Source organism: Vitis riparia, chromosome 15 (genome assembly GCF_004353265.1).
Source record: "Vitis riparia cultivar Riparia Gloire de Montpellier isolate 1030 chromosome 15, EGFV_Vit.rip_1.0, whole genome shotgun sequence".
NCBI classification, from domain to species: domain Eukaryota; kingdom Viridiplantae; phylum Streptophyta; class Magnoliopsida; order Vitales; family Vitaceae; genus Vitis; species Vitis riparia.
In genome coordinates, this window is record NC_048445.1 from 2169620 (window position 1) to 2235210 (window position 65591).

Consider the following 65591-nt stretch of genomic DNA (forward strand, 5'->3'; position numbering starts at 1 on the left):
CGAGGAGAGTACTCAGGGCTTGTGGCAACATCCTATGGTCAGCATGAAGGGTGGTCCAAATTTGGTTGCAAATATCAATTTGGAAACATATTTCTTACCCAATCCTACTCAACGAAAACACAAAAACGAGAAAGGAAACATTCAATGTGGAGAAATGGATTCAGGGCATACCTTCACTTTCTTTTCATTCAAAACTCTAGACCCTTCGAAGATAGGTTCCAAGCTGAAAATGAGTGATTTGAAGTTACAAAGTTTATTACTAACATTTGAAGGGTAAGACAGGTGGAAAAATAAAGGTATATAATTCCCTTTACCCAATTATTATTAAACTACTAGTATTCCCAAAATTGAATCCCAAGTTCTCGCAGAGATAGGCCGGCCTGGTCCATAGAGCCCAAAGACAGTTTGTATCTGCTCTTGGATTTGGGCTTAACTGATTTGATGGAAGCGTCCTTAACACTATGTTCTAAATTTTTTAATTATATTTGATTTTTTTTTCTATATTCTACATAAAAAGTTTAATTTAAAATATATAAATTTTTTAATTATATATATAACTATTTTTCATAGAAAACCAAACATTAAAAAATTATATTCTTTAATTTTTTTTATCTTGACTACTTTCCCAAAACAAAACATAACCTAAAAATCTTTAGGAATTTCGATTTACCACTGTTCAAGTACTAAAGGAAATAGAAGTAATGTCAAGCCCATTAAACTATTACCATTAATCTCTAGAATTCGGACTCAATGATATTAAATGAACTCCCTTTCATTCCAAGCATTAAAGAACACAAATACTAAAAAAATTGTTAGCAATCACAAACCTTTAATCTTGAGTTGACCCAAGGTTCTTCGGATTTCTCAGATGCCAAACAACTTTAATTTCTTTTCCATCCTCTTATCCTGCATTTTTTTAGCAACCAACCGAAGAGAGATTAAGGGCAGAGAAACAAGGGATTCGGCGGATTTGGGTACCAAAAATGTAAAAGATTTCAAACGAGCAGGTGCCAAGAGAGAAGTGAAGCACAGGAGAATGGAGATTAGAGACATACTGATATTTCATATATTGAATCATTGATACAAACCTGGTGGCATGTCAGGCCACAGCTGCACAACAGCAGTACAGTGATGCTCCCAGTGATGGTTACATAAAGCAGATTTCACTTCTGATCTAGATACAAAAGAAAGAAAAGTTGTAGTACAAGTACAAGAGGTACAGGATATAAAGCCGGAAAAGGCTTGGCTTCCCATACTTTTTCTTTGTAGCTTCACTCGTTTGGAGAAGAGCATGGACAAGAAATTCTCAAAACCAAGATGTAGCTTTTCAGAGACCAAAGGGGTTGTTCAACATGGGACAGCTACTTTTGAAGAATACTTCCAGCCAAGTATATTAGCACTTAAAAAAAAAAAAAAAAAAGCCTAAAATGGATATATCATGCACACAGAGAAAAGGAAGGAGCTGACCTTAATCACCGATTTTTCATAAATCCCCAGGGTGAGAAACAAGCCTGCAGCTGTGTTTGGTTCTTGAGAAACCAGTGGAAAGAAAAGGAGAATTGCAAACTAAATCAGATCAAATAGCTTGTATGATTATTTGGATGAACCAGGGTAAATGTAAACATTCAAATCTCGTACCTTTTTCTTCTTTTCTCAGGAGACAATAGAAAGGAATAAAGAATTTAGATTGGTAAAGAGATGGAAGTGTATAATGTAGGACAACTTAAAGAACATAACAAGTTCAACTTATTAACAATTCTTATATTGAATTATGATAGCCACAATGATAAAAGCAGCACAAAAATATGGAACAGTTTTGCTTTACAAACTAGTAATATTAATCATTAATACCAAATCCATTCCTGATATTTGTAAGACAGAAACTCCAAGGAGACCACTGGATTAACAGATCAAGATTTTGGAGCGGTTTTACTCGCACATCATCATGAATCATGGCCCAATTCACCTGTCAGCATGAGGTTGTGCGGGTGGTGGGTAAGCCTGTGGAGGGTAAGCCTGAGGAGGGTAAGCCTGAGGAGGATAAGCCTGTGGAGGGTGAGCCTGAGGAGGATAAGCCTGTGGAGGGTGAGCCTGAGGAGGATAAGCCTGTGGAGGGTAAGCCTGAGGAGGGTAAGCATGTGGAGGGTAAGCCTGTGGAGGAGGATAACCAGCAGCAGGATAATCTTGAACTTGACCAGGAGGGGGGTAGCCATGCGGTTGCCCATATGAAGGTTCAGAAGGATGGCCAACTAGTGGAGGAATTGGCTGATCTACACGTGACATCTGTTGAGTGGGAGGCACTGCCATTGCTGGTTGAGACCCAAATTTACCATCTCTTTTATCCATTTCAATCTTGTGTTGTGTCTGCATTACTCAACAGTACAATTCATTGGTAAAAATGAAAAACAAGATATAAATGCACTATGTTTTATCCATTGCATACCTGCATACAAGCACAAACCCTGCAAAGCAACAAAAGGTGCAGAATCAATATGCAACAACATATGACATACAATCAATATGAAAATAGGCAATCTCTTGGCTCAAAGAGTATTTAGAGCAAGGTGTCCTTAAAAGGCCTTACGAGCAATAAACAATGTCAGAAAGACATGACAATATCCGTGAGGCCTCTTCAATTTCATCACTTCCAACTATCATAGCAACTATAGAGAATATGCATGCCACTTGCTGGAGGCAGAACATAAATCCCTACAAAATGAGACCAATGTGTCTAAGTGAGGTGTGTAGAAAAAATAGAGAGAATCAATTATGCTCACAAATATACAAAGATATGATGTATCAGTGTGTTTGTGAGAGAAAAAGAGAAGTACAATAATGCAGTTATCGCATTTTGTTGTCTGTATATTGAACTCATCTTGCAACATAAAACGTGTGCTGGCAACTGAATTTGCAAAGCAAAGGAAAACCTGAACAGAATTAATAGAGTGTGAAGAGATTAAAAAAAAAACTCCAATGATATAATTAATAGAAGTGAATGGAAATTCAGACATGAAGCATCAAGGGCAAAATTGAATCCACAGCTGACCTCAGTGCAGAGACAAAATTCAGGGCACCTGCTTTCTCCACATCTACCACTGCATGGCATATATCCACCACAGCACACATACCTATAACAAAGAAGACCATAAGAAAACTTTGATTCTTCTCAGATCAGAATTCTTGGGAAAAACACACCTATCCCACAACAGTTACCTTGACATGTCATTGTAAAGAGCTCGTCTCCGCAACATGTATGATGCACAGGGAGCACTATAACAAACCAAACATAAATTAGATATGTTATAAGATCCAATTTAGAACATTGTCTTCCACAAGATCATTCCCAAACTAAATGTGCTAAATCCAGAACGATCAACAGTGTAACCTTTCACTTCAACAGAAATAGAAGAAAATATCAAATGCTAAAAAGAGCAGAATATAATATGGTGTATGAGATGATAAAAGACGGAAAAACTACTGCATCATCTAAGTACATTTTGGAAGAAATTTAACTTAGCACTCCCAAACCTTGTGCATTTTCCTATCACACCCATATTTGTTTATAGCATTATAGGAAAGAAGCATCAATAAGAAGTCCTTGACGTCTAAAGGTTTTTGGACAGCTATCTCTGTATCATCTCAATTCTTAGTAAAACTTTCTTGAGTGCCTTCACCCATGGCATAGGCTTTCAGCAGAACATGGTAAACAAAAACAGAAGGAGAAAAGGAAAGAAAACAGGAAACAATTTTATTTTTTTTTTCCTTTTGAAAAATTGAAATCAATCATGATATTGTCCACTACTCCTAACTTTATTCACTTTTTTAAATATAGAATGCAATGTTACAGGGTATCTAATTTTTTAATGCTTTTCATTACATTTTATTCCATTTTCATTTTCTGAAGCAACCAAATAAGAGAAATTGAGAATCCTTATATTTAATTAAAAAAATTTAATTAGAAAGAAAACTAGAACCTAAAATCTTTTGCCATGTCATTTAGGAAACCTAACATCTGAATCTTTAAAAGTGACTCATCCAACTACATTTGCTAATTAGCACAACACAGAAAAGGAACAGTCAGTTCAGTTCAGTTCAGTTCAAATTAAACCAAGCCAGCTGCCTTGATTTTGCACAATTGAACCACAAAATAGAAAAAAAGTGGATTCCTACCAAACCATGAAAATCAATATATTTCTTCACCACATTCACTAATTAGCCTATTACAGAGAAGTAAAAGCCAGTCTGGTCCAAATCAATCCAAGTAAGCTGCCCCAATTTTACACAGTTGAACCAAAAAACAAACCATATGGATCAAAACAACCCCAAAACCAAAAAATAATACTGAATTAATTCATATATGGAAACAAAACCAAAACATCTGATCTTACCAAGCAAAGAAAATAAATGATGCTTCAATGGACCAAAAAAACTTACCAGAACGTTGCAAAGCAACAATCTGCACAGAAAACCAAACATAAGAAGATTCAATCAGTTAATTGCTTTTATTTTAGATTGTTGATAAGCAAACAATTGTATTAACTTCAAACTACAGTTTTAAGATTCAGAATTTTTGGCTGTGTTTGGAAAGTGTTTTAAAAAACAGTCCAAAAAATAATTTTTGAGAAGAGTTTAAAATAGTTATCCTACTATGTTTTGTAAACAAAAGCTTATTTAGTTATTTGAGAATCTCAAATGTTCTTTAACCTGTTCTATGTTTTTAAATATTTTAAAAATAATTTTTATCCATAGTACATTATTTTTAATCATTTTTCGTATTTATATAATTATTTTAAAAAACAATGGTAGAAACTAAAGAAACAACTAGAAGATATTCTTTGAAAATACTGACTGTTTTCTGGATTTCAAGAGCAGAAAAATGTTTTAAAAAATAGTTATCAATCAGGAACTTAATTTCTTTTTTTGCTGTGTTTCCAAAGGAACCCAGCAGTCTTATATATAGTTTTTGAGAACAATGAAAAGAGGTGGAATAAAATAAAATAAAACCAAAAAGGAAAACTCAAATATATAAAGAGATTCCATGAGTTCATATAAAAAACTAAATAAAATAAAAGTTAACCCTGTTTAGCATCCCAGAAAAAGGAAAAGAAGCCAAAAAACAATCTGAATAGTGTGTTAAGTGCATCATTGCAGGCTCAAAAAATAATAATAATCCGATTTTCCTTCCATTTCCCAATGTCGTTATTAGCCAAAAGATTGTATTAGGTTCAGTCAACTACAGCTTGGAAATTCAAAATTTCGTTCTTCTGTCCTTTCCTACATTTCTCTAGGGAACCAAACGTACGAACAAAAGGAAATTTGACAGCCATAAATTTAAGTTGATTATAGCAAAAACAGACCAAGAAGAAAAAACGTAACGGAATAGAGAAATCGAAGACATTCTGAGATCAGACAATATTCTAAAAGCAAACACAACAAAAAATTTATAAAAAAAAAAAAAAAAAAACAAAAAAACAAAAAAAAAAACAAAACAAAAAGTGGTTCTGCTTGGAAGAAAAAAAGGAAAAGACAAAATTATGAACTCATTTTCCATCCTTAACACACCCCGTTTAAGACTTCAAAACCTCACATTTCCTTCTGTTCCTTTCATCCTCTGGGAAACCAAACAAAAGCATAAGGTAAAAGCAAAATACATAGATTTCCTTTCATTTTATCGGTAACCAAACACAAAAACACCAAAAATTGAGAGCAGTTGTTCTTACAGGGACAATCAGCCGAGATGGCATGCATGAGATCTGTGTGCCAGAGATTACGGTAGTACTGCCGTGCCGACATCTTCTCCAATTGCTGCTTCGTCGCCATTGCCGTCACCGATCTCAGATCACACTATTCACTGAATCCAAACAAACAAACCCTAACCAAAGATAGCGTAGAGAACAGAATTATAGAAGCGAAAGCAAAACGAAAAACGCGTTTGTGAGTTCTGCGCCTTTTGGCGATCCCATAGCGGAATTTATAAGCTTCCACCGGAAGGCGTGAACTGTTAAAATAATCAGGTGGGCCATGCCACAGCAGTTTATCGTGCGGACGAAGCAATTTTTAAGAATTTTACATTATTTTAAAATTGTTATCCTTTTAAGGAAAGTACCTTATTATTATTTTATATATATCAGGTACAATACTACGTCAAAAAATTTAAACTTTTTAAATAAAATTATACTTCGATTCTAACGGCTCGGTGTAAAAAAGCTCCAACTGATATTATATTATTTGTAATGATTCACATCTAACTATATAAATATTATCTGTTTCAAGTTTAAAGAAACGCTCATGATATTAAAACTCGTATATAAGATTAACAAGATTTCATACACATATAATATCATAAATCCTTTTTCTTATTCGATATGTGATATCACATCCATCTTTTCGATGATTAATAACCATTTCTTATTTTTAATATTCATTCCTTTATTTTTTAGAAATTATATATTATCAAAAAGAAGTTTTGTGAATATTTCCACCTTGAATTCTTATACTTTCTTTATTAAGGCCTTCTAATATTACATAATTTTTTAAATAATTTAATTTTAATAATGGATTACAAAATTCTGTTAATACAATAATAAAATATAAATAAAAAAAATATTTTTTAAATTATTTAAATTTTTAAAGGACCGCATTGTATAAGATATGTTTGAATGTGCCTACGTGGTATTTATTTATAGTATCAAATGTGATTTTTTTAGGTTTGTGCTTAAAAGTCATGTATGTACCTTCTATTTATTTATACTTTCATCTAATGAAGTAGCATAAATTCAACTAAATATTGAGTGTTTATTTATTAATTGTTAATAAATAAGTTTGAATATTGTGATTTTATGTAGTGTGAATTTGATTTTTTATATTTATAAGTTATAACAAAAATTAAACTTTTAACTTTTTAAATGCAAATAAAATATTTAAAAATATTTTAAAGTTAAAATCCAATAATGCTTTACAAAATTTAAGATCTTAGAATTGCCTAGAGGTATAAATATGTAACTCTTTTTAATTTAACCAAATTTTTATTAATTTTTATTTTTATGCTTTTTTTTACTAGGATAAAAATTTATTAATTGAGGAAAAAATAAACAAAAACACAAATGATTTATATGAAAAATCACTTGCAAAAACCAATCAAATACCATAATAAGTATGAAGAATAAGTATATAGATTTATATGATGACCTCATAATGCATACCTAATCTCATGTCCACGGCTCATGGAATGGTGCCACAACTCATGCTAAAACATGTGACCCGTGTCATCGTTCATGCCATGACGTGTGCCACTGTCCACGCATGTCACCGCTCGTGCCATGACATGTGTCACTGTCCCTATCATGATGTCACGACCCGTGTCAAGACATGTGACGCATATCACTACTCATGTCATGACGTATGTCACTGCCGTTGACATGCTATCACGATGTTGTGTCAAGATAAGCGATGCATGTCACCGCCCATACAACATCATTTATGTGATGATCTCATAATGCATACCTAATCCCATGTCCATAATGCAACATCATTGTGTTTTTTAGTGGACTTCTCAACAAATTAGGGGAGTGCAAATTTATTTCACAAACCTATTTATGAAACACAAATCAATTTTGAAAGTTTTAGGTAAAATGAAGCAAATAATAAATAAAAACTTAAGCAAATGACTTTTTAAAATAAAAATATTTTAGGAAACCTAGAGAATTTTGGAAATATTTGAAAAAATGGATATTTTTGACGTTAGAAAATATTGAAAACTTTTTCCATTTAAAATTAATTTTATTTTTAACCTACATGTAAATCCACTTTGTACCTTTTAGAGTTATTATTCTTAATTAACTCACCTATATCTACGAGTGTAGTTTTGAGTTGATTCTACACCAACCCTAACCCTTCATAAATAGTGTAAATCACGCTAAGTCCCAAACCAGGATGAAAATAACAAAATATAGGTATCTTCAAATATAACCATTTTAGGATGTAAAATATATCACTTCTCAAAACCTCCTATTGTATGACAAAAATGTATATATCTTGATTAAGGTTCAGACCATATCTATTTTTATCATTAACTTAAAAATTGATTTTATGGTATATACACTTATAACCTCTCCCCTTCATACTTTATCATAATAAGAGGTAACAAAGTTTGATACAATTCGTTAATACAACTTAAACTTAACACGTTTTGTTTTTTTTTGTTTTTAATTTATAGTTTTTTATTGAATATAATCGTGTTGTTGTGTCAAAGCAAGTTGTTTTATTTTACTTTATTGGTTAATTTGCATTATTCAAATTTAATCCAAATCAACTCATTTAATAATCGTATTCATTAATCTTGTTATTGTCATAACTTATTCAACCTGCGTTTAACTTGTTTAAAATTTGATTTTGAAAAATCTGAAGTCACAAACATGTTAAGTTGGAAGATTAATCTTATTAACAATACGACTTAATTGTTTGCTGGGTTATACCACCTATTGTTGGATGGTGAAATATGAATCAATTTTATTGTGTTTCGCTTGAGATGTCAAAGATGGAATTACCCAATTAGCTAATAGGATTCAAGGGTGCACACCCCCTAATTTTTTTTTTTTTTTATGAGATGATTGACGAATTTACCCCTATTATATATTTAACCTTTTATGTTTAAGATTTTATTTTATTTTTCTTATGAGTAGGGTCACAATTGAGAGAGTTTTTTGAGAGTTTCTTCGTTATAACTCTTCTACTTCATTTTGATTAATGAATTGTTGAATGTTGGTAGGTTTATGTACGTAGAAATCACATTAATAGTTGAACCACGCAAATTTTTTTTTATCTTTTTACTATATTTTATGAATGTGTCACTTAATACGTAATGATTAAGTAGTGTGATTGATATTTGAGGGAAATATATATCTAATTTGAAAAAATAATAAAAAGAAAATCAACAAAATGTGTCATCCATGGTCCACTAATTTATACCTTTTTTTTTACAATGAGTGTTACTTTTGGAATTTACCACCCTTGGGAAAGGTGAAACATACCCTTAATTTCAAGTGGAAGCACAAATACCAATAAATATAAAATATTTATGTGAATATTTATTCCTCTTAATTATATAACAATTAGTAAAGTTTAGACATTATAGAGGCACTCATGACATGAAATAATTTATTATGTTCCACAGAGAAAAGTCACATCATTACAGGCATTTTCAATAATGGCTGTGTTGAAAAATAATATTTGAAAAGATGGTTGGCCAAAAAATATATATATATTAAAGAAAATTTGGTTCCCAATCCAATACACACTTTTTCACACCCCCAAGTTTCAACATGAATAATGACAATGACGAGAGAAAATTAACCATAAAATGCAGCTAATTTTCAATAATATTAATGAAAATTTAAGTTTATAACATGCTACAGTCACTTATGGCAATTGGACCATCAAAGGAAATTATGGGAAATAATCCTTGATTGATTAGATTTCCTTTTACACCAAGAAAATATGTTGTGCAAAAAATAAAAATAAATAAAATAAATAATATATGAAAAGAAAGAGAGAGAATTGTAAAACTTGAGAAAATTTTGAATTTATTTTTAATATTTTTAAATATATTATAAAAATAAATGTATATTTAATGTTTATTTTTAATCATTTTATATGTTCGTATAATTATTTTTAAAATAGATTTTATAAAATAAGTAAAAATAATTGAAATTAAGATGTTATCTAAACCTTCTTGTTTATGTTTTTAAAAACAAAAAATAAAAAATAGTTTTTTAATGGTGTTTTTCTATTTAAAAAATATAAAAATATTTTAAAAAAAGTTATCAAATAAACTCTTAATATCTTATTTGAAAACTATTTTTAAAAATAAATTTATAATTTAGCCTTTTCTATAAAAGTGAAGGACGGATGTCTTTCTTTAGAACATAAAATATGTTTGACAAATTTTGACAAAAAATGATTTTTTTATAATTTATTTTGAAAACATATTATTTTTTAGAATAAAACATTAAGTGTTTTCAATCATTTTTATAATGTATTCTAAGTAATAATTGAAAATATAAAAAATATTTTAAAAAGCTTTATATCATATGCAACTACACGGTATGCTCTTGAAAAATAAATTAAGAAAACAGTTTTCAATTAGAATTTTATTCATAAAAATAATTCAAAATTGTTTCTAAAAAGTGTTTTTCCACAATTATTTTCGAAAATATTTCAAAAACATCGTGGGGCAACTTTAAAAAAAACAACTCTTAATTATTTGCATAAATAAAATATGAAAATCAGTTTTATTTTTCTCTTTACCTATTATTCATATAGAAATAGTAATTCGACTAATACATGTTAAAATAATTGTTTGGATGTGTGTTTTTTTTTATTAATCAAGCCAATGGTTTTAGCACGGTCTTTCCGTTGCATGCACTCAAATTATTAATTTGGATAAAAAGTTAAGAGACCGTTTGATAGTAATTTTAGGAAGCAATTTTAGGAAGCGCCTTTAATATTTTTAATACTTTAAAAATTTTATCATTCAAGTTTTAAAAATAATAAAAACGCTTTTTAGAATTACTTTCAAACATACTATAAGAGTACGTTTGAGAGTGATTTTAAAAAATGTTTATACTATTTCTAACACTTAAATAATAAAAAATTTCAAGTATTAAAAGTATTATTTAGTAAATTTTAAAAACTATTTTTGAAAACTGCTCACTATTATTTAGTAAGACAAAAATTTATTTAGGAATCTAAAAGGTTTTAAACTTATTTTTTATGTTTTTAAAATATTTTTTATATGTAGTGATTTATTTTTAGTCATTTCTTATATTTTTATAATTATTAAAAAAAAAAAACAAGTTAAAATAATTAAATGACATTGTCTAAAAATATTTTATTTTTCATTTTTAAAAGCAAATAATTATTTTATGTTTTCTAGTTAACAAACATTTTCTTTTTCTGTATGACAATTTTTTTTTAAGAAACAATGATATAGTAAATTGAATTCGATGAAAAAGACATTTAATTGGAACAAATTTAGTCAAAATATGTGATACAATTATTTTACTAATTGATAAGTAAGGTTATTGTATGAGGTTACCTTTGGTTTAAAACATTTACAAACACTTTTATAATATTTTAAAACAAAAAACTAATCTAAAATCTTGATACCTGTTTTTTAGAATAGTTTTTTATTTAAAAAAAAACATATTTAATAACAAAAAAAAATTGTTTTATATTTTTAACATAAAATAAAGCATTTTTAAATAAATACTTTTAGTCGTTTTTAATTGTTTTTATTTGTTTTTTCACAACCATTTTGAAAAATTAATTACACAAACACGAAAAATGATTAAAAATAAAATTTAGATATAAAAATATTTTTAAAATATTAAAATAAGTTAAAAATATTAAAAAAAATTTAAATAAACTTTTGTTTTATAAAAACATAAAGAACAATTTTCAAGATTTGTTTTTCCGAACAGTTTTTAAAAGTAGTTACCAATCATTACCTTAAAATTTCTTTAATTTATTTTATGTGTTTTCAAATATTTTTTAAAACTACCTTCTATTACAAATAATTTTTATCTAATATATATAAAGAAAAAAAATATCAAACACGAAAAACAGCTTTCCGTTAAAAAGAGTTTTCCGTTAGAAAACGGTCTTTGGTTTAAAAAACGGTTTTAGAAAATAAACGGTTAATTGCAAAAACAGAAAAGTTAGAAAACAGTTTCCAACGGCACTGCTAAGCCGCTGAACGACAAAATTGATACATCCACGGCTATTGAAAACAGTTCTTTTCCCATTCACCATTGAGCTGTCACTATTGCCAAGGTTAACCAGCCCGAACTAAACCTAGGAACATATGTTAAATTTGATAAATGAAAAATAATTGATTCTGGCCCCAACAATCTTCATGGTTCGAGACATGTACAATTTATTTATATATTATTAATATCCGTATAAAGCTTTCACTTTTTTTTATAAAAAAAATTGAAATACCCACTAAGTACACGTCGGCTCTGTACTTTCATCCGTCTGATGTAATCTTTGAGAGGGTAAAGACGTAAATTAACCCAAACCAAAGGCGGAAAGCTCATTGATCTTAAAGAGTCAAGCCCATAGTTCTATTTGGGTTACGCATGTTTGGTCGTGGGAAAGTACATAAATAATAATTTATGTGTTTGTATATAGAAGAAGAAAATGAAATAAAATGAGTTGGAAAAATAGTTTATTAAATTTAGATTTATTGTTTACTTTCTATTATTTTTTTATTTATATTTTTCTTTAATTTTTTTTAAGAATTAAACGTTGAGTTAATTTTGATATAAAACATATTTAAATTTTGATATATAAAGTATTTGAGTTCTAAAAGAAATTAGAAAATTTATGGTCGTGTTTGGTTACTCAAAAATACAAAGGAAATAAAATAATTAACAAAAATATTTATTTTTTATTTTTTAATATTATGAAAAAATTAAGGAAAAAATACTAAAAAAAAAATAAGGAAAAATGTTAAAGAATTTTACTCTTCATTTTCCTTAGAAAGAGATGAGAAAAACACATTTCTTGGTATAAATTTTTGTTTTTTTTATGTTTAAAAATAGAAAATAACACTAACTTTCATATAAATTATAAAAATTCTAGAGATTTAGAGTTTGTTTAGTAGATTTAAAAAAAGTTTTTTATTTTTAAAAACAAAAAATTATTTTTAAAAATTTATAACATTATTTGGTAATTATTATTTAAAAATAAAATAAAATGAAGAACAATATCTAGAGAACAACCAGTTTTTTTTTTTTTTTTTTAAATGGACCCGTTTCACCATATTTTCTTAAACTTTCTTTTAAACATTATTTTAAAGTTAAATAATAAAATATAATGTTTAAAAAAATATGGTCAAACGGCCCCTATCTTAAAAAGATAGCGATTTTAAAAAAAACTTGAAATATTAAAATTGTTTTATCACCTCGGATTTTAAAAATTATTGCGATTTTATTTAATATATATATTAAAAAATACTACCTCAAATTAAAGTAAGTCTATACTATTTATAAAAGTTAAACTAGTATCATTTAAAAAAAAAATTGAAAATACACCATGTATCCAACCATTAATCACTTAATAAATTAATTTTCTTTCTCTCTAATTTTCCATAAACAACCAACTAACAAGAATTATTTCAAAGAAAATACAAATCTTATAAATCTTCCTCACATTCTCTCAAAATTCCCGGGACCAAACACAAAACTATATCTTGATCTACTTTAATAGTAAACTTTACATACGTACCCAGTAACCTCTGAAAGGATTAAGTAGTTTAAACTATGTAGAAACTTAAGATTACTTAATCTGACTGATTGCTAGGAAAAAAAGATATTTTTCCTACCTTGTAACTTAACATCATTTATATGCATGTCCATATATGTATGTATAAGTTTCTAGGGCCTTGATTAAGGACAAAGTTGACATATCCACTTACCTAGAAAAATGGTTGGCCACTGAAGTATGTGACCTCTGAGAGGGTCAACTAACCCAAACCAGACCTGTTTATGAACAAACTGTACTGTGGTCTGTGGGATCAGCTAACTTATCAAACCCATACCCATTCTTCTAATTAAAAAAAAAAAAAAAAAAAGGGAAGATATCAGTCTGTCAATATTGATCACCTACAAAAAAAAATTGGAAAATTTTTAGATATGCAGCTGACTGAACTGGGTTTTTTTTTTTTTTTGCTTCTTCTTCTTGTGAGTCCCAGCTTTCTCTCCCACCAAACACTCCCTTTATCTTCCCAAAATTGCCTCCTTGTGTTGCTCAGGGTCTCTGCAGCATTCTTGTGATGAAATGTTTCCCATTAATCAGCCAAGCACCATGGTTTCTTTATGCATTTAAGTCTCTGGGGCTTAGGGTTTTACGCTTGTGGTTGTATTTATTGTGCGTATAAACCCTAAAACTATGCTCTTCTGATCATTCCCTTAAATCCTTACCTATCAAATTCAAAAGGGTCTCTCTTAAAATCTCTCTGGGTGTTTGGTGTAAACTGATGTTTGGAGGAAGCCAGAAAAATGGAAGAAGTGCCGGGGACTGCAGTGTATATATATTCATGAAAATTTTAGGGTTTTGGATGGAGAAGCAGGTGGGGGATTTCAAACAGGAATCGACGTTTGGCTGCCCAGAAAAGAAAACCACACGTAGGAAATCAAACAAATTTCGATAAAAGAGACTCGGGTGAAAAGAATAGTTAAACAAGCTGCTAAATTCTCATGCAGTTTCCCGGAAAAGTATACTGAATGCCAAAACCAAGAAAAGTAGAATGCGAGGAAGATGATTGGGGGATCGACTTTGATCTAAAGTAGAATTCAGCAAAAATTATTCGTGGGTCAGCTGCAGTTTCTCTGTAGTTTCGATCCGATCAAAATCTATGGCCTTTTTCATTCTCCTGCAGAGCAGTTCGATCAGTCGCTCGATATACAGTGGCCAATGAGGCTCGTCTCCAGACTCTATTTTCTAGGATTTAATAACCTTGGGTTTGATCGTATATATAGCGTACATTGCGGTGTCTTCCTGCTGTTTTCTCATCCATTTTTCTTGGGAAAATGTGGCAGAAGGATTTTCCTTCATGGAAAGGCGATAACGCGAAAGCATTTACAACAAGGTTGTACCAAGAATCTGAATCAAGATAAAAGATGGATTGGACTCCAGAATCTGGAAATGGACCATCTCACAAAACTTTACCCACACCAATGAAAATGAAAAGATGGCCGTGCTGCTTTTGAGTTACTGCAACACAGAAATATTCTCCCGGAAACTGATTTTCTGCCCATACAAACAGAGCCCTTCACTTCACATCAGAAAAATAAAAAGAATTGCCACCTTATATTGACGTCTCCTCTCGTTTACACAGACCCAATGTCTCCGGTAATGACAAATGTGGATTTTATTATTATAAACATAATATATAAAAATATTTTTAAAATCATTTATTTATTTTTCTAATATTTGGAAAATAATCGGGCTGTTGGCTTCGGGTTCAACATCAAGACTGAGACACGTACACAAAACTCACAGTGCAGACCATCAAGAACTCATCTTTGGAGTGGGCCATGACGTGTTGGCCACTTCGGCGCGTAGGGAGGAGAGCGCGTGGGGCAGGGCCTAAGTCTATGTTTCATCTCTTCTCATTGTTCTAGGAAGACAGGGGAAAACACTGTAACTTTCATGTATTTAATAATTTATTATTTATAAAAGAAAAAAATATGAAAATGGCGAAAAACAGATGTAAAGTGGAATTACGAAAAGACCCCGCACCAAAGCCGAAACCTAAATTAAAAAAAAAAAAGAGTATTGCTTTTGGACAAGCTTGATGACGTGTGACAGCAACAGCTTTCTCCAACAGAGCGATATTTGTGTAAATAAAGGGAGAAGTGGAGGCGAAAAGTGTCCAGAAAAAGATAAATGGAAATATATGAAGGGCCGAGAAAGCTACAGAAAGTTAAGAAAAACCCTCTCTTTCTCTCTCTCTGATTATCGAGGAGTGTGTGAGATCTGCAAAAACAATAAGAGTGGAAGGGAGGAGAGAAAGGAAAAGAAAGCGCGAGAAACTGAGAGAAAATCAGTCGAGGATGAGGATCCGGGGGAATGCGAGGATCGCAGATATCATGGACCTGGACGGTATAGCTCCTGCATACCCACCTGAGATGCTCCAGACACACGTGTGCCAGCTGAACCAGTCGCCGTGGGATGTGGTGACCTTCCCAGCCGATTCCACCTTCACATTTCCGCCGGAAAATCGGGTGAGTTTCGGCTTTGTCAAACCCTACTCTTTATATTTCTGCAGATCTATGAAAACCCTCTAACGAAACAACCTCTTTTTACCTGCATTTTTCGCTTCCCTTTGGACTAGGGTTTTTTCTCATTTTCGGCCATTAGGGTTTCGGGAAAAAAAACCCTAAAATCCCACCTGTCTCGGTCGTGTTTTGCGTCGATTAGGTTTATGGGTCTCCTTCCTTTCTCTCTATTATCGTGTTTTTTTCTTTTCCCTTGTTTTCGATGGTTTATGCAGTTCGATGGAGATGATAGCTTTACTGCGAATGGGAGCATTGGCGATTCTATTGGAGCTGTTGAGAGGTAACAGCACTGAAACTATTGTTCGATTCTGTTTGTTTCTCCAATTTCTTCCCTCCTTTTCTCTTCTCCATCTATTAGGGTTTTTCTTCCAAACCCCAATATATCGTTCTAATTATTCACAATTTCTACTTCGGATCCCTTCGTCTTTGTCCACTGCCTTTCCTGCTGTGAATCCCACAGTCGCAGCCTCGTTCCAGTGGTCGAAGATGACGACGCAACCAACCCCAACGACCGTAATCCGCTGTCACCCGATACGAGAGTCGTCGAAGAAGACAAGCCAGCTGCGAAGACGAAACCAGACGAAATTGCTTCCACCAAAAACAAAACCATACTATTCTGCAACAAAAGCGACGGAAAAGGTTGGCAATGCCGAAAAGCCGCCAAAGAAGGCCACGCTTTATGCGAGCACCACCTCGCTCAGCTGAGGTCATACAATAGCTCCAATCAATCCTCCTCCCGAAAGCTCGACAAGCCCGCCGACAGACCCTCCATCCGTCGCCGTGGCCGCGGCCTCAAGAAGCCGCCCTCCAACCCCAACGAATACTACTACTACTCCGGCTTCGGCCCGCTCTGGGGGAAGAAGCGAGGCGGCAGCAAGCCCGAATCCAATCGAAACGAGCTCAAAACCGAATCCCCGCCATCCTACTCCTCCCAAATCGACTCTCCCGACGACCCAGATCAAAAAATTGAAGAAGAACACCACCATGATGACGACGATGAAGACGACGACGATATGGTCGATGAAGAAGAAAACGGCGAGAGCGCCAAGAAGAGGAACCGCAAGCCCGTCAAAGCTCGATCATTGAAGTCTCTAATGTGAGAAAGAATCGAAAAATCTTAGGATCGATGTGAAGAGTTTGTTCGTAATGTCGAATGTGTGCTTTGTGTTTTTTGTTGTGATTATCGTATGGAGAATGTGTTACTGGTTTAGGGTTAATTTTATAGTTTGGTTTCACAGTTAGGTGGGTTTTACCGTGGGTGATGTTAGTTTTCCTGGGACAGGTAGAGAGAGAGAGAGAGAGTCGGGTGTAAATCAACTAGAGCAAAGAACTATGCGTTAGTCAATGTCAGTCTTTGCAATGAAAGGGTGATTTCGTAATTTAACTTTTTGACGTTTCTCCAATGGATTGCGTCCTCATTTTCATGTGATGTGGTGCGGCGTAGAGGATTTTGTTGGGTGGGTTGTCTTTCTTGCCCTAAAGAGGTATTATTAATTTAGTGAGGGCGTGTTATTATTTTTAAACGTTGATAAATGATCCCACATTGTTCATTAATATGTGACATAATTTGTACATCACTTTGAAAGTGTGCGTATGTTTTTCTTTATGCCCGCAATTAAAACAAACCTAAACATGCACCATTTTAATATCAAACGAACTCAAATTCAAACTCCGAGATCTAAACATTTACTTAATGCATTCTTTAAAAGACATTAATGATCATATAGACACGATACATAAAATCTCAAAAAAAAAAAAAAATCTAGACACTTTCATAATTTAATTGATATATCAACATTTGCAGTATATAATCAATTTAAAAATAAATCTATCTTTAATAAATGACCCAACATTGTTCATTAGTATGTGACCTAATTTGAGTAGGCCCAATATTATAGAAGCTTCTTTTACTCTCTCTCTCTCCTTCTTTGAACTATTGAATTTTTTTGGAAGAAAGAAATTGACAAAATTGTGGATTCCTCTTTTACATTTATGTGAGTAATTTCTACTTATTATATTTTGGGTGAATTAAGAAAGAAGTTAGCAATCATTTGGTGGATGATGTCACATTGGCTTATAAAATTTCCTTTATATGCTCTCTCGTTAACATGCACGTTACTTAACATGCACACTTTCTTGTATCTTTTCTAATCTATCTATCTTTGTGAAGGGTTTTTTTTTTAAAAAAAAATTGTAAATAAGAAATTGCCACACAAACGTGTTTTTTTTTCTCTCTCTTTATTTAGTCCCATTAATTTCAAAATTAAAATTACTCGTATTAATTTGGCACTTTTGAAGCCTTCTTATCATTAACGGGCTTTGCATGCTAATAAATTATTAGAATTTTGAACTTTTTTTATTTATTTATTTTGTCTTAGTGAGTTTAGCTAATTATATTTCAAGTAAATTCTCTTCTTCTTGACTTCAAAAAAGCAAAATAAAGTAATATATCTTTTTGTAAAATTTAAAATATTTGCATATATAAAAAGCAAATAAAATTTATGTAGTGACAAAATTTCTTTATCATTATCAATAGTGAAAATTGTATGGAGTCATATGGCATTATTTATATATTCTTTAAAAAATATAAAAATTTATGTTTTTTTTTTAAAAAAAATTTGTATATAATTAAAAGTTCTAAAATATTACATTTATTTTAAAACATAATATTTTTCAATAATATATTAATAATAATGAGTTAATTAGATAAACACGTTTTAGAATCAATAATAAGGTGTCATAATATAATTGACAATACGAAAGGGGACAAAATGTTATAAATGATATTAAATTCGATTTTTAATCATAGTGTGAAATGTTTGACAAATACTCTCTAAGTATGATCTCGTAGAATTACTAGACATAATGATCACATAAAGTTTATTATAATTATGCTAAAAAAAATTAAAGTAACGAGAATCATTGAATCAAGAGGTAATGGAATTTACATGACAATATAATGACATAAAAAACGCGACACAAAGGTAACATCCGAAGTACAAGGTAAAGAAACCTCAGGGTACAAGTGGCATTGGATAATTGGTGGTGGGTTTTAATCCCAAATTTTGTCCAAAGAAGACACTAAAAATTTACTAAGTTACGAAGAATTTATACAACTTTGACTGCTCATAAGTTATACCATTGAATTCGACAATTCCGTATGATGCCAGAAGTCAACTCACGTCACGCGCGATACGATATTACTATCTTCTTTTAAGTTGCTTAAACTGCCCTTTTCAATTTTGCATACTTAGCCCACGTGGCGTGTGCTACGAGTACAAAGTTAAATAAATAAAAAAGGTTCCCGATGGAACACGCATTTTGTTAGTACAATTCACACTCCTTTAAAAGCATATATATAATTCCTTTTTTAAAAGAAAATATTTAATCCCAAGAAATCTAACATAAAAAAATTTCCCCCTCCTTCCCTCTCTATTTTTGCCCTTGAATATTATTTGATTAAAAATCATAAAAACCCCACATTGGTCATTTTTTAAACTATTATTTAAATAACCCATTTTATTTATTTAAAAAATAATTTTCTTTTTATTTTATAAAAATTAAAATTCATAATTTCATAATATGATTTTTGAAATATACACTAAACCATAATTTCAATATTCGGTTTCTAAATTTGTATCAACTTACAAAATTTATTTGCAATAATTAATTTATCGTGTTTTTTTTTTTTCATTAGAGATGAAAAATACGAGAATTACTTTGGCTTTTCATAATATATGACTTCAAAATTTCAACCGGAGTAGGATATTTTGATACACAAAGTTTGGACGTTTCCACTGCTCCATTTGCTAGAGCCAAAGAGAAACAGCAGAAGAGAGAAAATAAAACCAGCTGCAAAACTTCGAATATCAGAGCTGCATTTAGAGAGAGCTGCAGAACTTTGAATATCAGAGCGGCAGAAAGAAGGTGCAATCACATGCACAAAGAGATTCCTCAAGCTGCAGAAACCATACCAAAAGTGTAGACAAATCTGATGTTGTAGCTTGAAACTGATCTCACTACTTCATACACTGCAAAAGAGAAGCTCTGAATATGTTAGAAATTCATCTCCATTTTTGTTTACTTAGCAGGTGGTGTGTACACAAAAGGGCAGGCCTAAAGGGGATAACAAGACCAGGAAAAACACGAGTACCGACTTTGATTTGTAATTTCGAAAATATGACAAAATTTTTACAATCAGGAAATAGCATTGATTCGATTTTTGATGGTTCCCAAGACTCTGTTCTAAAGGATCAAATCAAGGGAAATTGATCTCAAGGAAGAACATTGTCTGGGAACATGCTCATGCTAAACAAGAAGTCTTTCGATTTTTATGTTCCCAGGGCGAAAGACCATCAAATTCTTTTCAAACAATTTTGCATTGGTATGGAGTAAGCAATAGGAGTTGTTGACGAAAAGTTAATATGGTTAGAAAAGGACCTTACTACCATACATAGGAAGCGACTCCGAGAATCATACATCATGGGATGATATCAATGAAGAAGTTGCGACTGGACCTATGCTGCAGAGCAAATCCAACACATCCATGCAAAATACATTTAGTTGAAGGCAAAAATATTGCGGTGCGTGTGTGGGTGGCGGGTTTGGTGAGGTAGAAAATACTATTAAGCTCTCCTGAAAAATCAGCTTTACTTCGGTTACAATGTTCTCATGTCTCACTTTGGCATTTTTGAAGGTTAGAATTCACTCCATAATTTTAATTTCTTTTATTTAATTTTTTTATTGGATAGGCAACTTAATAACAAACTAATGCCAGCATCCCAGCTGGTAAAGCAGCAGCAGCATTGTTTTGGTTACATTTGATATCACAGAAGTCAGAGGACAGAATAGAGCATACCTCATTCACATCAAGAGCCATGTTTTTCGATGTGTCCAAATCTCTTGCTATCACATCCAAACCTTAATCCTGCAGAATATTAAATCAAATCATTGTCAGAATTTTTAGGTCAGTCACAACCCATGCATTATGAACATTCAGAGATGACAGAGAATATTGAACATTACTACTTCTTCCACACCACTAAACCTATACATGCATCAAAATTGAGGTACTGTTAAAAAATGTTAAGTTCTATATACAGCTTGAGTACAAACCTTTATCACTACTGTACCTAAAGATTTTCGCCCACATGCAGTTTACCAAATAAAAGCCAATTTTTTCAGTCAATAATTCAATTGCAATGTGTTAAACGATAAGAACCGATACAACACAATAGTAAAGCCCTAAACTTTTGACACTGAATAAAATAAATTAATTTTACTAATTAAAAAGAAGCATTCTCTTGTTGAAATGCCACTTGGATTTACTTATATTGGCAATCAGCATAAATCAAAAGGCCATTTAAAATGACTTTTATCTCTAAGCTTATGCAGGAAGGGGAACCTTTTTTGTCTCTTCCCTGTAGGAAACTTCACATGGTAGAATAAACAAATTAAAAACCACCCCCAAACATAAACTTCTGTCAATGGTTTCTGTTGTCCTTAAGGCATTTCTAGTTCTGAAAATAGTTCTCAATACCCACTTAACTTGAACAGAGAAGTGCTTTTCATTTCAATTAATTGAGCAGCTAGTCAGCTTATTAAAGGCTAGCTAATATAAAAGAAAGCATGAAAGGAAACACAGTGGCAGCAAAAGCTTCCCCACACAATATGTTCTAACATCTTGAAGATAAAATGACATATGCACAAAAAACAAGATCAAAAGAAAGAACACACTTGCCTGTTTCATTTTCTGCATTTCATTTCCCTGCCTAAATCGGATAGACTCTTCAGTTTGCTGACAGTAATTACTGCCAAATATCTTATCTGTTATAATTTGAGAACACAATTGCACAGTCACCAAATCTTTTTTCTATAAGAACTTTGAGTGACTATGCATGGATTGGTACGACTTGTGATTGATCACCTGAAGTTGAGCCAATTTTAATTCCTCCATGCGATGCTGAAGTTGCCCACCCGCCAGTTTGTTTAGCCCCCCTTGCAATCCCATCTGAAATTGCTTCAATCCTCTCTTTTAGCATAGATATTAAATTATTTTGAGCCGCAAACTCTTCTTTTGAAAGCAAATTGACCTACAAATGATGGTCAACATCAGCAAAATCATTACCAATGAATAGAAGTCAGCTAAAATTAGTATGCATATCACATGCATCAGTAAGCAAAAAGTGAAAAACAAAAGATTGCGATAAGAATCTTCCAATTGCAAGAATTTCTGTAGATACTTCGGAATAGACTTACTATAACTAGTAATTTTTTTTAATAAAAAAAAGTCTACTAAAAATGGACATGATACACAGAAGATTCTATAAACTAGACATAAAAGCTCAATGAACCTTATAGTCCTATGCTGAGGAAATGGTTTAAAGGAAAACTCACTCTATTGTTTTGAGAAAACGAAAAGGTTGGCCCATCTAAGCATTTGATTCAGCCCATTGCAGTGAATCTTTGCTTCCCAAATTCCTAAGCATAAAGTTCTATGGCATGTTTGATTAACTGACGGAAATGGAATATCTCCTTGCAATCTGAATATAATCTAGTAAATTATCCATCATCATGAATTGAGTAGTTACATTAAAATAGTGGTCTTGATGACAACAAAATTTGAAATCACAAACTCCCATACTTCAATTTTCCATCATGGTCCCATTTAAGATCACGAATTTGTAGCATTAAATGTTGGGCAAACACAAAATTCACCCTTTCAAGAGTAAGTTTCTGCAATTCGGAAACCTCCTCTAGCAAATAGGCCTTAGTTTGTTGAACGTCGGCCTTCATTGCGACATCAAAAGCCCTGTCTTCCTCCGTTGTTGCAGCCTCCAATTTCTGCGGAATTCCGAAACTAAAAACAAATATTAGAAAGGAAAATGCAGGGTTTGCTACCGGAGAAAATATAGGCAAACAACGCAACCAAAAAAAAAAAGTGAAAGTTTTTTAATCATACGTTATTCATTATTTAAACAGCGAGCTTCATGCAACTGAACCCTAATACAAGTATTCCCCTTTAATTGGTTGATTTAGAAGGAAAATGTTCCGGCTGTTTGCGTAGAAAATGCATGAAAATTAATCGTGAATGCTTTTGATTTTTCAATCATGCATTAATTAAACAACAACCTCCATCGAACTGAAGCCTAATACAACTATTTCGTGTATTTGGATGATTTTCCTTCCTTTTCTTTCCTTTTTCTCGACAACCAAACAGAGGGAATTCGATACCTAGAAAAAAAACACACACACACACAACTGGCCATTCAACACAGAACTCTTCGACATACAAATACGGAGAGAGACCTGGAGAGAGGCTTCGATGCCGGCCTCGACGACGTCGTATTGAGATCCCAGAGCTTCATTGTGGTTGTCGAGATCGTACTTCTCGTATCTTCTGCAGATCGCATCGACGCGCTCGATCAAATCGATCACACTCATCTCTCTCTAAACACTCTCCTCTGGCTTTCTCTCTAAAACTGGACCCTGTTGAAAGGGTGAAGTTTAGGCGCATTGAAGTGTACGTTTGACTTTGCATTCTGATCGTTGTTCGCCGATGAGATCATCATGATCGCATGATAAAATTCCAAGGCGCTGTTTGGGTGAGGAACAATTTGTTGAGGGCAACTATCTTCCCTAACAATTTCAATGTTTTCTTTCCCCCTTTTCCCCTATTTCTTCTTACCAGTTACCACCAAACACGTCCAAGCTGTCATGGATTTTAGATGTGAAATTAAATTTATATATATATTATAAAAAAATATTTGAAATGTTATATATTTTCATATTGTTTATATTTTTTTTTTTTAATAAATTGAAATTAAATAACAAATATTTGAAATCATTTTCACATCCATCCAAGTAAAATAAAAAATATATTTCAAATTTTAAGAATAGTAATAAAACATATAATAGTAATAATGTTTTTTTAACCTCATTTAACAATTTTATGATTCCTTTTCTTTGTTTAAAATACTAAATTATTTGTATATTTTATTTGTATTTAGAGATCATCTTTTCATTGATTTAGCATTTAAAAGGGGTTATTGATTCCAAATTTTAATTATTTGAACGCTTTTTTGTTTTATAAATTTCAAATTTTACTTGTTATATCAATACTGTCAATTCACAAGTAAATATTGGATGCTTAATTGTAAATAATCCATTTCCTTTTTAGTTTTATTTTTTTTCTTTAATAGTCATACTTGTTTTTTTTTTCTTCATAAATAAACATCCTTAGGAATATTGAATAGCAATAAAATAAAGTATATGAATAAATATAGAACCTAAAAAAGTTATTTTTGTTGTAAAATAAAGTAAGAGAAGAAAAAAGCAAAAAAGATAAATTAGAATATAGGAAGATAATATAATAGATTTAGAGGTATCTTCCTTTTATAGGGAGCCACAAATAGATATACATCGGATAATCATCCACAAGTTCGCGATAAATTCTCATATTTTTTAACAATTTTCACAGGAAATGGATTTTTTGGTAAAATAATTATCATATCATGCATTAAAATATTGTTTATCTCACATTACCCGAAAACATCCTTATACGGATGTATGAGTTGTCATGCGTACCCAAATAATGTGAATTATTTTTCAAAAATGCACTTTCCATTAAAATAACTTTTTCAAATTATATTTTCATTCATATTTTGCATAGCTATGTTTGATTCTCATAAAATTTAAAGGAAAATACAAAGGAAAAATAAAAGAAAATAAAAGTGATGGAAAATAAAAAAATAAATTAAAAATCAATAAATTATTTTTATTTGTTACTTCAAATTCATTTTACTTATTTTAACTCATCAATAAATAAATTAAAAATATATAATTTTATAAACAGTTTTATTTATATTTGATTTTATTCTATATTTTTTATAAGACAACCAAACATGAAAATAATTTTTCTTTACATTTATTTATTTTTTTCAATATTTATTGGAACAAAACATAACCTAAATATTGCATGTTAACATAATTTCCCCTATAAAATTTGACATTTTTTTCCATATACTTTCAAATTAACGAGTCAAATCCCACTTTTCTCTTTTTTTTTTCTTAATTTTTCTATAACTATCTCTTCATAATTATTTGTTTACTCTTAACTTTTTTAAATTACTTTCCTAAATTAAATGCAACTTTATAAAAATATAAATAGGCAATTGTTACATCAAATAACCAATTTCACAAATATTAGCCTCTCATCCAAAACTAAATCCCAATTATGGATTAAACAACTAAATAACTACCCATTTCCCAACGCCCCTCCACACCCCCCAAAAAGAAAAAAAAAAAACAAAAAACAAAAAACAAAAACAAAGATTCAATCATAGTATAATAAATATTAGTAGTAGTTAATTTCTAAAGTTGAACCTAACACACCAAAGTCTTGAATGCTGTTCACTCATCAAGCAAGTGGCGACACGCTCCAGTCTCTCCTTTCTCAATAACTGAGCCGTGAAGCCTACGCTCTCGCACTCCCTCCCTCCCTCTTCGTTTCTCTCGGCGTCAAGCTTGACGAGCAGGAGTCAACATTTAGATTTTTCTCAAGTTGTTTAATTTTATATATGGAAATATATAAGCAATGTGGGATGATGTTTTTTAATCCCTTTTAACAAAAAAAAAAACCCATGTTTATTCTGTGCTGAGAATCATCCTCAATCATGTTCAGGAATTCGATTCTGTGTAGTTGTTATATGAATCTTTTTCTTTTCATTACATGTTTTCTTTGCTTCTGTTTTTCGTACGAAGAGTACGGTTCCTACAATTCGTTCTCTGTTTCCAGCATCAGTTACTCTAAAACCAAGCTTAAACCCTACGAATGGCGCTATATCAGAGGTGGGTTAGTTTATTAGCAGCAGCCCTTTTGAGAATTTGCTTGATCAATTGATTTTATTTGATGGGTGTTGGTCAGAGTATATACTTTCTTGGAGGAATTAATTCTTGGAATTCGTACTAGTGATTGGGTAATTAATGAGTTGATTTTTTTTTAATTATTTGTTTTTATTTTTGGAAGGGATTTGGGTTGTCGTGTTTGCTAGGTCATGGCAAAATTCGAACTCGTTGAAGGAATTTATGTAATTTATCGAAGTGATCGAGTGTTGCTTTAATGAATTTGTTTGATTTTTTTTTGGTTTTTGAAGGATGTTTGGGTCTTATGATCAATGGATTTATTTGAAGGAATTTATGGAATTAGTTTAATTCCTGATTGAGTGATCCTACTGAATTTCATTTTTTGGGTTGTTTATGTATTGCTTGAAGTATTCATCCATGATGTATAGGTTGTTTTTAGTGTTTAAAATTCATAATGATTATATAAGAGGAGTAAAAAAATGTTCATGGAAACATACTTTGTTTCTGGAGTTGACTTAAGGATTTGAGGTGTTCTGGTTATTGGGTCCTGGTTGAATCCATCTCTTTCTCAACAAAAATTTTGGATTTATCACGTAATCGGAAGTGATATTAACTTCTGTTTTCCGTTTGTTTTACTTTGTTGTTTATGGTCAAACTTGATTAGTACTGTTGATTGATTAAGAACCAGTTGTACATATGCCTTTTTAAGACTAATTTCATCTTGATTAGTGCTGTAGACTGATTGAGAGCGAGTTGTATCACATACCTTTTTGTGAGAAAAATACATGAATGGTATGTTTAAATTTCCTTTGGATCCATCTTCATGTAAAAGAACAAGATTAGTATCCCGTAGTAATGGAAATGAAGTTGTGCTATCTTCATTCCTTTTGATGCTTTAAATACAATATTTCAAATGTGGGAGTTTTAGTGACCATGTTGCAGTTTTGTGATGAACTTCATTGTATCTCATCTATCTAGCTTTGGTAGTTCTCTGCCTTGTGGAAATCTTAAGGAGTCATTGTGTTTGATCATACATTATCTTACTCTTCTTTGCCTTGTTGCAGTTGAGTTGCCGCTGTGGTTCTCTTCAATGTCAATTGCATTAGAGTCAGATGTGGACATTGTAAGTATGCTTATTGAACTCTTTGAAATGTGTGGTATTTAAGAATGTCATGCTCTTTGTTGGTGCCGGTTAAAGGGTTCTTTTATAAATGGAATTTAAGATTTGATGTTGATGAATTGGAAGTTCTTTGCATTACCTTTATTTTTGAAAACCTGATAATAAGCTCACGTCAGGCACTGTGGTTTGCCCCTAAAATGGGAATTGCATCACCTTTTACTGCCGTTAATTGATCTTGAATTTTTTTGCTTCCCCTTTCTTCTCATGGTTCAATTTGTCTGCAGGATACTGAAAGCATAGGAAAGATTCTTAAAAGCACAGTGCCAATGATATGCTTCCGAAATGGTAGCCCCCCACTGCCGGATGTCTCAAACACTACAGTAAAAGATTTAGGTAGAAATTGCCGGATAACCTCAACTTAACTCAGCTTTGTCCAAATTATTTCAGGCATTACTGGAATCGTGTTTTGCAATTCTGCTACATATAGGGTTATGTTTTCTGAAAATCATACTTGTAATCATTGCTTGCTCAGAAAAGAATTTGGTAAGTGATGGGCTTGATAACATCCCAACTTCTTAAAATTGATTTTCTTTTCTCATAAAAAGTGCATCAAAACCCTCAACAAATTCTTCTTATTGTGTTGAAATTTTCATAAACTTACTTGTGCTTTGATCAATCTTAAACATGCTCTGGTTACAATGTTCCATAATGCCTGCTTCTGCTTTTGGTTTTGCATTTGTTTCAAATTTTGGTTCAATGGTTATCCTTATTCTTGTTCCAGTGCAATGAAATTATGATTGTAAGCAGTTCACAAAGGTTCTTCTGCTGTTCTAGTGTTAGGTACTCTCTCTAATGGATCTTTTGGAGTGACGGGAGGTCTTCAAAATACAGAGCAGTGCTATCCTATGCAGAAAAATATAACGACAAGATTGACAAATGAGCAGGTTTTTGAGAATTACTGTAAATGCCTCTCTAATTTTATGCAAATGTCATTCTTCATCTTCCCTTTTTCTTTCTTATGCAAGTGTTTCAGAATATCAGTATTTCTTTCTTGACATAATCTGTTGCCACGACTGTTATCAAAGCCTTTTACATTTTGGCTCATAGGATATTTCATTACCGTTTTCCTTATCTTTATTTCTATCTTAGTTGTCTGGTTGATAACAGTTATTAGAGTCCAACTTACAAAAAATTATTCAGATTTCTCCAGGGGTCTGGTATTTTGGTGTTTTCAATGGCATTGGACCTATGAGGACACAATCAAAGATGGTATGCACCGTTACCTCTAGTACTTGAATTTTTTTTGTCATTTGGGAATATATTTCCTTGCTTTCAATGGAATTGGATCTGTGTGTTTAAAACGGAAGGCTGACATTTTATTAGGATTAAACTCTATTGTTGTCTAAAATGGAGGATGTCTTGATTGCTTGTCGTTATTTTAGAAATCAGCAAGGCATGCACTACTAGCTAATCTTGATTTTTTTGCCATTTCATTGAACAGCAGGATATCATTCTAACCATCATAACAGCACACATTTTGGTTAAAAAAAATGGTGTAAATTTCTTTCCCGATTTTTTCCCACTCATCAACAGTATTTCTTCACTTTTGCTAACATTTTTTTCTGCCGAAAGTCACTGTACCTATTATACTGAAAATCTAAATCTCCAAATCAGCCCTTCTCTGGATGGCTCTTTGCATTTTATTTTATTTTTTCTCCTTTTCAATTAGTGTCCTTGGTGTTTGGATTTGAGACACATGAGTTTTACCTTCTGAACATTTTAGAGCCATTTCTGATCTGGCGTTGCAGATTAGTCGAGGATCATCGTACACCTTCAGCGCCAATGTAAGTGTGGAAGGATGTACAACTTCAACAATGTCAGGCCAATACTGCAACCAAACAGTTAATCCACTTTCATGTGTTCTATCTGACAGCTCCAATTTTACAGAAAGTCTTTCAATTGACAACCAAACCACAGAAAATTTCATTTCATGCAGAAGTTCTTTTGAGAATTCTTGCCATGTGGATGGTGAACCCAAAATCTACTTCTTGGATGTAATGGGACTACCAGAACAGTTATCTGTTACAGTGATGAATGTCAGGTTCAATGGAACATCCTCAAATTTCACTGGGAATGTCAGTGAAATTAATGTAATGTGTCTTGCTCGGCATGGAACAATTCCTCTGCCGAATTTGCATGATTATTCCACTAATATAAATAAGGCTCCTTTGGTCATCCGCTCACCAAAGGTTGGTCGCTGGTATTTTACTATTTTACCTGTTAATCTGTCAAAAGAGATTGGAGGGAGCCAGGATCCAACAATAAAAGTTTGCTATTCCATGGAATGGAAAGTACTCGAATGTCCGTTGGGAAAAGCTGGGCTAAACTGTACACAGGAAAGATACATGCTTCAGGTGGGATGTTGTCTTATATGTGTTTATTACTACAGTTTTTCATGTTTGAACCACTGTCTATTGATTAACTGCTGTTTTTATCAAATAAATCTGCAGCAATGTGGAATCCATTGATTGATTGGTTTGTATTCATCATGTTTATTAATTATGAAGATATGAGCTCTTGGATGAAGGGAATATTATTTAACTTAAACTCTTGTGTTCATGGGGAACAAAGTAAGTAAAAATCTTAGAATGAAAAGGTGGACATGTAACACACACGGGTGAATTTTGGGTGTGTGACATAGGCAGCTCTCGAGTCCTATCTTGAGCTCTTGCTAGAAGAGCAAGAAGGTGCACTTTTTAGAGTTTTGGTTTAAGTTACAAGATTCCTAAAGCAGAAGCAAATAAAATTTTTTATTGCAGATTCCACTGTTTTTTGGCCATTTGTTTTCTGTGCATGAAGTTAATCATTGCCCTGTTTTTTACTGGTAACTTTTCTTTCTGTTGATGCTTCAAGAAAATTATTCGCAGGAATAATTTATTGATAAGCTGAGAATGGTTCTCTGCAGACAGTTCTCAGGAGAAATCCAACTGCCTTTTTTGAATCTTATTATTTGCCAGTCAGTGAAAAAGTTTCTCCAGATTCTGCCAATTTTCCTCTGGAACCTCTTTTAAGCAACTACTCAAATGGGGGAGAGCTTGGTGATGCTTGGACTTATTTTCTTATGGACGTTCCTCATGGTGCAGCTGCGGGAAATATCCACATCCGACTAACATCAGATGTGAAAATAAATTATGAAATATATGCCAGATTTGGTGCATTGCCAACCCATGATACTTGGGATTACTTCTATGCAAATAAAACAAGCAGCAGTGATGGCTCGATGTTTTTCATGCTGTATAATTCAAGTGAAGAATCTGTTAATTTTTATATCTTGTATGTTAGAGAAGGATCATGGAATTTTGGATTGAGGTATCTAAATTCTTCAAGCAGCACTTCCACAGCTCAAACTACTATGTCTATTTCACTGGAAAGATGCCCAAAAAGATGCTCATCTCATGGGCAGTGCCAATCTGCTGTTGATGCAAGTGGATTAACATTTTACAGGTTTTGTTATCACCCCACCACTTTTTAAACTTCATCATTTGCACATCTTTCATGCTTTATAGTTTCTTTACTTGCTAGGCTAAATATATCACACTGTTCTTATTCTGGTCAACATTATTCAGATGTCTCTGCATAGAAATTCCAAATAATTTTTTTAACTTTCTCGACTTTTTCTTTTTCCGTGTTTTCTTCCTGTAGTTACTGTGCATGTGATCGGAACCATGGGGGCTTTGATTGTAGTGTCGAAATCATATCACATCAAGGTAAAATTTCAATTTTGAAATGTATGCCAAAGTCCTCCAATTGGTCTCTGGTGAACTTTACTACCAATAATTTCAACTTCACGGTCATGTTTTGGTTTACTTTTTCTATCTCTTTCTTGTTTATATAAGCTGAAATTTTTCTCTATCAGTTGTTCACACGTGTAATTGCTTTTAGAGAGGAAGTTCAGGGGATGCTTTGGAAACTGCAAAATTGAAGCTGAATGGTTACAAAACAGCATATTTTCAATCCGTTCAACTTGCGGGTCACTAAACTGTCTTGATTTCTCTATAAAAATATATTTTAAGAAAAATTTCAATCTCCACTTGTTTTCCCACATGTACTATTCCCAGCAAGGTTGTGATCAATGCCTCAATTTTGTAGTTTCCTAGACAGTCTACTTTAGTAGTAAGGATAGGCTACTTTGGTAGTAAGGATCGGAGAGATTCTAATCCATGATAAGAGCTGCAAATCCCTGAATTAAAAGGGAAGCAAACACAAAACCTGAAGCCAAATGGAACCCAAGGATAATCCTTGAACAGAAAGGGTCCAGCTATTTCAAGGGTCCATGGCTCTTATCACACTCTTGAATATGTGGGTTCAAAGCATTTACAGAAGGCATGTGGTTTTGGGATTTGCTTTGTGGCAGTTCATCTTCTTTTTTGGGCTATTGTTTCATTCAATCAATCTGAAGCCTGGTATGAGGACCTTGTGCAATGCTTTTCAATGTACGTTACCTAATCCACTTGTCGCACACTATGTAGGGCACATATGGCAATCAATTTCTCTTATTGCATCAAATGCTGCAGCTGTACTTCCTGCTTATTGGGCTCTTCGCCAGAAGGTACTATTCATAATCCACTTGGATTGGACTGAGAATCATTTGCAACCATTCACTGCAAATGATGATAAATAACAAGAATATGATGAGTTTTGGAAGTTTGACATCTGATTTTATTTTTGTCAGCATCAATTCCCTATCCTCTAAGAAAAAGTGGGCCACTAAAGTGCCACTCAAAGACCTTTTTGGCCCCGGTTTGGATATACTCTATTTTAAAATGTGAAATGGATAATGAGCATAAACCAGTGATCTTATTTTTTTATTTGTGGTAGTGAAGCTGACAGGAGATGTCAATGATATTACAGAAACTTTATGGGAGATCAATAAAATTGTTGGTAACCTGAGAGATGACTAGGAAATTTCTCATAGTTACGAATTTAGTTGTTAACAGATTAACAAATATACAGTAATGGACTTGAGCTACCGGGTCAACTTGAATCTAGTGGTCCATTATTTTGTCTCTAATGTCAACAATGCATTTATTTGATTTGTGCAGGCATTTGCTGAGTGGGTTCTCTTCACGTCAAGTGGGATTTCTAGTGGACTATATCATGCATGTGATGTGGGCACCTGGTGTGCATTATCCTTTCATGTCTTACAGGTATGAGTTGTTGTTCATGGTTTTTAATGTGAGACTATTTGTTCTCAGTGGCATTACAGATAAGAAAAGCCCGTGAAATGTTTATTACCATTGTTGTGAACTTGAGCAAAATTTTGAGAAATTGAGTTTGGCATTGGATTATGCATTTTAACGTGATATCCTGGAAGCCATTTGAAGCTCGAGAGGAGCATCAATGGGATTGGTTGTCTTATCAGAAAATGTGATAAAATCTTTATAAACATTAGCATTTGTTGCTCTATGTTGAACAAATACACATCCTCTTATGTGCTTTTCTTTAAGATATTATTCATTACTCATTAGTTAAATGGGGGATGGTTTCAGTTCATGGACTTCTGGCTCTCATTTATGGCTGTGGTGAGCACGTTTGTGTACCTAGCTGCTATTGATGAAGGTTCGAAGAGGACGATTCACACAGCTGTTTCAATTCTTACAGCCCTCATGGCTGCAACTGAGGCAACCAGGTACAAAGAACTGACACCTATGGTTTGAGTATGCTCGGATATTGTGATGGCCTTTTAAACATTGCCAAAATCTGCAGGTCTGCTAATATCATTCTTGTAATAGCAATTGGGGCTCTGGGTCTCCTTGTTGGATGGCTGATAGAATTCTCAACCAAATTTAGGTCATTTTCATTTACAACAGGATTCCACGTAAATGTGCTTCACAGGTAAGTTTATTCTTTTTGTTTTTTTTTTTGGGTATCAAAATCTTGAATCTTGTTTGGTCATGATCCTTAACTCATGATAGAAGATATTGGTTCCCCAATTCTTGTCTAAGATATCCGAGTGTGTGTGTGTGTCAACTGCAGATGGCAAACTATTAGAGACTCGCTGCGAAGTCTTATCAAGACACTTTTAAAACGTTTCCGATGGGGTTTTGTGCTTGCTGGCTTCGTTGCACTAGCCATGGCTGCCATAAGCTGGAAACTGGAAACCAGTGAAAGCTACTGGATTTGGCATAGGTATGATGAAATTAGAAGTCTGGGTTTTCTCATGTTTGATGCATAAAATGGTTGCAGCAAATGACATGTCAAATAAATTTCTTTTGTTTCTTCTTCTGTTTTGTTGGTATCCCTCACATGTTTTCATGTTTGTTGCATTTAATGGTGCAGCATGTGGCATGTCAGCATATACACGTCTTCTTTCCTTTTCCTCTGCTCAAAAGCAGACTACATAAATAACGAGGATGAAGGAACCCCAGATAGAAATTATGAGTTAGCTCGCCAGGATTCAATCCCCAGAGAGCCATAGGGGGAGATGGAGGAATGTTTACAAACTCTGACCCCCCAAGTTCGTTGTAAATTCATGTGTCTGTTTTAAGTTACTTATCTATTAGGACAAAAGGAATCAAGCCAGGGCGGAAATGTTACTGAGAGTTATATATAGGGAGAAGAGAATGTAGAACATCAGGATGAAGATCAGAGTTTTGATCATGTAAATTTGTAGTGCATTACATCAACGTTTATGCTCAAAACAGACTGTTGATTTGCTGCACAGAGAGTAGCAGCCTCCAAAATTTAGCTGTGTCCTGTGGGAAAAGTTCAATATATATTTATTTGATTGGTCAATAAACCCGAAAAAGGACAGTAGATGATGGTCCATATGTTTTTTTTTTTCTTCATGTGTAAACAATAAGATATTTTCACTGAGACACAGTGAAAAATGGTAGAAAGAATACATTATCCCAATGTTTCGAATAGATAAAAATAAAATCTTCTGAAAAAATATCTAAAGCTCACACAAGAGGGAAAAATGAAAAGGAAAAACTCACACAAGGATCTAGAGGAAGCAAAGCAATAAACCATTTCAAAACTGAATTTCCTATACATAAAAAAGCTAACTCCATGTAGAGACTCTAATTTTTATAGCAAAAAAAAGCTTCTTGGAGTGAAATTTTAGGCTGTTTACCAAGATCATTGGCATGCTGCTTCCATGGCTCCTTTCAAATACTGGAACTGTTTTGATCCATGGCAATCCATGTGGGATATCTATGGTAATCCATGCGGGATTCCTCTCTGTATGTTTTGATCTCTGATACAAATTCAACTTCAGCGATATGGCAACTCTTGCTGACACCGTTCACCTACCTGCTTATCCTTCTCTGAGTTGAATACTCCTCTGGGAATGAGACGAGAGTGACCGAGTGTCTGAGGCTGATAGTTCCCTGTGGTCCTTCCGGATACTCCAAAGGATCTCTGCACACCTCCTCATGCTTGGTCGGTTCTGTTTCTGTGGAGCCAAACATTGTAATGCTAGTTCAAGAATCTTTTCCAGTGCTAGGTTATTTGCAGCATTCCTTTCCAGTCTAGGATCCAAGGTAAAAATTGCATCTCCGTCGGTGAATTTCTTCATGGCCTGCATGTATTACAATCCAAGTCTTAATTGAGAGAAAAGAAGATTTCTTTCCCCAATTAAGAGAAAAGAACATTTCTTTCCCTGGAAGATAAAGGTAGCTATATTTGGGTACCAAATGGTTGGTGATAAGAAATGGAAGCAAAATAACTTCGTTTCATCATATGGAGACGCATCTAGACTTAATTGGAAAAGAAGATAGGGAACAGAAAGCATACCCATTTGGCAGTTATTCGCTCCGGGAGTTCCCGTTTAGCTTCAATGGGGCGCCTGCCTGTGACTAGTTCCACAAGCAATACACCAAATGAGTAGACATCACTCTTCTCAGTGAGTTGATAGGTTCTCAGATATTCTGGGTCTAGGTAGCCAGCCGTTCCTTTCACTTGGGTAGATACATGGGTGGCACCTGATTCGGTATCAGCTGCCAATCTAGCAAAACCAAAGTCGGCAACCTTGGCTCGAAGATTTTCGGTGAGAAGAATATTGGAAGACTTAATGTCTCTATGGATGATAGGGTGATCTGCAATATCATTCAGTTAGATATATCAGAGGAACAAATAGCAAGTTAGGATTACCCATTCTAATGAAACTAATACTTGGGTCACCAGCAAAGGCTCACCTGTGTACATGTGAAGATAGGTGATGGCATGGGCCACATCAATTGCAACATCCAGCCGTGCAGCAAAATCAAGAATGATGCCTTGTACACCTGCATTAGTCTTTAAACCATATAACTATTGAAGTTCACAAGCCTTATCTAGACAATAAGACCGAGAGTAAGGTACCGAGAACTCACAATCCAAGTGTTCTCTGAGGGTTCCATTGGGGACATACTCTACAACAACGATTCTTTCATCTCCATGCTCCAAATACCCATAAAACCTCACCAAATTCAAATGCTCGACCTGTGCCAATGTCTGGATCTCACTCTGAAATTCCACACCTAAATGTTTATCATACAGACTCTGCAAAGAGAAGTAAAAGTATGGTTAATCCTCATTTGATTTATTTCTATTTCCGAGCTCTGCAACAAAGCCAGAAAATAAACAGCTGGAAATAGTACTCATCAAAACCTTCTTAGCGCGTTTGACAGCAACAAGGGTTCCATCTTCAAGTCTGCCCTTGTAGACTGTCCCAAAACCACCTTGTCCAATCTTCCAAGAAGGGGAGAAATTCCTTGTTGCCTTGTAGATCTCCTCCAAAGTGAATTTCACACTCCCAGGTTCTCTCCCATGTGTTGAATTGTATGAATTGGCATAGATACCTTGACTTGAGCCTGAGACACGTCTTCTCACACTTCCAGCTCGCGAAACATCGGATGCAACTAAGATTTATACAAACAAATAGTTTATTCCCACTGCATACCTATTTCATAAAAACAAATGCTCCATTTTGTTGCCAAGAGACCTTAGTTTCCATCATTTGGGTTCTTAAAAATGAGGGAAAGATAGCCTTGCTTAGCTCAAGTACACTTTGTACAATTACTTGGCATAGTTAAGCCCTTTAATTCTTAGGATCCAGGCAACCAGAAAGGTGGAACTTTCATTTCTGTTTTTATTCCCTTAGTTTTCTCAGAAATGAGCAAACTTAAGAGAATTTTGGTATAACATTGTCCCCAAGCATGCAACTCTGATTTTCAATAGAAATGCAATATAAAAATGAGAAAAGAACACGAAGAGCAGATTTGTCCTCCTCTAAAATAAAGTAATCATCCTGCAAAAATGCAGTGAATCACCAAAGCATACTTCAGAGCCCAGAAAACTGAACATAATCTGGACATGATCTTAAGAAACTTCTTACCAGTTCCTTTTTTTTCCCCTTCAATGTAAACTTTTGGTTCCAGTCATGATAATCTTATTTTTCATGAATAAATTTGACCCACAAAAAAAATATAAAAAATATAAAAAATTACAAACATTTCTTTTGTCACCTATTCTAACATATTTGCATTTTAGGAATCATTTGAAATTCAGGACTCCAGAGAAAAAGTTAGGTAAATGCTAGGAAATATTATTAGAGTTTCCAAGGATTAAATTAAGGGCGAGATGCCAAGGATTTCTTGGCCTTGTAGGATTTTGAGAATAATTCAGGAATTTCACTCTTAACGTAAGATCCGCCCATAATATCAAGGGCATTCAAGAATAGCCATTGAAGCTATGGGAGCGTTTGATCCTACAAATTTAATTAAAAAATTTGAGGTTAGTTTGAGAACTTCGTTGTATCAAAGTTCATGTTTGGTTCCAAAGAAAATGTGGGCAGACAAAAGGAAAATTCTCTATATAGTTTTCATGTTCAATTGCAACAATTCACCTTCGTTGACTGACTTCCTTTTTTATTCTTGAAACATTTAAAACAGCATGAAAAGTTAAAATTAAAAATTTCCGCTCTTACTTACTTTCTAGCTCCCAAACGGAAAATTAAAAAGGAAACAGCCAGATCATGAGATCCAAGCCTCAAAACCAAGTCAAAATACAACTCCACACAAAGTTCTCATCTGATCAACCAGACGCCTCCGAATTTCCACTTCCTTCCGATTTTCACCACAGTTCTACCAAAAAATTAAATACTTACCCGAAGGAGCTCTAAATTCGTCAGAATCTCCAAAGTTCTTCGAACTCGTTGTTTCCGGCGGAGTGAAGCACGAAACAAAAACTCCAGCCACTGACTTGACCGCCATCATCATCGGATTCCGGCCGCTACGCGACTTCTGGATGGAGGATGCGTCGTAGTCGACGGTACTAGGCGAGTACGTTAGCCGGTCCGGCGTTCTTCGTGCTCCGGAGCCATGGTTCCGGTTCCCGTACATCAAATTTGGGTTCTTCATTGTCTCTGCGAGAGAGAGACCCTGTGGCGTAGAAATATGGCGGGTGGTTGGTTCTTGGTGCTGAGCTAAAAGATGACTTTTCAATTTTTCAAAGGCGTGTGAGTCTAACGTGTACCGATAGTGTGTCACCTCAAGGCCGATTACGTTACAGCAAGTTGATGAAGTCTTCGCTGACTCTCAATTCTGATTGGTCCGTGAGAGCAGAATTCAACATCCTCCAGATTTTTTCACTCAAGAACTGTCCTTTTATTGGCGGGTGGCCCCTGGTCATTTTCCCAAAAATAGATAGTACCATCCGGGCTTTTGGTAGCTGAGAAAATAAATAAAGAGTAAACAGAAATCCAATCCAACATCAATTTTGTTCAGAAATCTTTTGGGATTTTATTAAAAATAATCATTTTTATTAAAAATAAAAAAAAAATAAAAAAATTCAAGACACTATGTTCCTCTATAAATCATTTAAGATTTTTATTTTAATATTTACCGAACATTAAAAATATATATAATCAAATATAAATAAATTAAACTTATACAAATACACGAAGTAGAATGCAAAAGAATGAAATGAATCAAAATAATCGATTTTGCTTTTCAATATTGATTCCGACTGAATCCATTTTTGGTAATTTCGTAATTCTCGACATAGTTTAATGTAATCAATGCCTCGTCTTTTGACCATCAAACATTAAATATCAATCTTAGTCACAAAATTATAAATCAAAATTGATTAAAACATTTAAAAAAAAAAAAAATCATATTCTCTGTATATTTAATTGAGAGGTGTCCATTGATGACTCTACAAAGCTTGAACTTACACATAGAATCATGATGTCCATGACATATAGTAAAGTGCCCTCTGGATGGCCCTGCCCCAGGAGTGAAACCAGAAAGAAGAAACATATAAAGGAGTCAAAGTCAAGCATCGCTTGGTATAGGTCTCCCCCAAAAAGGACAGTCAAAAGAGATCTGAATCCATTGTCTTTATGCAGCAAAGCACAGATTCTTGGATCATATAAATCCAACAAAAGGGTGGACGTTATAGTAGAGTAATTACATGCCAACCAATGGGAACCTATGATTTGTTGAGCTTTGCATCAAAAGAATATTATTTAAAATAAATAAATTAGTAGTTCAATAGTTTAATATGATATTAAAACTTGGCTTAACGATAAATCAAGCGTTCAAATGACTTATTCATAATTTATATATTTGTTTTCTCATTTGATATCTTTCATGTTTGTTTTTATATTTCGTATATTTCCTCCCTTTGTAATTCTTTAAAATCTCTCCACGGGTATGAGGTATGAGACTGTACTTAAGGAGGAAGTGATAAGGAGCACTACTATACATATAGTGAATTCAAATGCTGCAAGCTTAAATTTTTAGGAAAACTGGTAATTTAATAATAGATTGAATTCTAAAATAACTCATAATCTAAATATTATAACTCACATGAACACGACGTCGTTTATAGGATAACTTATTGTCTTAAAAGTACGTTATTTGATCTTTTTACATTACATTTGCAATCTAATACACAAATCTATCGATTCCATCTGACTAACCGTATGTTATGTTTTATTAATGATTTTCATAAAAGGTGATAAAATAATACCTTGAACGCATACGTATCCAAGATCACTAACACAAATAAACATGTCGTAAGTTCCACACATATTACTTCTTAATCTAATTTCATTTAAATTCATTAAAATTTCATATACTTTTTCTTGAATACCTAGTATTATATAACATTCATCGGGTATTTTCTCTAATTTTACTTTCTTTTTTTTTTTTGTTTCGGGGTTATGAACCTAACGGACCGGTAAGAGGGGTAACTGCAAATCAGAATTAGGTTTGGTGGGATTCTTGGAAACTACTTCAAGACAAAGAAGCAAAGGATCTGGTTGTGGTGGGGACGTAATGTAATGTAGATAATACTCTCAACGGTAAGAAATCATGGAATAGAAATATAAGCTGGTTGAAGGTCAATGATGATATAGGTCGGTGGTACATGTAATCCTGCCTTTGCATGGGCCAACTACGTTTTTTAAACTCAAGAATGTTCTAGAAGATAGCATACAATAATGACAAATAAAAGCGATTAGATGTATGTAAATGGTAAGATTTTGTAGACAAGAGGTCCACATGAGGTTTCTGGATTATTTTACACTACTGTTTTGGAAGGAAAGAACCCAAAAAAGCCATGGTTGTTGGACTTTTTGTAACCACTGGATTTTTTTATTTTTTTTACTTTTATATATATTATATCATTTAAAAAAATTATTAATACAAATATGAAATATGATAATTCAATATTTTATTTATTTATTTATTTTTCAACTTTCCTCGACCTGACTGAAACTTGACGTTAGGGCGCACTCCTTCCATAAAAGGAGAAGCTGAGGTCAATACAGTGAACAGCGTCATGAATGTAACCCCTAATCTTATAACTGGCCATATATTTAATTTCTAGCAGGCTTAACAGATTTTTGATGGTCCCTCAAGGTCTATACGTATAAGGGGGGCCAGCATGTGTGATATGGTCTATGACACTAAATGACAGTCTAATACATCCCCCCCCAAAGCCATTGTTGCTCTCCTAACCCAAGTGGGAAGTAAAGTGTTTTCAAAGTTTTGTCTAATTGGTCACGAAGGCCCCCACTCACAAGCCAACTTTATTCCCAACATTATCAAGAGATATTATCTGTTCTATATTCAATAAGCTATCATAATACGATTTTAAAATCTATTTATATAATTAAAAAAAGTTTAGTAATTTTCTAAATTTTGTTAAACATTTTATTTAAAAAAATTTAAAATTAAAAACGTTTTTTAAAATCACTGTCAAACAAACTCATAATATATTTAACTTACACAAAAGATGACAACCCAAAATATATGAAATTTATTGATACGAGATATTAAAAAGTTTTTGCCGTTATACATATATTAAGTTTTTTTAGTCATGTAAATGTATTATAAAACCAAGGTAACCCATTAAACTTAGAGTAGACAATATTTATATAAGAAATAGTAGATCATTACAAATGGATCGATGCTATAAGGGAATATTTGTCTGTTTGACCTATATATATATGTAGTAAGTTCTTCTTAATCATATAAACGAGTTTTAAAGCTGTGCGGATTTAATAGTGAAGAATCACTATAAAACAATAAAAAAATGGGGTGAAATCTTCAAACCAAAAGCTCCAAATTAGCTTGATGAACTCAACCGCAATGGGCATATTCTTAAATCCCAAAACTTTCAACTGGAACCCCCATATCAGAAACATCATCTTCCTCCTTCATGAACCTAACCAACAAATCTAACATACCGTAAACCTGTACAGCTCGCGGGTGGGTCTTATCCCTCGACACAAAAGTATGAACCTCACCAGCAATCTCCATCCAGCTACAACCTGGTACTTTAAAATCACACCTCTCCCTCATCAGTTTCCGAACCCTGGCAACATCAAACCAATGCCCAACAGAAGCGTACATGTTAGACATAAGGCTATAATTCGCAGGTTCATTTGGCTCCATTACAAAAAGCTTTTCTGATGCCCATCTTGCTAACCCCACATTTCTGTGTACTTTACATGCCCCAAGGAATGCTCCCAAGGTGTCCGATCTGGGCTCAACTGGCATTGAGGTCAAAAGATTGATAGCTTCATCCAAAAAACCAGCACGCCCAAGAAGATCGATAATGCAAGTGTAATGCTCCGAATCGGGCATAATTTGATATACATTGATCATTAGATTGAAGTAATGAAGCCCCTCAAGAACAAAGCCCCCATGGGCACAGGCAGAAAGGACTCCAAGAAAGGCAACTTTATCTGGCCTCACATTACTAAATAACATCTTCTCAAAAACTTCTACACCTTCTTTTGAAAGACCATGGAAGGCATAAGCACCCATCAATGAAGTCCATGAAATGATATCAGGCTCTGCAACTGAGCTAAAGAATTGGGACGCACTGCCAATGCTGCCACACTTGGAATATGCACTTATTAGAGCATTTGCAATGGATAAAAAAGCTTCAAACCCATTTTCTACAACATAAGCATGAACTTGAACAACTTCACTAGTTGCTGATAAGTTTCCACATGAGCTAAGGATACTAGCCAAGGCTAACTCATCAGGGTAAGTATATACTCGAATCATTTCTTGAAGAAGCCTCATAGCCTCCTTCCCATCTCCATGCTGTCCATACCCCACGATCATGGTGGTCCATGACACAACGTTTTTAACGATCATCCCATCAAAGGCTTTTCGGGCATCTTCTATATTTTCATTCTTTGAGTACATATCAACAAGAGCACTAGCTACCAATACATCTAAATCAAAAGATAGTCTAATAATAAGGCCATGAACCTGCTTCCCCAATCCACAAGATCCCAAAACACCACATGAATTGATCATACTAGTGAAGGTGAAATTATCCCCCTTGACACCCTCCAACCGCATCAATTTGAAGACCCCAAAAGCCTTTCCTTGCACACCATTCAGAGCATAACAAGACACCATCACATTCCACAAAACCAAATCTCTACTCGAAACTTCATCAAAAGCAGACTGAGCTTCATCAACTAGACCAAATTTTGCATATGAATCAACAAGAGCACTACCCACAAAACAATTTGAATCAAACCCTGATTTCAATATAAAACAATGCAACTGTCTGCATATCCCAACATCATTCAGCTCAATAGAAGCACGTAGTAGACCATTAAGGGTTATGCAATTTGGAGCCATCATTTCCAAGACCATCTGCCTAAAATAATGAAACCCTAAACGAACCAATGCAAATTTACAGTTACCCTCGACTACCCCACAAATCAGCGTGTTCCAGGATACCACATTCTTCAGAGGCATTTCATCGAACATTTTGCATACATCATTGAATTCCTTACATTTTACATAAACATGCAAAACTTGATTTTGCAATGACAGCAAGTTACAGTGTCCTAACTTTATTACGTGTGCGTGAAGTTGTTTTCCTCCATGAAGAAACCCCAATTTGGCGGAGATTTTGAGGGCGTGGGATGAGAAAGAATGGGTTGAGCAAGAATCGACCAAGTGGGTAAACCCCGTTTCCGGCAATGAAGCTCTGAGGCGACCCAGGTAGGGAAATGAGTGAGATTGACGATGCGGGTCGTGGCTTGGAGCATTTTTGGTGGCTCCAGTGAGAGTTGGAGATGGGGTTGGTGAAGCTGATGAGTGAGATTTGAAATTCGCAATGAAAGTGGAGAGAAAACGGCATTTGGAGATCATAGAATGATGGAAAAACACATAAGATATTCAAAAATAAAAAAACTGTCTTTTAATCTTCACAACGTAAATGATTGCTTTAAAAAATAATTATAAAAATATTTAAAAAAAATAAAAACGGATTAATTTCTTTTTCAAATTTTCAAAAAAATATTTTATAAAATATCATATACCAGTTTTTAAAAACTGTTTTTAAAAAATTATTTTTAAAAAACAATTACTGAATGGGCCAGCATTTTCCGTAAATATAAAAAAAAATAAAAATGTCAAAAATCAACTGAAGATCGAGCTGGTGGTTCTGGTATAGCTTTCTTTTTCATCTCTTTGAGTGACGTGTTAACGCTGGAAGGATTAGTATTGATTACCTCTTTTGACAATTTTCCATTGATTTCCGATTGGGATGCAGGAGCGGAGTCCGAGATGCTCGCGTGTGTATGATTTGTGGATTGAATGGGATATAGCACTAATGATCATAATCAAGGTCTATCCACTTTAAATATATATCAAAATTTTCATTATCTTTAATTTATTTAAAAAATTATATTATAACATATTATTAAAATAATTAAGTTTAAATTATTATTTAGCTTCACTTTAGACCAGCTAAAATTCGTTTATTTGAAGCTTATAAATGATTTTTAGGATTATTTTTAGCTAATTTTATATATATATAAAAAAGATAATAATAATAACAAAAACAATATTGATTTTTAAATAAACTTTTAAAAAAAAATTTCATTAAGATTATGTTTGGTTGATGAGATATAATATTCTTAAATCTGCATTTCTATAGGAAAATGAAGACTCTGTTTTATGAACTTTTTTTAAAACTAATTTTTGTTTTGTAAAACAAAAAATATGTTTGATAATCAAATATTGTTTTCTATTTTATGTTTTTAAGAATAAAAAACAAAGTGTTTTTAAATATCGTTTTTTAATTGTTTTCGTTTATTTTATGACCATGATTGTTTTAAGAAATAATTATACAAATATGTAAAATGATTAAAAACAAAACACTATATATAAAAATTAATTTTAAAACATATTTAAAAATATTAAAAACATGTTAAAAATATTTTAGATTTTTAAATTGACTTTTATTCTACAAAAATCATAAAACTCTATTTTAAAATTATTTTTGAAAACAATTATCAAACCTGCCAAAAATGTAATATATAATATTATTTTAATATTTGATATTTGTTTAAAATAAAAATTATATTACATTCCACTTAATTACAAAAATATGAAATTTGTTTTATGTTTAACCATATTAATGCTTAGAATATTTAAAATCTATAAATAATTTTTTTCCATATTATATTATTCCTCCCCCACTCACACACACATATATATATTAATATTATTTTACAATATATTTAATAAATATTTTTTCCCTTTTTAACTACAAATTTGATTTTTTTAATTAATATTTTGTTTTATAAAATAATTAATATAAAAAGTAAAATAATAAAAATGAATAAATTTATAATACATGAATTATATATTTTTTATATATTAATTTAGAATTAACATACTTTATACAATATATATATATATATATATATATATTGAATAATATATTTTACTATTTATTTCATGTTAAATCAAATACGTACTAGATAACTTATTTTATCTTATTTTATACTTTATCTAATATATATAATAATAATAAAAAAAAGATATTTTAAAATATCTAAAAATATTTAATTTTTTTAATTTAAAAAATATTTTTTTCCCAAAAAATCATTATCACTTAAAAATCTATCAAAAATACTTTCTAAAACAAAAAAATATATTTAAATCAAGGGCACCCTTATTTTTTAACTTAATTAAACAAATGGTACAATAAAGTTGTTCATCGGTTTGTCTCTTTGTAATAATTTATAAAGTTTTGCGGGGCTTAGATCATCCAAGTTGGACTTTGTTAGTAATAAAATATTTTACAATGTTGCCCTCGGATTGTTCCTTATTTACAAACTTTCCCTTTCAAAAAAGTAATAAAATAATTAAAAAAACCCTTCCACGTATCTTCTAGCTCATATTAGAAGAAATTTTGGACAACCGCTCTTCAGTTTTCTCAAAACCAAATCCAAATTCGTAAGAATCTCTTCCTCTCAATTACGCTCTGTTTGGTTGCTGAGAAACAAGAGGAAAAAGACGGAAAGAATCCGATACCGAGAAAGTTGATTATTTTATTCTGTTTCATTTTGAATAATTAGTTGGTGAACTTGGGGCTTTCGTATGGTTTTTCTCCTCAGTTCTCTCGGTAACCAAACAGGGGTTAGGGTTTATGTTTTGGCTGTGGAATGTTTCTTGTTTGAAACTGAATATTGATGGACTATGTGTTGTTGTTCAGTAGGTTGTTATTGCGATTTTTTGATGTTATTACTCTTCTATGTTTCTTTGTTCTGGAAGTGGTACCAGCCTTGTTTTGTTGAAATTGAATCGAGATATTTTGTTCTGTTTTTAGTGCTAGTTGAAGAAAAATTTAATTGAATCTTTGTTTGGTTGGTGAGGAAAACGAGGTAACGGGGAGAAAATAGATTACGAACAGTGTGCTTTATGGTATTTTAGTTTTTAGAAATGGAGAGCTCACGTCAATTGCCAAGGAGTTGTTTTAGGCCCAACTGAGTGCGAGATTGTTGTTTTCTGTAATTGCAAATGGAAAATCTGATTTTGGATGTTAGAATTTTTCTTCTTGCACTTTTTTTCTCATTAAATAAAGGAACTGAGCAGCAAGTGATTTATTTGTTAAAATATGTTGGACCACATGTAGAAGATTGGAGTTAGCATTTTCTTGCTTTGATCTTGTTTGGATCTCAGAAGGTATCAAGGGAAGGAAGTCAACTAGGAAGGAATGTTAGATTCTCTTGTTTGGTTTGCCATGGAAAATATGAAGAATAATGAAATATAATGAAACTCTTTAAGACTTATACATGTTCAAATTGTTCATTCTCTATAAGAAACTATTTAAAAACTTATGTATGTTCAACTCTTTTATTCTCTCTATAAAAGGGGAATAAAATTGGAGAATAGTTGGGGAAAATAAAAATTATTGAGCTCAAAGCCTCAAACTTATTTTCATTTTTCATTTCTTTTTGTTTCTTACCCTTACCCTCACATTAGTTCTCGGTATAAATCATGGGCTCTTTGTTTGAATGTAGTTAACATATTGTTCATCTTAACTCCATAGCAGGGACAACGAGAAATGCACAAATCACCAGTAATTTTGGGTGGATAATAAAACAACTGCAGGTGATGGGGGGTTGCTGTTGTTCTTCCAGGAAAACTCAATTGCGTGGAACACCTGTATATTATTATGTAATATGTGCAATCTCAGAATCTTAAATCTCCATTTCAGTTTTATTATCTGCTCCTATTTGCTCAAGACAGAGCATTTCCCTATTTAACATGAATATTATTCAATAATTCTCTTGTGCACTGATGAAAGTTTTTTGTTGTGGATTTTAGTTGCTCATGTAAGTCCTGTTTCTAGATAGTATCCTTTCTTTTGTTTGTTCCTTTTCATTTCTTATTTTGTATACATGCCAGGCTTTTTTGGGTCCTGGATGTTAGGAGGTCAAATAAGAGAAATATGTGAGGGTGGATGAGACATTATGATTTAGGGAGTGACAGAAACCCAAAGAGGAGATGAGGAAAGTTGTGTGGCCTAAATTTTTTGGGACAGAAGATTCTTTTTGATGAGGACCGAGTTATATTACTGTTTTATATAATTGGACAGTTGCCTTATAGCTTTACAAACAATCTAAGTACAATTGTAATTGATCTGGAAGTGTTGATTGGTAGAGACTATTGATGCCTCAGCCACTGCCATGTAGAGACAATGGAAAGCTTTAACTCTTATTTTTCACATATAGACTGAATTGATGTATGCCACCTTCATTCTGATAGCATGCTTGTTTGCCTCAGCAACACTCTATTCCAGCTACTAAATCAAGCTTCTAGAATCATCAAACAGTATGGCATCAGTTTTACCATGACTCCATGAGCCTTCCACCAAGAAGTACCAAGCTGGATGATGGTTTAAACACCAGGAAGAATTCAAAGTGTTATCATTTAGGAGATTTCCAATCAGCTTGCTTGACGTTGGCAGCTAAAAATGCCATGTGATGCTACAGTTAGGGGCACTCTTCCAAGGGTGGTAAGTCACCCTGTTGAGCTAGAATAGTTCATGAGTTCTCTATGAGTGGTGATCAAGTGAGAAATAGAAACATGTCAGATAGGACTAGTGTCTTGCTGCCTATTAAAACTTGGCCAACTACACTAGGGACTCTTAAGAAAGACAGCTGGGAAGAAAGCTTATTTGATATAAATTGGCAAACTTCAAGCTTAGCTGAATACTGGGCAAGACAGAATAAAGGATGATGTGGATGAGCTGGCAAAACTTGCCAGATTGTGCATGGACTTGTCTCATCTAATTTCTCATAACATTTCACCATCTATTTCTTGTTATTCTGCACTTTTATTATTTGAGTTCTTCATTCATTTCTTGCATGATCATTTATTGTTGAATTTGCTTACCAGTTAATCAGAATCTGAATTCTCAGAAATGTATTGTGTTGCTGACAACAAAGCAACAACATAAATCTTTATTAGCTCTTGAATATCTTGAAATTTTGGGAGATCAATTCTCAAGATTCTGAAATTTTTGAGATTCAATTCTCATGTTGAAAGAACAAAATTTTGAAGATTTGCATTGATAATGTTAGTAAACATTTGATAATGCTGGCAAATGTAGGGTTTCTTCATAGTCATCTCAGCATAGAAATTTCTTTTAGGTGGAAATTTTCTTGCTGATCTTCTGTCATAAAAATGGTTGATGAGGTTTCCTTGTGTATTAAACTATCATTTTTAAAATTTCCAACTTTTTTTTTTGGCAGTGTCCACCAACCCTACAAGAGCACGAGTTCTTGACATCTCATGATGGTGCAGCCTCTGCATTCGCTGCAGAACTCTTGGTTGATTTGAATCTGCAAACATCAATTCCTGACACTTACCGGCCCCCGCCTGCACCTATTCCATATGATGTGGTTTTCGGACATCCAAGATCAACTGACTGTGACCCTGTCGGAGAAACAATTAATGGTAGTAAAGGTCTCAGAGTGTCAGACTGCAAAACTCAAGCTAGTTCTTTGCCTACTTCACCAAGGAAGTTTGAACTTCCAAGATCAAATGAACCTAATTTTTTACCATTGGAAGAAGATGATGCTTGTCCCATTTGTCTTGAAGGTGCAGCCCTATCAGAGTCTCAGGATGCTAACATTTTATTCATTTTACCATTTTTAACTTTCTTTGTTTGTTTGTGGAATTAAATCAGCTGTCTTTATGCGTCAAGAATTATGTAAGCAGCTGAGCTCCTCATAACTAATTATTCAATTTTGTGACTGTTTGCAGAGTATGATTTGGAGAACCCAAAAACAATCACAAAATGCAACCATCATTTTCATCTTTCGTGCATTCTTGAGTGGATGGAAAGAAGTGAAACCTGCCCTGTGTGTGATCAGGTTTGCCTCTCTCAGTAATTTATCATGCAATGCTTAGATAAGAATTTCATCCATATACTTAAACTAGATGATGACTGGGGCTCTTGATCTGCTCTATGAGTATCTCTCTTATCCCTTGGGTTAAGAGCTATGCAGATTAGATCATGATAAAGGGATCCCACAATAGCTGCTTCCTCCCCCAACCAGTAAGAAGCAATAAAAAGAAAAACAGAAGTTTTCCAATAAAATTAAATAGACATTTTTTTTAGTGATTGTTAACTGGATGAATCTGAGGTGCTAACCATTGAGAAATGGCTCTATGACAAGGTTCTTGTCTTAATTGTTACACATTTGTCATGTTTTCATGCTAAATCGACATGCTCTACCTCTCTAATGTTGCAGGAAATGATACTTGAAGATACCATGATTATGTAGCTCGGTCGTACCGTTTCAAGATGGAAGCCCTTTTGTGTAAAATTGAAGCTTCCCAACTCAAAAGGCTGCAGATGCCTGGCAATTCTTTGCTATGTAACTGGTCAGTGGCTTATGGCCCACATATTCATCTTTAGTTTGATTATAGCGATTTGAAGATTTGCAGTGTGCGTTTGAACATCATTCTTTTAGTGGGTCAGTCAGTTCCTCTGGTTATATTGGAAGTAGAGGAGTGAAGTTTCTACACTACATGAAAACAGGTTGCTGCTATCCATGTCTTTTCTCCAATTAAATCTTCATTGACAACTATCAGATGCATCAGCAAATAAAAGGGAGAACAATGCTTTAAGTACCAAGGGAGGTAAAGCTAGTCAGGCTCTTTCACCCAAAAGAAATTAATGGGTCAGTCCTGCCTTCCATGGGTTTCTCTGATATATTCTTCTGTCTTGTATATACCCTCTCAGCTTTCTCATTTTCATGCATGCTGCCTGCATTTGTTATTTGTTTTGGCTTTGTAAATCAATAATCTGTTTACTTCTGGATGGATTTCTTGCCTGGGATTTGAATTTGGTGTATGAAAAGTTTATAATGATTAATTAAAGGGTATACTCTGTCTTAAGTGGATCTAGATTTTCACATTATTAGATTTTGAAAATTGCATAGATCTGCATAACACTTTGTTTTATGCCTTATGTGAGTCTATATGGTGATATTTTCCAAGCTTCATGGGAGGATACTTAATGTATTTCAGGGTGTTTAGAGCTACGTCAACAGATGAACAGCTCAGTGTCATTCCATAATCATGGAGAGGTAAGTGATAGTTTTCAAAATCCAATGATAGTATTATGAAATTTACTGTGAAATGTGAATACCATTTCTAGATTTTTATAAAACTGCTAGCTGCCAGAGTTGTTGCCTTTTCACACAGGGATGGGAATTTTTGAACAGTTAGTACCAAAGGCCACCCAGACCTTAGCAACAAATATACTCAGAAGCCAGAGAAAATCCAAATCTACTCCTTTAATACTCTCTAAATAACGGAACTTACTAGAAAAACGGAATGTAATACATTGCTTAGATTTTATACATATATGAAAAAAAATATATGATATTGATTTGATATCATATATATGGTATCATATTGAATTTTGAATTTAGATATTTAAATGTGTTTAGAAATCTGAATAAAAAAATTGAAAAAAAAAACACTAAAACAAGGGGATAAAAGAGCAAAAAAAATGACAATAATAAGAACATGGTAAGGGATTGGAGATCGGATGCACATGTGGTAATCCTTAATTAATGGTACCTTTTGGATATGAGATTATCAAAAAGGTTGGAGTGAGGTTGAGGTGGTTTTTGTTTTTTTACTTAATTTTAAATAGAATCTTAATATTTAATAGTGTTAAATATTAAGTTGTTTGTTTTTGTAGTATTTTATTTATATTAAGTATTAAAAAGTAAAGAAAAATTAATATATTATTTTTTTTATTTAAAAAAAGTTATATGTTTTGTTTTTTTCATTTAGTAAAAAAATTATAATAAGTAATAAAAAAATAGAAAAACAAATAATTTAAATTTTGAAAATAATTTCAAGCAAAAATCAAAAAACCAAATATCACCTCTGAAACCAAAAGGAGTACTATTTACAGATTGAGGAGTGCATATGGTGGATATGTACACCGAAAAGTGTTATTGTTAATTTATTTATTATTTGTTACATTTTATTTTATTAACATTCATCTTGAGCCTAGCATTTGTCAAATAGAGACGGAGTTCCTCACTGTAGGAAGTTGCCAAAAATTTTGTCGCACTTTTTAAAATCCATCATAACGAATGACGCTTTGGTCAAGACCACCCATCATGATTTGAATAAAGTTGAAATCATTTAGAAATCTTGAAAGCTTGGTCTCACCCGAAACTCTCAAGAGTCCCAGAACCCTTTACAAATTAAATACGACGTTGGACCAATAACAGAAATAGCATTCTCTTCCACTACCACTTGGATTCCAATAGCGGTGTGAACTCCTCCACGTCTGAACTTTTGAATTTCAAAAGCGACTTGTAGGCTCCTAGGTTGTACAGTCCAACGGGGAAGGTGGTTCTCCACTCACTCTAATGAATCCAATGCCTCTCTCAATTCTCAAACACGATCACCCGCGGGTCGGTCGTCCAATGTGAACCAACGTTTTTCAACGGCTGTCATAATGTAAAGTGCCAAACTGTTTTCACAACAATAATTATTAATCACATTAAGACTTTGTTTGGAAGTAACGATAGTTAAGGTGCTTTTATGGTTTTAAGAAAAATAAATTTTATAAATAATCTCATTCGATCATTTTGAAATTTCTTTTATTAATTTATATGACAAATTAATAGTATTATTATTATTACTAATTTAGGGTAAAAAAAAAAATTAAAAACTTAGTTTTAGAAATGTTTTTAAAAATAGTTCTAAAATATAATTTTTAAATTTTATTATTTTCGGAAACTTAAATATTCTTAATCTATTTTTTATATTTTTAAAAAGGTTTTAATATGGTGTTTTATTTTTAAAATATGTTTAAAATTTTATATATTTTATATATATATATATATAAAAGGAAAGATATTTTAAAAAATATTATATTTAAAAAAAACATAAAAGTGTTTTATGTTTTCTTATTGTTGAAGGTGTTTTTTTATAAAAAAAAAAATAGCAAATTGTTTTGAAAATTCGCTATCAAAATGGGTTTTTAAAAAAATAAGAAAATATTATTGATTAATAATATAAAAAAAAAAAAAAAAGAGTATAAAGAGGCCAAATAAGGTAAAACTTTACTAGACCAACCCCACGAACAAATCTTATTAGCATATCATTTCCTAAAGAAGAGCCTACACCATCATTACCATTATACGTATGAAAACAACAGTTTAGAAATTTTCAACCATTACCAAATTCAAAATTTGTGAGCCTAAACCAATAATTACATCATGGTTGTCTCGAGGATAACTCAATCCAACATAGCAATTTTTGTGGACATTGGACAGGACACATCAGCAACCAGAGGTCAAATAAGAAAACGACCTTTTTGACTTATGGCCCCTTTCCCGATCATTTTTCGACACGTTCTTCAATCTCCTTGACTCATACTTTTTCTTATCGCCACTCCTAGAATCCATTTTTCTATTTTTGGCCCTGTCTTCTTTATACTTAATTTTTATTTTTTAAAATATTGTGGTCAATTTATTTGTAGTTAAATGTCATTTTCTTTCTTTAATAATTTATAATTTGCAATTTATCTCATTGTAAAAATAATTTATGGAAGTGAATCAATATCATAGAATTTTCCTTGATATATTATTAATATTTTTTGATTTAATAATAAAAATAGAAGTAAATGTAATTATTATTAAAATAAAAAATTAATTATGATATTTTTAATATTTTTTAAAAATATGAATAAAAGACTTACAATTGAAAAGCTCCTCGAAAATATTTTTATTCAAAGTACTTTATGTAAAAATGATTTTTAAAATCTTGCTAAATATTTTTTTTTTTAAATATGTTTTTTTATATTGGAAGTGCTTTTAAAAATATTTTCAAACCGATTCATAATTTTTATTTGAATATTCTTAAAAATTACATCTAATTTTTGAAAACTGGAAATGTTTAAAACTGATATATATGACGTCATAAATATGTGTATGTTAATTTAAACTATAATAAATTATGAAAAAGAGAATGAAATTACAAAAATTTTGATATGATAGTCTTCAAAATAGGATAAGTTTTCTCATTTTCAATTTTTTTTTTCTTTTGAAACTTTTTATTCCTTTGTTAGACCGTTGAAGGGAGGGAGGTGAGTAGACTTCAGGGCTATGTGTCTCTGCCCACCAAATCGCTGTCCATACACATGCAAATTCACGCTTTTCCCCTTGGAAGTATCTACGTATGCTCGCATAGAAATCCTCTTCAGAAGGGTATTATTGTAACAGTGTCTCTGCCATGCCCGTGAATAGCAGCTTTTTCAGATTTCTCAAATCTATATAAAAGTCCTCACTTCCACCTGCTCTTTCTAAGCTACCTCAACTCCAAGTAAGATTTTCTTGAAAACCCATGTGTCTGGTGGGTCGAATTGGATGAGACGTGAGAGAGATGTCACTAATTTTCTGTTTCTTAGTTGTTTTTCCTCTGATTTTGGCGGTGGAAGCTCAGGCCGGTGAGGTTTTGATCACTGGCAACAAGACGATTCAGAGTGAGAATGGGACCTTCAAGATGGGGTTCTTCAGCGCCAATGGCGGACCCAACTGGTACTTGGGCATCTGGTACGCTTCTCTTCCTACCCCGACCTACGTGTGGGTGGCGAACCGCGAGACGCCGGTGAAAAGTGTGGAGTCGGCGACAGTGGAGTTGGGTGGAGATGGGAGGTTGAAGATAATGGAGGTCGGTGGCTCCGTGGTGTGGCAAACGACGAACGTGGAGAAGTCGACGGCAGTGAAGCTATTGGAGAGTGGGAACTTGGTGTTGTTATCGCGTAAAGAAAAGGTGGTGTGGCAGAGCTTCGATTTTCCGGCGGATACGTGGCTGCCGGGGATGAATATGACGGCGCATCGATCGATAACGTGTTGGAAGAGCTCCGTGGATCCCTCACCGGGATCCTACTCTCTCCGGCTGAAACCGCCGGAATACGGCGAGTTCGAGCTCGTGTTTAATGGAACCATGATGTATTGGTCCACCGGAAACTGGACCGGAGATAGGTTCACCGGAGTGCCGGAGATGACGATTCCGTACATCTACAAATTCCGTTTCTTGCACCCGTTTACTCCTGCTGCGGCGTTCTGGTACACGGCGACGGCGCTGGAGAACGGCGGCGGAGGAGGGCGGCCTCCGCTAAACCGCTTCCACGTGGACTCCTCTGGTCTCCTCAGGCAGTACACGTGGTTTCCTCAGACCGACACGTGGAACATGTTCTGGTCACAGCCGGAGAACCGCTGCCGGGTGTATGGACTCTGTGGGAATTTAGGCCTCTGCAACACTGTAACGTTGAAGCCCTGTGAATGTCTCGCCGGTTTTCAACCATCCGACGAACCAAGCTGGAGCTCCGGTGACTTCTCGGGCGGATGCCGCCGTGAGGACAACAATGTGTGTAGCGAGACCGATGGCGGGTTCGAAGGAATTGGCAGTGTTAGCTTCAATGGAGCTGCTCTGGTTCCGATTCCGGGAAATTCGAAATCTTGTGAAGCTTCGTGTTTGATGAATTGCTCCTGTATCGGTTTGTATCGAAATGCGAGGTCCAATTTGTGCTACAATGTATATGGGCCTGTCTTGAATCTGAAGAACTTGTCTTCAGATAGCACAGAAGAAGGCGAATTACACGTTAGAGTACACAGACGAGGAAACGGGAAGAAGAACAAATGGAAATGGCCTGTTTTGATAGCCTGCGTCGCCGGGTTTTTAACGATTCTGGGGTTATCAATGGCGGTTTTGCTGGTTTTCCGAAAGAGAAGACAGAGGAAGAAGAAGGTAGAGGAAGAGGATGTGTTCTCAGTAACCAATTTGAGGGTCTTCTCCTACAAAGAGCTCAACGCAGCTACTCAGGGTTTCTCCGAGAAGCTCGGGCATGGAGGTTTCGGCACAGTATTTAAAGGAGAATTGTCGGATTCTTCGCAGGTGGCGGTGAAACGGCTGGAGAGGCCAGGTGGGGGAGAGAAGGAGTTCAGGGCAGAGGTCTGCACAATTGGGAATATCCAGCATGTTAATCTAGTGAGGCTCAGGGGCTTTTGCTCGGAAAATTCGCATCGGCTTCTGGTTTATGATTGTATGCAGAATGGTCCTCTGAGTGTGTATCTGAGGCGAGACGGTGAGAATTTGAGCTGGGATGTTCGGTTCAGGGTGGCCATTGGGACGGCCAGAGGCATTGCATACCTGCACGAAGAATGCAGAGATTGTATCATACATTGTGATATTAAGCCTGAAAACATTCTTTTAGACTCTGATTTCATTCCAAAGGTGTCGGATTTCGGGTTGGCGAAGCTGATGGGGAGGGACTTCAGTAGGGTTTTAGCCACAATGAGGGGGACATGGGGCTATGTCGCCCCTGAATGGATATCAGGTGTGGCGATTACTGCAAAAGCCGATGTGTACAGCTATGGAATGACACTGTTGGAGCTAATTGGGGGCCGGAGGAATGTGGAAACCCCGCCATCCGCGGGCGGTGGTGCTGCTGCTGCTACAGGGGATGAGTGGTTCTTCCCTCCCTGGGCTGCCCGACAGATAATTGAGGGCAATGTGGCTGCAGTAGTGGACGAAAGACTCAGGGATTCATACAACACTGCAGAGGCCGAGCGGGTAGGGCTAGTGGCCGTGTGGTGCATACAGGATGAGGAGGCTGCCCGGCCTACAATGGGGATGGTGGTGAAGATGTTGGAAGGAATTGTGGAAGTGGCAGTTCCCCCACCACCAAAGTTGCTCCAGGCACTGGTCTCTGGCGAGTCTTTTCATGGGGTTTTGGCTGAATCCGGTGGGACATCCACCGGGGATGCCAATTCACATTCCTCTCATAGATGGTGAATGTGAATGTGAAAGTTGTTAAAGAACAAGAAACAAGCTTTACCTCATGAGGTAAGTAAAAAACTCAATCTGACTACATTACAAGTCAGATTTTTAGGCTATTTTAGAAAGAAATCTCTTCTTCAAATTGCAATAACCATTTACCACTATGTTCTAGGTTTTGCCCCGAGTAAAATTTATGTTTTTGGCTGAATTTTTCCTAGAAAAGAGTAGAGTTTGTTCATGATACAAGTAAGTTGGTTGTGAAAAGTTATGGTTCAATGTGATGGGGTGGTTTATGAAAATTTATGGCCTAATGGTTGAGCTTGTCTATCTGTTTATCACTGTGGGGTTGGAGGGTCACAGCTCATGAAAGATGATCAGAGTTTGGTATTCCATAACTGGGTTTGAATTTGGCACCGAATCCCTCGGTGCCTTAACTGAATGCTCTTGTCCAATGTCACTCCAATCTCATTTGGATGTATAAAAAGAAAAGTTTCATAAAGTTGTATAAGCTATTCCAAAAAGTTTTGATACCATGGAATGACCCATCAACAGCATAAATATTAGAAAATTGGAAGGAATATTTTCTCCATGCCCACAATTCCACCAAAAAGAAAGACCAACTTGGTGCCCCTGCCTTTTCTTGAGAGAGATGCATAAAAGCTTGATGCCCACACCTTTTTGTACCATGTTGTGGTGTGTTGCTATTGCAAGGATCTTCCTTCTTTTCTCTGTTCCTACTTTTTCGCAGAAAGATAAGAGATTCGCATGATCTTTGTTGTAAAAGATCTTTATTTGAAATGGATATTCTTCTCCTTTGGGGGGCATGCCTGGCCGGGTGTGTAGGGTAGCAAATGGGCACATGGGTTCTACTAGGATTGGAACTTCTGTACCAATTTCATTCTCAAATTCAAACTAGTACTCAAAATTGACCCAAATAATTGCTCTCTTTTGACTCATTGCTACTATTATCTTTCCGGGTCCATTTATCGTACCCGATTACACTTTTTTCGGTAGTATCAAAATGCACCATCAATCAGATCGTATCATATATAAATTTTTAAGTCTTATAGTTTATATTTTTATACCCTAATCTGATTTGTTATTCTCGATCTATAGTACCTTATCATTTTTCTTTCTAGTTAGATATAAAAGAAAAAAAAAATAAAATGAAAAGAAAATGGGAAAAAATTAAAATCAAAATAAAATTTCCATTTTGTAAAGCCAATTGAATAGGTTCATAAACTATTTAGTGACCATCAAGAATTGGAATGAAGAATATATGTTGATTTTACCGAATAAAGGGGCCAAGTACTGAAATCTTTCCGTTGGCAAAGACTCAGTCACCTCCAATTCTAATGTTAGAAAGACAAAAGAACTGGCAGTTATGACAGTTGCCACACATGGCAGCTCTTGCTATTCCATAGCAAAATATCAAAGACTGTTTCCAAAACATATAAAACGCTCTCAGAAAACAAAGGAAAACAAGAAGAAGAAACGTTGAAATTTCTGTACATTGGACCAGTCTAACAGAATTAACAATAAAGCATCAACACAAGGGCATCATCCAAGGTTGTAAAGATTGCAGGCCATAAAGAGAATGGGCAACAAAAAGCAGAGGAGCCCACTACTCCTTCCTCTGCAGAGTCGACACCTCGGCGTCGGCAGGTGCAGGTTCAGATGGATTCACCATTGTTTGATGAAGATTCTAAGCTTGAAACTGTGGACCTCCACCATGCTCCTACCACAAGACTTGGTTCAGATGAGGGGGACTATATGCCTGTGAATAATTTCTATGAGGCCAAGGCTGTATGCTGTAAGGAGTCTGCAAAGTTGTGGGCAATTGCAGGTCCAATTGCTTTCAATATTCTGTGCAATTATGGGACTAACTCCTTTACTAATATCTTTGTTGGGCATATTGGAGATGTGGAGCTCTCTGCTGTTGCTATTTCTCTCTCTGTTATTGCAAACTTCTCTTTTGGGTTCTTGGTTAGTTTTTCTCAATGTCTTTTTCTGTTCCATTCTTGCCTGTGTATTTTCCTTCTTGTTTGGTAGCTAGGAAAATGGGGGAAAAAAGAAGACTACTGTACCCAACCAAGCCTAGTAGTTAATGATACTGTTCTTTTCCCCATTTTTCATAACCAAAAGGGTCATTCTCTCAACTTGATTATTTTGGATTTTAACTTATTTTCAGAAATTCTTTTGTTTCACTATGATTGAGAAGAGAGAACTTCCTGTTTGTTCAGCATTTAATTCCAAATGGAAGAATGTAATATCCAACATCGATCAAATAAGCAGTTCTTAATATATAGAATGGATTTCTCTAAATCGTGTAAACACGTTTTAAAGTCATGACAACCATTATAGGATGGGACTCCCATGGGTATGTTGCTCATTAAAAATACTGTATATAACATAGTTACCAGATACTAGAGGGAGTCGTTTATTGTAAAATAGTATCAAAGTTGATCCCTAATCTTGATGACCAGTGTGGGATTCATATGATAAATGTTATATCCCACATTGGTCCGGGAAGAATTTCCTAATGATGTAATGATGTAAAAGCACCTCAAAGCCACAAGGGTTTATTCAACAAGAATCCTCTTGACAAACCTTTTTCCACCTAGAATCAATGGGAAAAAGAAAAGAAAAATTGGAAAGCAGTTTCATCTCTTTTGTAAGGTTTCTTATGGAGCATGAAGCAAAGTCGCCATCAGTTAACACATGGTATGAAATTGCAGCTTGGCATGGGAAGTGCACTAGAGACGTTATGTGGACAGGCATTTGGGGCTGGGCAAGTGTATTTGCTTGGGGTTTACATGCAAAGATCATGGATAATCCTGTTTGTGGCCTGCTTCTTCATACTGCCCCTTTACATATTTGCCACTCCAGTCCTCAAGCTCCTCGGCCAAGAAGAAGAAATTGCAGAACTAGCCGGAGAATTCACCATTCAAGTCATCCCTCAGATGTTTTCCCTTGCCGTAAATTTCCCCACCCAGAAGTTCTTGCAGGCCCAAAGCAAGGTTGGAGTTCTGGCATGGATTGGCCTTGTGGCTCTTATCATACACATTGGGGTGCTCTTTCTCCTCATCAATGTCTTCAGGTGGGGCACAGCTGGTGCCGCAGCAGCCTATGACATCTCGGCCTGGGGGGTGGCTCTTGCCCAGGTTGCTTATGTTGTTGGCTGGTGTAAGGACGGGTGGAAGGGCTTGTCCTGGCTAGCCTTCAGGGATATCTGGAGCTTTGTGAGGCTCTCAGTTGCTTCAGCTGTGATGCTGTGCTTGGAGATTTGGTATTTTATGACCATCATCATTCTCACCGGCCATCTGGATGACCCAGTCGTGGCCGTAGGCTCTCTTTCCATCTGGTGAGACCTGTAATAGCCCTTTCAAGTGTAAGGATCTCCTCCCTCGGCTATAAATATTGTTCGCTTTGAGCTCAAATGGTCATTAAGGGTTTAAAATGTATCTATGTAGTTAAAAAAAGTTCATACATATATAATGTTAGAACAAGAAGTTTGTTTGCATAGGAAAAAAGTTTTCAATGCTATATATGTACGAGTTCTTTTAACCATGTAGATGCATTTTAAAGTCGTGAAGACTCTTTACGTACAAAACGGACAATATTTATATGATTGGGAGTGAGTCATTGTATAAAATCCTCTCAATCCTATGTTTGTTTTCTACTTTTTGGTGTCAATTAATCTTCCTATTTCAGCATGAACTTGAATGGGTGGGAAGGCATGTTGTTCATTGGAGTCAATGCAGCTATAAGGTAAATGATTACAAGCTAATCAGTACCATTTGTTAAGGAAAAGAATAAAAGACTGACACAAAATGACATGACAAAGAATGAAAATAATAAAACAAGACAGAGAATGGAAAATATTAACTGGAGTCGCTTGACTATGGATTGTCCTTCTGTGTCCCGCTATCATGTGTTCTCTTTTATTCTTTCCCTTGGTATCACCATTAATGAACTGATGTCGATCTCGACTCTTGCTCCTTTTTATCTTTTCAGTGTTAGGATCTCAAACGAGCTAGGATCAGGGCATCCCAGAGCTGCCAAATACTCGGTGATTGTCACAGTGGTTCAGTCCCTGCTCATAGGCATATTTTTCATGGCAGTTGTGATGGCAACTAAGAACCATTTTGCTGTGATCTTCACAGACACAAAGGAAATGCAGCAAGCTGTGGGCAAACTAGCATACCTTCTAGGTATAACCATGGTGCTAAACAGCGTCCAGCCGGTGATATCAGGTACTAATAAGACGACTCAGAAACAAACTTGAAGTTGAAGAGTTGGGAAGAATGCAATGGGCATAACATTTTTGCAGGTGTGGCTGTTGGAGGAGGCTGGCAGGCATTGGTAGCTTACATCAACTTGTTCTGCTACTACATTGTTGGGCTCCCTCTTGGATTCCTTCTGGGCTACAAGGCAAAGATTGGAGTTGAGGTAAATCATCATCCTCCATTCACTTGATAATATTGACTGTGGGCATGAATCAAATCATCTTCTCGTTCTGCTACATTGTGTCTGATCTTGCTAGCTCAATTTCTATTCGAATTTTGAAAAAAAAAAAAAAAAACTAAAAGCTACCTCATATGTGTGTTTCTTCTTAAACTTAGGTGGTGTTTGTTTTTTTTTTTTTTTTTTTTTGAAAGCAATTTGTTTTTAAAATTTAGGTTGTTTGTTTTTCAATTTTTTCATAACTTTTTATAATTTTTTTATTAAATAGAAAAAACTAAATAGTTTTTTCTAAATAAAAAAAATAACGTATAAGTTTTTCTTTACTTTTTAATACTTAATAGAAATAACATATTATAAAAACAAACAACCTAGTATTTAATATTATTAAGTATTAAGATTCTGTTTCGAATTAAGTAAAAAAACAAACAACACCTTACATGTGTTCAGATCTTATATGAAAACATTTTGAAAATAGCCCGTAAAAAGTAGTTTTTTGAAATAGTTTTTAATTATTTTGAGGAATAAAATTATATTTTGAAATTTAAATATAAAAAATAATTTTAAAATTTATTCTAAATGACGATATATTACACTCATATACAATATAAAAAATCATTGAATATTATTCATATTTTCAATTTTTTTTCAAAATAATATATAAAATTAAAAAATTAAAAATACCTCAACATTGCTTCAGAATAAATAAATTATTTTTTTTAAAAAAAAACTATCTTAAAACATTAAAATAAAAAATTGTTTTGAAAAACAGTCCCAACTAACCAGGCTTCAAGTCACTCCACTATGTTTTGATGCCAAAAGCCCAAGAGGGCCCAAACAAGGCTTTATGCCACATGTTTAGGTTTTCCCCTCCCTTTTTTTTTCTTTTTTTTTTTTTTTTAAAATGGGCATTGTGGTTGCAGGGAATTTGGATTGGTATGATATGTGGGACTTTTCTGCAGACCCTCATTCTCTTGTTTGTGGTTTGGAGAACCAACTGGAACAAAGAGGCAAGAAAATTTTAGCTTACTCACAATAATATCCCAAAAATAAATATAATATATATATATATATATAATTTATTTTTGTTTATCATTTTCAACATTTTGAATTTGAATTTCAGGTGGAAGGGGCATTGGAGAGGATGAAGAAGTGGAGTGAAGAAGATGAAAAGTCCATCATGATGACTTAAAAAATGGGTCTTCTTTGATTTTAAGGTTTGGGTTAGGTATCATCTTCTATTTTTCATTTTTGTGATAATTTAATTTTTTTTAATGTAAAAATTAAATATAGTTTTGATTTATCAATCTTTTATTTTTCAATTATTTTGTCCTTTATCAAAGTATTTTCTATTAAATCCAGCTCATCTCTGAATAAATATCTAATTTCATAATGAAAATTAATATTTTTTTATTTTGGGGTGATAATAATATTAGAATAAATGGAGGAAAGTCAAAATTATAAAATAATAAAATAAAATAAAATTGAAAGTTACCCTTTTCAATAATGGAGGTGGGCGGTGGCATGGTTGGAGTCCACTTTGAGCCAATCACATGGGCCAATAAATTTCAATATTTTAATTTTAAATAATTTTTTTAGATAATTATGAAAGCATTATTTTAACTTTAAATAATATTTTTTTAGATAATTAGGAAAGCATTTGTGATTATATATTGAATTTGACCATGTGGAGGGTTTTTCTTGTTTGAACCACTCTTCTCTTATATTAAAGAAGATTATTATAAAATTACGGAGTTTTTTTTTCTCTTTATTTTTTTAAAGTTTGAGTTGTGATTCACGCTATGTTTGGTTACATAAAATTTGATGGAAAATATGAAGAAAATAAAATAAAAAGAAAAAATGAAAGAAAATAAAAAAAATAAAAAATAGAATTTCACTTTTTTCATTATATAAAAATTAAATAATTTTAAAATATATAAAATTTTAATTAATTTTAATTATATTTGATTTTTCTTATATTTTTTATAATAAAATTAAATATGAAAAAATAATTTTTTTTAATATATTTTTCTTTCCTTAATACTTTCGAGAATCAAACATAATCTTAGCAATGAAAAATTAATATTTTATTTTCGAATATAAGATTATTGTCTTATGAATCAGAATAACAATAAAAATTTTAATTGATATCCACTCAAAATTTATAAACTTTTTATTTGAATCTATGTTATGTTTTCTTGTTTAAATGAAATTAAATAAATGTTTTTTTTTATTTTTTTTATTTATAAATAAATATTATTTGAAATGTTACATAAATTTATACTAACTTGACAAATATTTAAAATCTTTAACTTTAAGCAAACATCAAAATGGGAATTTCCTATTCATTATGTTAAGTGATTCATCTTTAGGACATATAATTTTCTTTAGGAGTTTAGATTAAGCATTAACATCTTTATATATATATATACATAACAAAAAAGAGGATATCAAATCAAATCAAGAGACCACACTCATGAAAAAGAAAAGGAAGCAACAATGGGGAATATACTAAAAAGAAAATATTATCCTCTGAATTATTCTACTCTTTATTTATAAATTTAAAATATTGAAAGAAACAGAACGAGAGAGAGAGAGAGAGAATGAGAATATAAAACAAAAAAAATCAAGAGAGCACACTAAAGTTTATACACCTGCAACAATGGGGAATATACTAAAAATATTTTTTATTTTTTGAAATATTGATAGACCACCGAAAGTGATAAACCCTATTCCAGAATCCAGGGTCATCAACATATGAAGCTTTACTTTTGACTAACTAGGGTTCTTTGGATGGGACTTTTTTTCCTCACATTTTATGAACCTTTTGACTAACTAGGGCTCTCTCTCTCTCTCTCTCTCTCTCTCTCTCTCTCTCTCTCTCTCTCTCTCTCTCTCTCTCTCTCTCTCTCTCTCTCTCTCTCTCTCTTGACTACACATAAATAAGATATGGGTATGACTAGTCACGTATAAGATTCGTTCAGATTTGATTACTTTCCATGCTTTTATTATAACGTTTCTTCAAGCACATATCAATGGTGGTTATAGATTTTTTCCAATGGATTTATCCTCTAATGTATGATTGTTCTACAACATGATCCTTGATTTACTACAAAATTTAAGGATAATGGAAGAAGAAAAATTGAAACATCAAGCAATAGTTTAGAGACTTGAACTATACCTAATTTTGTGTCTTGCTAGCATTAAGTTTATTTATTTATTATTTTGTTTCGAAATTAGGCTCATTTACTCTATATATTGTCTGACCCGGTTTATGAACTTTGACCCATGAATTAGCAACCATAATATTTTCATTTAAGAAAAACATGGATCTCCCTATTTTATTTTAAAAAATACTACCGATAAATCAAGTTAGAAAGTATAAAATTTATTTATAAAAGTTTTATCTAAATATTATTAAAAATCATGTTCAATCTTTAATAGCTTGTTTAAGAAGTTCCCTCGATGTTCTTGCAAACAAAGTCTACAAATCTTCAAATTTTAATTAAATACATATTTAAATATTTTTAGAAATTATATTTGAACTCCATATGCTTGTTTAAGCTCTCTTAAATGCTCTTCCCACTAAAGTCTCTATGTGCTTGACTAATTTTAGTAAAATAATTTATGATTTAAAATAAATTTTTTATGGAAGTCTAAAAAAATAATTAATTTTCATGTGAGATAAAACTTTTACAATATCAATTCAACCGAAAATAGAGAGTACATCCAAGATATGATAAAAGTCTTCTATTTTTTCATTTTTTTCTTTCGAGTTTCAACTGCAATTGATTTATATCCGAATGTTTTGAATCCAACAACCCAACATTGACTTTTCACTTTCTTTGGATCTTGAGACAAAATTACACAACAAAAAAAAAAAAATTGTATCTTTTCACTAATCATTTTGGTTGTGGTTTGCCAAGAAAGTTGATATCAAATATTAAAATATTTATAAAATTTAAAACACTAAAAAAAAAAAGGAAAAATGACATGTGGGAAAGGAATAAAGGATTACCAAAGTAATTCAAATAAATGATAAAGATCCATTAAAAAATATTTTCTTTTAAATCGTCTTATTCTTTATGGAGTATAACAAGCAAGTTTATTAGCATGACTCGTTATATAAGACACATTTAATATTTGAATGATCATTTTTTTTTTCAAATAACTTTCTTTTCAAGTTTCCATCACAATTAGTTTAATCTTCAATATCTTGAATCTAAAGTCTAAACTTTTTTTTAAAAAAAAAAATCAAACTAATTGTACACCAACTTTGACTTTTTTACTTCATTGAATTTTGAGGCCATCATAGAAAAAGTTGTATTTTAGGTAATGGAATAAGTCATGGGAAGTCATCAACCCATGACCTATATACCTTAGACCACATAATTTTGTATAAGTTAAAGCCATAATTTTAAAGGAAAATATTTCTATCATAATTTTTTTAATAAAAAATTAAATAATTTTATTTTTTATTTTAAGTAAGATTTAAAATCAAAGCCAAATTCATACTTTTTTAACCTTTTTTTTCCATAAATTTCAATTAGATATAAAATAAAATGTCCTTAACTTCTCAAAAACAATTTAAATGAGATTTGATGTGGATTGAATATATAAATTTTTTTTAAATGTGGGTTTTGTAATATCTCATCCCATGTCCACCTTTTTTTAAAAATATATTTATAATAGAGTATTATTAATTTTTTTAATCATTTTGATGTTATCAAGTGATTTGAACTATGAACATTTATATTTTATATTTAAAATAAATAATTCATTTTTTAATATTTGTTATTTTAGTATTTATTTAATTAAATGGTTAGATTCGGCTTCTCTTTTGTAAATGATTATATTATAGGTTTTTTTATCCCCATATATGATTGTTGTATGTGATAAGTTTGTTATCACTTGTCAATGTAGCAAAGTGCAATAAATTGTCATCACCAAGATTTTACTCTTTAAATAATAATAGGGGGTTGTTATTCGCAACATCCCTTTTGTTAAACGTAACACTTTTTTATCATATTTTTTTTTTCACATATACCATTTTTAATAAAGAACTCTCTCTAATCTCCTCTCAACATATTGAACTTAAATTCCAGTTAATTAAGGTTGTAAATCACATACGAAATACAATGAATGATGAAATTCAATCATTTGATGACAATTTTCAGGTAAAACAAAGTTTACATGGGGTAAGAGGTTAGGGGGTAGAGATGAAAAGGAAGATAAAAAATAAAAGAAAAATAATATTAAAATGTGGGGTGGGGGTTGGGAAAAAAAAAAAAGAAAAAAAAAGAAGCAATTGGGACGTGAGGTTGGGGAGGAGAGAGAGAAGAGGAAAGAGAGAGGGGGGGGGGGGGGAAGGAATAAGGTAGGGTAGTTTAGAAATGTAAAATTCTACGTTAGTAAAAATGGTATTGCTGCAATTGGGTAAAATAATATTCAAATAAATAAATTTTTGTTGGAGTTGGGTTTAAATGCCAACGAGCAATTAAAACCTACCATAAAAATAAAAGTGACAAATGACTATCTTTTATGAAAACCTAAAAACTAAAAAAAAAAACATGTTTCAAAAATAAAAGTCCTCACTTTTGAAGGTTTTTATTTTTATTTTTATTTTTTCTCTATGAAAACGAATGTCGAAACACTTGTATTGTGAAAATAGAGTGATTCTTGTATTTGTAATTTCATTTACAACTTAAAATAAGAAAATTGGAAAGTGAAACAACTAATGGAGATTCTTGGGCATTTCAAAAAATAATCTGAAAGCCTTATTTTCTGTCAACGGTATCATAATCAAGGATTATGGATTTGAGTCACAGGAGTGTTATGTCGGGGAAGGGATTGTTATGATGTACAATGTCATTTTTGAGTTCGATAATGGATCACCCAAATAAATAATACTCTTATAATATACTTGTAGGTGTGATATCAACTGATATAAAAAGGCTTGGTCTATCCTCACTGAACACTAATTCAATTTTAGATGAGATGATCAAAGCTCGGTTCAACATATTTGCTTTCCATAAGCCAAAATTTAAAACTTAAATTGATGATATAATTTCAAAATATTAATAATAATATTATGAAAATTTTATTAAATATGGAATAACTTATTAGATAAGCTCATTAAAAAAA

General features: G+C 33.1%; 9 protein-coding genes across 21 annotated transcripts; 5 read left to right on the plus strand and 4 right to left on the minus strand.

The window, feature by feature from the left end:
- Positions 1-695: 695 nt before the first annotated feature.
- On the minus strand, positions 696-5931 carry LOC117932715 (global transcription regulator sge1-like). Of its 3 annotated transcripts, none has more exons than XM_034854007.1 (10): positions 5721-5931; positions 4435-4456; positions 3214-3270; positions 3047-3128; positions 2832-2927; positions 2585-2709; positions 2444-2462; positions 1257-2364; positions 1089-1169; positions 896-906 (listed from the first exon to the last, which is right to left on the minus strand). In XM_034854007.1, the coding sequence occupies exons 1-8, from the start codon at positions 5818-5820 to the stop codon at positions 1963-1965; spliced, it is 903 nt and encodes a 300-aa protein (XP_034709898.1). In that variant the 5' UTR covers positions 5821-5931; the 3' UTR covers positions 896-906; positions 1089-1169; positions 1257-1962. The 3 variants fall into 3 exon arrangements, with proteins under 3 accessions (XP_034709897.1, XP_034709898.1, XP_034709896.1); XM_034854005.1 differs by having other exon boundaries at positions 1089-1174; XM_034854006.1 differs by having other exon boundaries at positions 696-906; positions 1089-2364.
- Positions 5932-15503: 9572 nt separating this feature from the next.
- LOC117931688 lies at positions 15504-17406 on the plus strand. Its single transcript, XM_034852697.1, has 3 exons — positions 15504-15791; positions 16061-16125; positions 16306-17406. Exons 1-3 carry the CDS (start codon positions 15621-15623, stop codon positions 16943-16945), a joined length of 876 nt encoding a protein of 291 aa, XP_034708588.1. The 5' UTR covers positions 15504-15620; the 3' UTR covers positions 16946-17406.
- Positions 17407-19552: 2146 nt separating this feature from the next.
- On the minus strand, positions 19553-23507 carry LOC117931721 (syntaxin-71-like). 5 transcript variants are annotated; one of them, XM_034852761.1, is made up of 7 exons: positions 23154-23507; positions 22563-22704; positions 21772-21937; positions 21586-21671; positions 20704-20772; positions 20286-20367; positions 19553-19876 (listed from the first exon to the last, which is right to left on the minus strand). In XM_034852761.1, exons 1-5 carry the CDS (start codon positions 23255-23257, stop codon positions 20767-20769), a joined length of 504 nt encoding a protein of 167 aa, XP_034708652.1. In that variant the 5' UTR covers positions 23258-23507; the 3' UTR covers positions 19553-19876; positions 20286-20367; positions 20704-20766. The 5 variants fall into 5 exon arrangements, with proteins under 5 accessions (XP_034708652.1, XP_034708650.1, XP_034708648.1 ...); XM_034852759.1 differs by having other exon boundaries at positions 20286-20362; positions 22563-22688; positions 23154-23505; XM_034852757.1 differs by having other exon boundaries at positions 20294-20367; positions 22563-22688; positions 23154-23505.
- Positions 23508-25293: 1786 nt separating this feature from the next.
- On the plus strand, positions 25294-33637 carry LOC117932124. Of its 2 annotated transcripts, none has more exons than XM_034853179.1 (14): positions 25294-25694; positions 26774-26832; positions 27114-27222; positions 27664-27789; positions 28040-28098; positions 28638-29243; positions 29795-30333; positions 30532-30596; positions 31359-31438; positions 31932-32036; positions 32379-32518; positions 32596-32724; positions 32866-33018; positions 33169-33637. In XM_034853179.1, the coding sequence occupies exons 1-14, from the start codon at positions 25520-25522 to the stop codon at positions 33305-33307; spliced, it is 2484 nt and encodes an 827-aa protein (XP_034709070.1). In that variant the 5' UTR covers positions 25294-25519; the 3' UTR covers positions 33308-33637. The 2 variants fall into 2 exon arrangements, with proteins under 2 accessions (XP_034709070.1, XP_034709071.1); XM_034853180.1 differs by having other exon boundaries at positions 25295-25694; positions 27664-27773; positions 28030-28098.
- A 65-nt stretch (positions 33638-33702) lies between these two features.
- LOC117932125 (calmodulin-binding receptor-like cytoplasmic kinase 2) lies at positions 33703-37286 on the minus strand. Its single transcript, XM_034853182.1, has 6 exons — positions 36980-37286; positions 35482-35732; positions 35205-35373; positions 35028-35117; positions 34627-34928; positions 33703-34411 (listed from the first exon to the last, which is right to left on the minus strand). The coding sequence occupies exons 1-6, from the start codon at positions 37230-37232 to the stop codon at positions 34148-34150; spliced, it is 1329 nt and encodes a 442-aa protein (XP_034709073.1). The 5' UTR covers positions 37233-37286; the 3' UTR covers positions 33703-34147.
- Positions 37287-40484: 3198 nt separating this feature from the next.
- Positions 40485-42110, minus strand: LOC117932594 (pentatricopeptide repeat-containing protein At2g46050, mitochondrial). Its single transcript, XM_034853869.1, has one exon. It carries the CDS (start codon positions 42108-42110, stop codon positions 40485-40487), a length of 1626 nt encoding a protein of 541 aa, XP_034709760.1.
- A 2444-nt stretch (positions 42111-44554) lies between these two features.
- LOC117932170 (probable E3 ubiquitin-protein ligase RHB1A) lies at positions 44555-49069 on the plus strand. Of its 5 annotated transcripts, none has more exons than XM_034853273.1 (5): positions 44555-44606; positions 45706-45830; positions 47411-47759; positions 47925-48034; positions 48416-49069. In XM_034853273.1, the coding sequence occupies exons 2-5, from the start codon at positions 45768-45770 to the stop codon at positions 48446-48448; spliced, it is 555 nt and encodes a 184-aa protein (XP_034709164.1). In that variant the 5' UTR covers positions 44555-44606; positions 45706-45767; the 3' UTR covers positions 48449-49069. The 5 variants fall into 5 exon arrangements, with proteins under 5 accessions (XP_034709164.1, XP_034709162.1, XP_034709163.1 ...); XM_034853271.1 differs by lacking the exon at positions 44555-44606 and adding an exon at positions 44623-44868 and having other exon boundaries at positions 45703-45830; XM_034853272.1 differs by lacking the exon at positions 44555-44606 and adding an exon at positions 44623-44868.
- LOC117932169 (G-type lectin S-receptor-like serine/threonine-protein kinase SD2-2) lies at positions 48470-55318 on the plus strand. Of its 2 annotated transcripts, none has more exons than XM_034853269.1 (3): positions 48470-48548; positions 49197-49255; positions 52270-55318. In XM_034853269.1, the coding sequence occupies exon 3, from the start codon at positions 52584-52586 to the stop codon at positions 54996-54998; it is 2415 nt and encodes an 804-aa protein (XP_034709160.1). In that variant the 5' UTR covers positions 48470-48548; positions 49197-49255; positions 52270-52583; the 3' UTR covers positions 54999-55318. The 2 variants fall into 2 exon arrangements, with proteins under 2 accessions (XP_034709160.1, XP_034709159.1); XM_034853268.1 differs by lacking the exon at positions 48470-48548 and adding an exon at positions 48757-48847.
- Positions 55319-56360: 1042 nt separating this feature from the next.
- Positions 56361-60671, plus strand: LOC117932209 (protein DETOXIFICATION 34). The gene is made up of 7 exons (XM_034853327.1): positions 56361-56969; positions 57722-58347; positions 58698-58754; positions 59001-59239; positions 59317-59435; positions 60371-60457; positions 60571-60671. The coding sequence occupies exons 1-7, from the start codon at positions 56661-56663 to the stop codon at positions 60637-60639; spliced, it is 1506 nt and encodes a 501-aa protein (XP_034709218.1). The 5' UTR covers positions 56361-56660; the 3' UTR covers positions 60640-60671.
- Positions 60672-65591: the final 4920 nt, after the last annotated feature.

Bases quoted from the DNA above. Each gene is read 5' to 3' on its own strand.
- LOC117932715 (XM_034854006.1), bottom strand. From the start codon at position 5,820: ATGGCGACGAAGCAGCAATTGGAGAAGATGTCGGCACGGCAGTACTAC. The intron at 4,457-5,720 runs GTAAGAACAACT...TTTTCTGTGCAG, and splicing joins CATCTCGGCTGATTGTCCCT to ATTGTTGCTTTGCAACGTTC. The intron at 2,710-2,831 runs GTACTTCTCTTT...CTCATTTTGTAG, and splicing joins AATGCGATAACTGCATTATT to GGATTTATGTTCTGCCTCCA.
- LOC117931688 (XM_034852697.1), top strand. From the start codon at position 15,621: ATGAGGATCCGGGGGAATGCGAGGATCGCAGATATCATGGACCTGGAC. The intron at 15,792-16,060 runs GTGAGTTTCGGC...TGGTTTATGCAG, and splicing joins CATTTCCGCCGGAAAATCGG to TTCGATGGAGATGATAGCTT. The intron at 16,126-16,305 runs GTAACAGCACTG...TGAATCCCACAG, and splicing joins TCTATTGGAGCTGTTGAGAG to TCGCAGCCTCGTTCCAGTGG.
- LOC117931721 (XM_034852760.1), bottom strand. From the start codon at position 23,288: ATGAGTGTGATCGATTTGATCGAGCGCGTCGATGCGATCTGCAGAAGA. The intron at 21,938-22,562 runs GTGAATTTTGTG...CATCATTTGTAG, and splicing joins AGAAACTTACTCTTGAAAGG to GTCAATTTGCTTTCAAAAGA. The intron at 21,672-21,771 runs GTGATCAATCAC...AAATTATAACAG, and splicing joins TAAAATTGGCTCAACTTCAG to ATAAGATATTTGGCAGTAAT.
- LOC117932124 (XM_034853179.1), top strand. From the start codon at position 25,520: ATGTTCAGGAATTCGATTCTGTGTAGTTGTTATATGAATCTTTTTCTT. The intron at 26,833-27,113 runs GTAAGTATGCTT...ATTTGTCTGCAG, and splicing joins TAGAGTCAGATGTGGACATT to GATACTGAAAGCATAGGAAA. The intron at 32,037-32,378 runs GTATGAGTTGTT...GGATGGTTTCAG, and splicing joins TATCCTTTCATGTCTTACAG to TTCATGGACTTCTGGCTCTC.
- LOC117932125 (XM_034853182.1), bottom strand. From the start codon at position 37,232: ATGAAGAACCCAAATTTGATGTACGGGAACCGGAACCATGGCTCCGGA. The intron at 35,118-35,204 runs GTGAGTTCTCGG...AGACTAATGCAG, and splicing joins CCTCAGAGAACACTTGGATT to GTGTACAAGGCATCATTCTT. The intron at 34,412-34,626 runs GTATGCTTTCTG...TAATACATGCAG, and splicing joins AGCGAATAACTGCCAAATGG to GCCATGAAGAAATTCACCGA.
- LOC117932594 (XM_034853869.1), bottom strand. From the start codon at position 42,110: ATGCCTCTGAAGAATGTGGTATCCTGGAACACGCTGATTTGTGGGGTA.
- LOC117932170 (XM_034853270.1), top strand. From the start codon at position 44,751: ATGGTTTTTCTCCTCAGTTCTCTCG. The intron at 45,831-47,410 runs GTAATATGTGCA...TTTTTTTGGCAG, and splicing joins GAACACCTGTATATTATTAT to TGTCCACCAACCCTACAAGA. The intron at 48,035-48,415 runs GTTTGCCTCTCT...CTAATGTTGCAG, and splicing joins CCTGCCCTGTGTGTGATCAG to GAAATGATACTTGAAGATAC.
- LOC117932169 (XM_034853269.1), top strand. From the start codon at position 52,584: ATGTCACTAATTTTCTGTTTCTTAGTTGTTTTTCCTCTGATTTTGGCG.
- LOC117932209 (XM_034853327.1), top strand. From the start codon at position 56,661: ATGGATTCACCATTGTTTGATGAAGATTCTAAGCTTGAAACTGTGGAC. The intron at 59,240-59,316 runs GTACTAATAAGA...ACATTTTTGCAG, and splicing joins CGTCCAGCCGGTGATATCAG to GTGTGGCTGTTGGAGGAGGC. The intron at 60,458-60,570 runs GCAAGAAAATTT...TTTGAATTTCAG, and splicing joins GAACCAACTGGAACAAAGAG to GTGGAAGGGGCATTGGAGAG.